We start from the raw sequence: 71,580 nt of genomic DNA on the forward strand, positions 1-71,580 counted from the left end.
TCTTCCTTCGAGTACAGTGAGACCTGAAAATGCAGCCTCCAGAGAGCCTGAAGCACAAGGCTGCCAGGACCCTGTCTCTCTCTGCAAGTACCTTCTTGCCCTTGGGTGTTCCTGCAGACCTTTGCTCTGGGTAGAAAGGGAGGTCAGTGCCCAGTGGATCTTGTGGCTGGCTCCTTAGAGCAGTCAAAGCCCCTGAGCAAAGGTATGCAGCCTGTTCGCTCTACCTCCTGTGAGTGATCTCACTGGAGATTTTCTGAGGCTCAGCCTCAGATGTGATGCACATTCCTCGGCTCCACTGCTCATCTGAAACAGAAAAGAGGTTGATCTAGCATGACCAGTTCTTCATGAATGCCCGACACCTTAAATGTTTTGGGTAGTGCAGCCTTTCAACCATAAAATTCTCGGTAACACTAGGTGATTGCTCGGATTCTCTCCCACCAAGACTTTGGGGGTCCACAGCTGGAAGCTCCGGTTGCTCAATGCTGTTCACCAGCCGGTCAGTGGCTCACTGATACTACAGATGGTCACTCGCTGGCCTGGCTTTATTGAAGAGCCGAGGAAACATTTGCAGAGAGGCTTTCTAAGAGCTGGCAGGGGAGTCTGTGGGCCAAGTCCATCTGGGAGCCAGCAAGAACAACACCCTCGATTCCCGGGATGCTCTTTGCCCTCCTCTGCCCTGGCTACCCTCACAAGAACCGAACTGTATCTGGATCCTAGAATGCGAGGAATGTGCCACAGCCTGATAGGCATGAAGCAATCTGTAGAAAGGCAGGGAGGAGCTGCTCCCCAGGCCAAGGCCTGACAGAGCGAGGACTATCTGGCCTGCCGGCTGAGTGGCCCCTCCCACCTTCCCTGGCCTCCCCACGGCAGGCCGGATATCAAAGGCTGCATTGTGCATTGAGCAGCCTCGGTCCCTCGCGTGCCAGGGAGGAGGCGGGAGGAGGGACGCCGGCCGATGGGAGGCTCCCAAGGTTCTCCTGACTGGCGTTCCCAGGGGCCTTGGCCCAGGGAGGATGGTGCACACATGGGTGGCTGCTTCTGTATCCCTGGGGAGCGGAGTCTGCCCTGGGGCCCAGGTGAGTTTCCTGGGGGTGATCTGGCCTGGGGCTTTAAGCAGGAGTGCTGGTCCAGGGAAGTTGGTGTTTTGGAGTACCTGTCCTTCCAAGGATGGGGAGATGACTGTACTTCCTGGCTCCTTCTAGATTGGTGTTTCCATTCTGGGTGCAAAATGGTGGTAAAGTCCGAGGTAAACAGCTCCTTTTCCTGAGAAGCGGGCTCTGTGCGGGGCCTGTACTTTGTGGCGGGGGAGTGAGGGCCGCTCCTGGCAGGCACTCCTAAGCCCTTCCTTCCTTTCTTCCCAAGATTCCCTAGGACAGGAAGAAGGCGCCGCAGTGAGTTCCTCTGTGGCCCATGGACGGTCATAAATTTGGCCTGGGTCACTCAGGCTATTGGCTATTTTCATCAGGGCTTCTGCCGCAGAGGAAGCACAGGCCGTTTCCTCCCTCCGGCCTCTGAGGAGGGTGACTTTTCGGCCCGTTGAATTGAGGTCATGGAAAGTTAGGCTAAGAAGCTGTCCAGCAATCTGGACACAAGGTGGCCAGTCTTCCTTGTTTGCCGGACACCGAGGGCTCTCCTGGGATGTGGTCAGCTCTAAAACCCAGACGGTCACAGGGAACCAGGACAGCTGGTCACGGTGTTGGAGAGGGCCTGCAGCTTTTCACAGCGCAGCCAAATGAGACCCTGTGGCCTCGCTGTAGGACGTTCATCCATCCGGATGAGTGGTGGCTTTAGGGGAAAAGGGATGGGCTAGGGGAGGACTCCCTTGGGAGACAGAGGAACATCACTCTAAGGCATCATTCTGCACCTTTATTAGGGTCACATGTCTTCCTGGAGAGCTACCATGGTTTTGGTGAGCACTAACCATGGTTCTGGTGAGTACTACCATGGTTTTTAGTGAGCACTAACCATGGTTTTTGGTGAGCACTACCATGGTTTTGGTGAGCACTACCATGGTTCTGGTGAGCACTAACCATGGTTCTGGTGAACACTAACCATGGTTCTGGTGAGCACTGCCATGGTTCTGGTGAGCATTAACCATGGTTCTGGTGAGCACTAACCATGGTTCTGGTGAGCACTACCATGGTTCTGGTGAGCACTAACCATGGTTCTGGTGAGCACTAACCATGGTTCTGGTGAGCACTACCATGGTTCTGGTGAGCAAGCACTACCATGGTTCTGGTGAGCAAGAACTATCATGGTTTTGGTGAGCACTACCATGGTTTTGGTGAGTACTACCATGGTTTTTAGTGAGCAGCACTACCATGGTTCTGGTGAGCACTACCATGGTTTTTAGTGAGCACTACCATGGTTCTGGTGAGCACTAACCATGGTTCTGGTGAGTACTACCATGGTTCTGGTGAGCACTACCATGGTTCTGGTGAGCACAGCTGGGAGGTTCCCCTAGCTAAGGGCTTTCCTTCTGACTGACTGCTTCCTTCTGTGGTCTTGTGACTTGGACTCCTCAAAAGGACTTGAGATTTTTAAAGGGAACCCCAGACAAGTCAGAAGTCCTGGCCTACACATTTTGACACTGACAGCAAGAACTTCTTCCCGGACAAGGGACACCAAGAACCCTACACAAAACTATAAGCAGGCAAACTCCTCACATCACAAAAGGCTCTGACATTTTTTTTTTGTTTCTCCAAATTTCTGTGTTTGTATAGCCTTTTCAAACCTTTCCTCCAAGTCCTGTTGTCTTTGTACCCCATGGGGACAGACATAGTGAGGGCTATTTGGAATCACAGGTCTGGAAGCCAAGGGACCTGGGGTCCAGGTCTGACTCTGTTTACCTCCAGGTGGGAACATGTCGTGTGGTCAACATGGGCTTTCTGGCCTAAAGATCTGATTTGAGCTTGGTTCTTTCGTTCACAAAGAGTAACTTATTTAACTCTCCTGTTTTAGTTTCCTCATATGTAGGATTTATGACCCATCATGCTTTCCTTACAGGGTTGGGGGGGGCGGGGCTCAAGTCTACACATTCAACATTGAAAACAGTCCAGCTCACGGTTAATCATGCAGACTAGATATCAGGCCTTGTTAATGATATTTCTGTGACTCTGGCATATCACATTCTCTGGGTCCTCTTTATAAAGTCTGAGGTTGTAATCTGCTGTGGAGATGCTCAGGGGCTCTGCCCCTGACATGAACCCCAGCTTCAATGGGAGGAGCCCAGTCTCTGACGGAGTCCCATTTGGGACGAGTTCTGTGGTGAGAGACTAGGAAGCTGACACTGAAGCTGGCCTCGAAGTTTCGTGACACTGTCATCCCATAATTGCATCCTTTCACTTTTATTTTTTTCACCACTGGCGTTGGGTAGCCCCTGGGTAGCTCACTATTAAATGGGAGCCAACTTACTATTTATTCTGTCACAGTTTCCCAGTCCTTCATCCTGTGTTGTTCTCCACCCACCCGGCTTTTCCTGAGGGAAGTCGCTAAGGATGCATCTGAGGCCAGATGGTGTAAACATTTCCATCCTAGCCTCCCGGTATATCCTAGGGAAACGTCACAGTCTGAGACACTTCTCTGAACAGCTTAACATTTGCATGACCTCAGGCAAGTCCCTGGGACCTTTGAGTAGCGGTTATCTGACAGTGTGCTGCGTTGAGTGAGCCGATCACAAGAACTTTGGGGAGGATTAGACTGGACAGTGTGCCTCATAGATACGACTTTCAGTGATGGCCAGCTGTTCCACTGTTAGCTAATCCGGGCCACACCTGATCTCTAATTTGCTATTCTACTGGAGAGAGGTCTGTGTTCTAGTTTCTTTGGCTGCTCCTGCTGTTGGGTCTGTTTAGGTGGAAGTTAACAGTGAGGCCCAAACCATGTGTCCTTGTGTATAGGGGAAGACAAGGGAGAAGGTTCGAGATACCGTGGGACCCTGGGTGGCTGCCCAGGTTTGCCTTGGGGTAACAGTAATGGAAGCTGGCTTGGGCTGCCTCAGCAAACTGTTCTCTTGTGCAGACCCTTCCTGGAGCTCCTCCTGTTCTTGTTTCTCACTTTCTGCAGACATCTCCTACTAGCATATGGTGAGAGGGCAGGTCCCGGGCAGTTGCCAGGACCTCTGACTCCTCCCCTTCAGGTTTCTTGCCGTCGTTAGTCACCAACAAGTGCCCACTTCAGATCCCAGAGGAAGCCACGTCAGAAGTGCCTAGCACTTCTCTCTTATCTCCAACACCCCTTCGACGTGATTTGGCAGGAGTTCTCATATAGAAGAAGTAGGGGAGACTTTTTTGTGGACACTGTCACTCTCTTTTCAGCCTTTCTAGTAAGACCGACTCATTTATATAATCCCAGGGGGAGGGGAATGCACACAGCAATAAACAGGGCACCACTCTGGATTTAAAAGGATGGAGAGACATTCTGAACACAGTGATGGTACATAGCGTTGGAATAATGAGCCCCATCCACCTTATCATTTTGTGGCATCAGAACGTCTTCATTTCTCTTTTTGAATAAAGAAAATGTTGCATCTATAATCAGGGTCCCCTGGCTGGCTCTTTCCAGTCTGACTCCCACCTCTCACTCAGCAAAATCCATCACTTTTGTGAATTCTGTGGTTTTTTTTTTTCCTCTCTTACATATCGATGCACACTCAGTCATTGCAAAGAATACTTTGCCATTTCAGACATAAACAAAATGCTATTGTTACGCAACTTGCTTGCCGACCCCTCTTTGCAGTCTGAGATACATCCTTATAGATGGATGTAACTATAGTGAGAGACTGTTTTTTTTTTTCTTCTAGCAATCAGATGTGGCTTAGCTCACAAAAACTGATGATGGTGTGTTTTCTGGGTCAAAGGGAAAAAAAATGTGGGCGAAGTAATAAAGAGCATGTGGGGAAGCCTTCAGTGTTGGTTTTCTTTAAGTTTTGGGGTGATGGTGGGAGCAGAGAAGCCAGAAGAAGAGAAGGGGGAGGGGGCAAGTTCCTGGGTTGGGATGCTTTCCTCATCGGAGACCTTTGACCTTAGAGTTCCAAGGTCAGCTACTAGAGTAGAAATAACCAAGACGGCCCCCAGTGATTTGGATGACCTCTGACTCGTCTGTTAAGTTGCTGTGCAATCTTGGTAAAATTACCACTCATTTTCTGGGCCTACATTTCCCAACATCCATTTTTTGGTGATGTTTATTTCTCCCTCATATTTGTCTTCAGTATTTGGCAGGCCAGGATGCCTTCTCTTTTTCTTACATTAAAACACAGTATCATTGACTCTGTTCTGTCGCTTTATACTGTTGAAAACTACAGTCCGGTCTCCCACTCCCTTCCTGATTGTTTAACAGCTCTCCAGCAGGCCCCTCTGAGTCTTCAGCTTCCTTTTCTGCATTCCTTCCTATGCTTCTCCTAGCAGAGTGACCACTTTTATGATGCCACTCCACTGCCAAGAATGTCCCACAGCTCCCCGCTGCTTACACACCCATCCCATCCCATCTGCCTGCCAGAGTGGGCATCTCTCCTGGCCCTACTATGTTTACCAAGCAGGGCCCCTTACCTGCCCAGCATGTGCAGGTTGGCCATATATACATACAAAGCTCATCACTGCCCTGCATGCTTGTTTCTTACAGATTAAAAGACCTTTTAGTTAGACTTGTTCGTTACAGTTTATGCATTTTGCTTGCATGTGTGTATGTGTACCACATGGATGCTTGGCGCCTGAGGAGGTCAGAAGAAGGCATGGGATCCCCTGGAACTGGAGTTACAGATGGTTGTGAACCACTGTGTGGGTGCTGGGAATCAAACCCAGGTCCCCTATGAGAGCAACAAGTATGGTTAACCGAGAAGCCATCTCTCCAATGCGCCCTTGAAGGTTTCTCATGGTCTTTTCTGTATACTCCAGGTTCAAGTTCTTTGATGACTGTATGTAGTGTTAATGTTTTCTTTTACTATGTCCGCTGTGCATCACTCTTTTACACCTTTTGATCAGCACAAATTCTTGAATTTAATGCATTATAGCCTATGCATTATTTTGAGGAGGGGAAGAATAGGTCTTTTCCGATCCTGTTTAGAAAACCATTGGCCACCTAAATTATGCAGATAGTCATCTGCAGTTTCTGCAAGTTTATTTTTTAGAGACATCTTTTAAAATGTCCCATCCTCCCTACCCTTGGGGCTGGGGATCGAACACTCGGTCTCACGCTCCAAACCTCACATCTCCTTTACAGGCCATGTGACCTGTGCCCCACACCAGGGCCATTGCCTTGGACTTTCCTTCCTGAAGGTAGGCTCACTTCACAGGCTGCTGCTGTCAGATCTTCCTCATGCAAGGTCACAGCGAGTGACTGGGTAGGGTGGGCCGTGGTGGCTGAACAGCATGTACTTAGCAGTGGGGCAGCAGCCACTCACCTCTGCTGATTGTATGGGAACAAAAGCCCCGGGTTATAAAGGTTTCCTCCAGGTTTCAAAGTCAAGACAAGCATTTTGGGGTCAATAAAACATTTTGATTTCTAAACGGTATTAAGCAATTAAAACTAAAAATTCACTTTGTAAGGGAGGAAAGAGAGATGTTTGGGGGTTTAAGCTAAGGTTTGGGGGTTTGTCCTAAGGTAGGAAAGCAGTTGCCACTCCATATGTGCTCCTCAGGCCAGTGATGGAAACAGCATCTAGAAATGCTAGAAATGCAGACCCTCACTGCCCAGCTCTGAGCAGAATATCAGTCCCCAGGACGATCCATTAGGCACTCACTACATTTGAGAAGTACTGGTCTGCTCTTGTGGTTCTCAGCCCTGCCTTAGACTGATATTATCATGTGGCAATTTAAAACAAAGGTATCCCTAACCCGGTAGCTGCCCTGCAGATCACGAAAGTCAGAATCCATGCTGATGGAGCCTAAGCAGGCACATACAAAAACCTCACCTGGATGACGCAAGTGAGCAGCCAGGGTTCAGAAGTGCTGATCTGGGCAACTTTTTCTTTCATACCTGGAGAAATTAAAGGCCCCAGAAGAAGTGGACGGGTCACATGCTTTGTCCAAGTCGTTTGACCAGTCCATGGATAGGTCTCATGATTTCCAGCTAGTGGCCACCTCCCCACTACACACACAATTACTTCTGACTCCTGTGGACAGAACTACAGCATGATTCTGATGGCCTTGACTCATTGCTGCCAGATTGCCTACTCACGGCTTAGCTTTCACTACTGAGCAGCTCACCGGGTAAGAGCTGGCACCTCCTTCTGCCCACTCACGCTGAAACCCATTTCATTCCCACTGTCCGTCAACAGTGCTGACTGCTCTCACCGGGAAGAAAGGGAGAGAGACCTCTGGGTGTCGAGATGCCACCACGGAGGCCCACCGTGGAGAGGGACCAAGCCTCTTGATAACCGTCTGCGGACTGAGGTTCGGCACTAGCTAGGGTGATTGGGACTGCTTGAGTCTTGTCACATGCTTTGGCCGTGTCGTTGAACTACAGCTCTAGAGGGCAAGACCTGGGGGGCCTAGACACCTCCGACCCAAGTTTTATAGGCAGTTGTGAAGATTAAATAAGTGACTTGTGGTGGAGACAAGATTATTAACCTTCTTTCCTAGGAGGAGGTTATGCTTGCTTGCCTGGTTCTGCTCCAGTGGTTTAGTTCTTGAGAAATGTTGTGGCGGAAAGGACAAAGTCCAGCAGCCAAAATGAATGTGCTAAAGACTTGAGCTCCTTGTAGAGCTCAAGGAGAACACCCTGAAAGAGGCCAGTCCTGGAGGGCTGTCCAGCCGTTTGGGTTCTCTGGTCCACACAGAGTGAAGACCCGTCATGGGCTATGTATTATTGGTGGTGTCCAAGCTGTGAGCATGATTCAAGGGGTACTATAGCACAAAAAAACTACCCTGGGCTGGACCTGCTCCAGGGTTGGTAGCTGGACATGCCTTTGCATCAACGGCAGTGGGTACATTTCTCTGCTCTTTCTACTTCCTCATGCTTTTTCACTGTACTCTCTGCTCTCTTTTCAACCTTAAGCAATCAAAATACCACTCCTCCTCTAACCTCACCCTGGTCCCCACCCTGTGTTCCAATCTGTCTTCCCCCTTGTAACATTTATTTATATTTATATTGTGTGTGTGTGTGTGTGTGTGTGTGTGTGTGTGTGTGTGTGTGTGTGTGTGTGTAGAGGTCAGAGGACAAGTTGCAGCTATCAGATCTTTCCTAGGGATTGAAGTCAGGTTGTCAGACTTGATGGCCTTTGCCTCCTGAACCATCTCATGCATCTATCAGCCCACAGTCCTCCTTCTTTGAACTATGTTATGTCAGAGGTGGTCGTAATGCTGCTTATGATGGAGCCCAGAACCTTGTTCGTGTTAGGCAAACACTCTTCTAATAGCTTCAGCCTACACCCTTTACTCCACTTCAGCAGCAACAAAAACAGGATCTATTTTAAGAGCTGGGAGGATAGAGTTTTTAGATAGGACCCTGCTTTGTGGGCAGATAGATGGACAGCAAGGGGACATTACAACCATTCCCCAGCCATCCTTCTAATGATACCAGTCTTTCTTCTTCCACTCCAGCCTTCCCATACCCGCTCATTGGTCCAGACCTTGTTGCAGATAGCCATAATAATGATCTGTGTAGGCTCCACATGCCGGGGGTGCCTTCAGTGCACTGTACCCTGGAACTGGGTTTGACCGGTGGGTGTGACTGGTTAGTGAAATGGGTACACCCAGGATGCTGCGGGATTGAGATAACATGTATGACAGTTCTTCCACAACAGCTGGCTACTAAGTAATTACAAGGCAACCGCGACAATAATTCTTTCAAGCCCCTCCTCGTGGGAAAACCATTGGCATTTCGTAGGAACTTGCAGTCCATAATTATGACTTGCATATACTGTTACAAATGATCTTTTGCTTCATTTTCTTCAGGTAAAGAAAGTCCTTCCAAAGATCTACCTGGATCAAGTGAGGAGGACATAGCCTCACTTGAAAACAAGGGAAAATGTTTCCTGCCACAGAATATTACTCAAGGTATCTAAATCACACAGATAAGTTCAATTGAAAAAAACAAAACAAAACAAAACAAAACAAAACACCTTCTGGGTAGAGAGCTTCCTTGTCTCCATCTGCAGATATTCCTCCCACCCCCGTTGCCCTTATTTCTTGTTACATCCAAGTGCATCTTTGTGTGTCTTTATGATATTGTTACGCTCACAAATCTTCCAGACTGTTAGTCAAAACTCTTTAGAATCTGGAATGTATCAGGAACTCCATATATAATTTCTGGCCTAGAGAAACATTATTGATCAGATTTTTAAGGTGATATGGGGGCAGGGTTAAATTAAACAAAAACTGTGCATTCATCATGATACCTTAAAGAGTTGTTTGTATGTAGTTGATGTCCAAAAAATGTATGACAAAGACACAGATTGAGAAATGAATATTTGGAGGACCTGTCTATATTCTGTATAACACTTAACACACTCTCTTCGTATTCTAGGCTCTGAGTAAATATTTCTTAAACAAATGAATACTAAAGTGAAGACCTGAGTGTAGAATGAGATTGGCTGGGCAGAAGCTTCTGAATGAATGTTTTAGAAGCAGAAAATGATTTGGAAATCAATGTGATGGAAGATATCCATTTTCATTAATATTTCAGTGAAACTCACAAAGAGAGAATCCTCATTAGAAAATGATATCATTGAGACAAGCCTTACAGCAGAAACCAGATGATAGACAGGAGGTATTCCTGTAGCATAGCATCTGACCGGCAGTAGTGAGGACCATTTTGAGAGCAGATCTTGTGTCAGGAGGTCTGTTACATGGCCCTTACACAATCTCCTCTTCATGGCATCACCCAAATGCCTACCTATCAGATGGGAAGGTGGAAAGCAAAATCTCAGAAAGGAAGGTGATTTGACTGTCATATACTTAATATGTGATGAGGAGGAGGAGGCTTGAGCCCTTGTTGTATTACTCAGGGTTCTCTGAAGGGACAGAACTGATAGAAGAACATATAAAGAGGATTCATTGGAGTATCTTATAGGCTGTGGTCCAGCTATCCTAACAATGGCTGTCTGCCAACAAAACTTCCAAGAATCAAGTAGTTGTTCTGTCCATGAGGCTGCATGTCTCAGCTGGTCTGCAGTATGTGCTGGAGTCTTGGAGAAGTAGACTCTAATGCCAGTGAAGGAATAGACTTGTCAGTGAAAGCGAGGGCAAGCAGGCAGAGAGCGCCAGCTTCCTTCTTCCATGTCCTTTATATAGGATGCCACCAGAAGGTGTGGCCCAGATGTAAGGTGGATTTTCCTGCCTCAAAAGATCCAAATAAAAGGTGGGTCTTTCCACATCAGGTGATTTAATTGAGAAAAAAAATCATCACAGGTATATCCTCCAGCCGCTTGGATTCCCTGGCTGTCATGAGAAATGTTAATCCTGGAGCATGAGAAACAGGTTGGGAAAATGTGTACAAACAACTCCTAAGATAATGTTTATTACCTATTATAAATTTGTGTGTAGGGGCTAGAAAGATGGCTCTGCAGTTAAGAGCACTGACTGCTCTTCCAGAGGACCCGGGTTCAATTCCCTGCACCCACATGGCAGCTCACAACTGTTTGTAGCTCCAAGATCTGATACTCCTATACAGGCACATGCAGGCAAAATACCGACACACACAAAATAAAAGTAAATAAATTTAAAAAAGAAATATGTTTAATAAAAAGAAATTTGTGTATAAATGCATTCCCTTCACTTTGAATAACGTAGTTTTCATTTGGAATTTTCACACATCATCTTCTGGAAGCAATGTCTACTTTGGCTGGGTCTGTGTCAGTGCCTGAGCCAAAGTGACCACTGTCCACCTCTCCAGAGCCCTGCGGGCCTTAGTGTTTTTCCCTGTCCCTAGGGAGGACACTTGAAGGGAACCCGGGAGATCCTTCAGCCTACTCTGATCTATTGTCTGGAGGACACCGATTTAGGGTTTGTGGGGGCAACTTTCCCCCTGGTTCTTTCTTTCACTGTGCACCCAGCCTTGCGTCTCTCTTCTCTTTCAGACCTGGTGCTCTCATTCTGTGTGAAGAGTCGCTCCCAGAGGTGTGTCAACGCAAGCTTACAGGAAGCTGCACGGAGGAGGCTCTGGGCCCTGGAGAATGAAGACCATGAAGTCTGTGCGCTGTTTAAGGTGAGCTGGGGTGGATGACTCTCAGATCCCAGGTCCCCAATAGTAAGGACTGTGCCTAGAACAAGGTAAGTCCCCAAGCAAACAACTGGCTGCCTAAGGAATGAGTGACCTAAGCCAGAGGAACCCCCCCCCCCCAATTTTGGGCAAGTTACTTGCATTAATGCAGAATAGGATGTCTATAGCAACTGTCTCAGAAGATTACTCCCAGCCCCCAAGGTGCTACATTTGAATTTTGTTTTGTTACTAGGGTGCAACATTCACGTATTTTCCCATTGTGATTTAAAATGCACAATTCACTTTTTTTTTTTTTTTTTGGTTTTTCGAGACAGGGTTTCTCTGTGTAGCTTTGTGCCTTTCCTGGAACTCACTCTGAAGCCCAGGTTGGCCTCGAACTCACAGAGATCCGCCTGGCTCTGCTGCCGGAATGCTGGGATTAAAGGCGTGTGTCACCATTGCCCAGCGCTCGATTCACTTATGATGTTTGTTTCCAGAACGTTCTATCTCCATCACTCTAAATTCAGTCTCTGTGTCACAAACAACTGTCCATTTTCTCTTTTTCCTCTTGGGTCCTGGTAAACATTGAGCACCTTTTTTTTCCTTCTGAGACAGAGTTTCCCTGTGCAGCCCTGGCTGTCCTAGATCTCACTCTGTACACCAGGCTGGCCTCGAATCACAGAGATCCGACTGAGGTGTGCACCACCACTGCCTGGCCAGCACATATGTTTAAAGTAATAATATTGCCAATGGAAAAAAAATAACTATAAATATTGGGATGAAAGGAACAATGTAATAAATCAGATAGATTTTCATAGTAGATAGATGCTTAACAGTTAAGCTATATTTGGTATTACTAAAGGTCTGATCAAAGAATGAGAGTCAGAAATAGAGAGAATCTGTTGCTGTCAGTGGTAGGGAAAGAAAGCATTGCCTTACGTGGCAAATCAATACGTCTTATTATTTTCATTTCCTCCTTAATCTGGTACAAGTGGAAAGGAGAAAAGTGCGGTGGCTGGCATGTAACAGAGTAACAGCAACTGGTTTTTAGTAGAAAGCAAGGCTATGCCTGTAGAGAGCTTGGTTTTGTACATGGTGCATGCATAGTGGTATCTATTCCATAATTAACAGCTAAAGTTAAAAAAAATGTGTGTGCCTGAGTGTAACTGTGGTGTATGCACATGTGTGTGGATGCACATGCCCCTGGGCAAGCCCCTGGGCAGGCCACTGTGCTTGGGCATTTGAAGAGGCTAGAGGGGGACATTAGGTGGCCTGCTCTGTCACTTTTCACTAGGTTGATGGCCAACAAGGCCCAGCATGCCTCCAGTCTCTGCTCCACCCCTCAGCACCGGGGTTACAGGTGCAGTGGCTGCACCCGGCTTTTCCTACATGGGTGCTGCGGATCTAAACTCGGGACCTTGTGCTTGAGCAACAAGTGGTTTTACCTACTGAGCCATTTCTCCAACCCTGGGCTTCTAAATTTGCTTTTATTCTATTTTAATCCTTGGAACTCGGGGAGGGAAGACGCCAGCTGCCGATGGCTTTGATGACTTTCCCTAAGATCCAAGTCACCTTTGCTTTTGGCGGGAGCAGGGTTTGATGGCAAAGAGCTAGCCATTAGTTAGGTCATGTCTTGAACTAAGCATGTTTAGGGGCGGAAGCTGAGGTCCGAAGTTGGCTATATCCAAGAGCCAATCAGGGTTTACTCACTGTAGATGACCCCGGGAAAGTTACCTCACCTCTCTGTGTCCTCATCTGTTTACAAAACTGGGGTGATGCTATGAGCTTCACGATACTATTAATCATAACAGCCATCCTTATTTAGTATACATCTTAGGGAAAGTACACCCTGTCCATTAGGCAGGGTGCTGTACTTCCTCGTCTTTCATTTAAGAAGTGGTTAGATAGCCGGGCGGTGGTGGCGCACGCCTTTAATCCCAGCATGGGAGGCAGAGCAGGCGATCTCTGTGAGTTCGAGGCCAGCTGGCTACCAATGAGTTCAGGAAAAGGCGCAAAGCTACAAGAAAACCTGTCTCGAAAAAAAAAAAAAAAAAAAAAAAAAAAAAAAAAAGAAGTGGTTAGATGTTACAAAAGCCATAGAGTGGATTAAATACCACGATTGCCCTCTTTTCAGGTATTTATTGTGGGAGCTGAATGAAGTGTTGCTCACAAAGATTTGCCTTGCAAAGTTCTGACATCTAGCAAATTCACTATACACACATACACACACACACACACACACACACACACACACACACACACACACACATATAGTGACTGTATATAATATGCATATATTTATATTACCCAGCAGTCCTGCTTGCTCACAAGATCTATACCTGCTCAGGATCTGGGGCCTCTGAGTCGCTGGTGTGGAGGGGATGCAGATTCTGACTTTTCTGGCTTTCTGGGCTTGGGGCTCTTCTTTCGGATGCTCTTTCCCTTAGGCTCCCTAAGGACTGGGTCTAGCAGATGCTCTCCATGGCAGTTCCTGGCCCTGGGGTAGGACGTTCAGACCATCACTCTGAGCAACCAACAGAGAAAGACTGGGGTGAAGCAAGTGACACTGGGTTCAGCCTACTTTGGTCCGATACTGGACAGCAAGAAGCTCCTGGGCCTCTTCTTGTTCTACTGATGAAACGATACTGGCAGATATTTCTGGAGGCTGTTGTGTGGCTGCATTTTAGAATAGAAGATGCATATATTCTCCACTGGCAACTGTGCTTCTTAGAATCACGTGTACCCGAACAAGCAAGGATGTGCATAAAGATTTATCTATTGAGGTAGATTGTAAACTAACCCAAATGTGAAAGGATGGCATCTGTAACCAGTAAACATAATGTAGACCACTCACTGATGGGAGAATGTTTTACAACATACTGCTTAGCAACAACTAAGTTGTTGATTAATGCTTGGTCCTCATGTGATCTCCTTAAGTGACTCTGTTACCACAGGCTGACTTGTTGCTCTTGTTCAGGACCTCTCTGCAAGGCTGGTGGGCATCCAGTCCCAGAAGGACCAGTTCCTCATCACCTTCAAGACTGTGGAAGAAATCTGGAAGTTTTCCACCTACCTGAGTTTAGGTATGCCCTGGGTAGGTAGAGGAGAACACACTTCTCAATCTAGCTAGCTCATTGAGCCTGATATCAGAGAATTGGTTTGCCTCTGATAGATAAAGGAGATGCAGCTCTGAATGGATGGATGGTTAGCTTTTTGAAATATCATAAACTCTCTAAAGCTAATACCAAAATAAGTATTAACTATTACTCTAAAATGTCTGTGAAGAAACTCATTTCCCTACCATCCAGGGAGAGCTTTTTAAAAATGACATAACTGGGCAAAGAGTTTGGTGGACTGCTGAGTCGGATGCCGTGAGATAGATGTGAAGTTCATTAGGAAGAAAGACAACTACTCCTGAGGAAGAGTGAGAAGCTGCTCAAAATAGCAAAGCTCGGAGATGCTTTGTCCCACGTGTTTGTAAAAGAGTCAAAGAAAGAGATGGGAGACCTAGCTGGGAAGTGGCCCCCGTCTTCAGGGTTTTCTAGAAAGTTGCAGATGTCAGAGCACAGTGACATTACCATTGTAGTGGACACTGTTTCATCCTCTGTTCCAGGACAAAAAATCTTGGCAGGAACTGATGGTTTCACAGCCAAGTCACCTACATTTGATGAACATTTGCTACATTACAAATGTTCCCTGAAGTCATACCCAGAGAGCAATGCTGAGCTGGGCGGAGGGTCAAAGTGACCCTTGGCTGGAGCGGGAAACTTCTCTTATACTCATGGTGATTTTCCTGCTCTCTGTGCCGTATTTCCTATGACCATGATAGATGGTCACTATTACACTTTTGCTTTGTGGATCGGTTCGTTCACTCCCTGGAGTGTGCTGCTGTTACAGACTCAGAAACCCAGGCTCTAACTCAGACCTGCTAATTAGCCTCTGTGTTTTCATAAGACTCCTAGGTGTGAACTTTCAAATTTGACTCTTGTGGTAGACAGTGGGGGTAGAGGATGGGAGGTTATTGCATTATAGGAATAGTGAAGAAGATTCAAAAGGAGCAGAATTTCAATATGAATAATTCATGTTTCGAAGAATATTGGCATATGATAGTGTCTAGTGAGCACTCTGCTCCATTTAACTGGTGGGTCTGGGTATGTGTTTTCTCTCTTGTGGCCGCTCAGGGCAGAACTCACCTTGTTTGGCTGTGTTGGTTTGACCTCTAGGCTATGTGTCCACATGTCTGGAACAGCTCTTCTTTGACCATAAGTATTGGCTCAACTACAGACTGGTGGATGACACAGAGATCCAAGTGTCTGTGGATGACAATCACTTGGAAAACATGTACCTGGGCCTCCTGCTGCAGGAAGGTGAGTCTGGCATGGGATTTGGAATGGGGGCCTCATTGAAATATTTTGTTATTGGAGTCCCTCAGTAATTAAGATGCCAAGAGAGGCAAAAACAAAACAAAAAAAGTCTTAGAAGGATGAAAACATGCCTGAGTGAACCTATCTGTTGTAATGTAACCTCAAGCATCCTTCTCAGACCAGTCCTGACATCACACAAACAGCTGTGTTAGTTGGTTGGTCTCACTGATTCATGTTCAGGCTGCTTGGGAGTTTAAGGGAGTTTAAGTTAAGTTAATGGGGGTGGGACTGCCAGGCTTTATCCAGGCTGGTAGAGTTTCTGGAGGTGGGGACCCTGCCATTGGCATTTTAAAAATAGGCTTTCCCATGTAATTCTAACGGTCTCCAGGATTGAGAGATGGTTCTATGAACACATGATGTAATTTGATTGCAAAATAAATTTATGAATCTCAGAAAACCTGATCTCACGAAATTCAATAACGGACTATGAGGGGTCAGTTGAAGCTTCTCTGTCTGACCTTTTCACAAGTGAAAATGTCATCTGACTGGCAGTTGGTCAGGGCTGATCACTTAATACACATTGAAAGCCAGACTGGCCCACGGTAGTTTTCCGAAAGTCATTCTCTTTCCAATTCTAGTGCACAGCTCTGTAGGACAGAGTCCATGCTGTACCATTACAAGCTCATTCGGCCTCATTGCGTTCATCTAAATGACTTCCTTTTGTTTTTGTGGCTCTGAATGAAGTACAGGGCTGCAAAGGCAGGGCTGCAAAGACAGTTGGAGTTGTGTAAATGCACATGTATTTCTGTGGGGCTTTGCTTCATCTCTCTCTCTCTCTCTCTCTCTCTCTCTCCCTCTCTCTCTCTCTTGAGGTAAAGTCCAATTGAGTCTTATTCTCCCAAATTACTCAGATCTATTAGTATCTATTTTAAGAGAACTCCCTGTCAGTGACTTTTCTTACTCCCTGGGATCACAGCACAAGGCCCTTGTGCCTCCTCCTGGACAGTGGACTTTTACTCGGAGGAAGAAAATTGTCTGGGCTCTGTATCTAAGTGGTACCTGAAAGGAGATGCTCTCCCATTTCCGGCTGCTCCTTGGAAGGTTTTTCTCATTCCCTGCAGGCCACTTCTTCTGCAGAGCCATGTGCTCCGTGGCTCAGCCAGATGAGAAGGAAGGGGAGTATTTGACACTGTGCAAGAATGAGCTAATCTGCGTGCTCTCTGAAGGCGAATCTGAGTGGGAAGGCGTGTCTTTAGTGACGGGTCAGAGGGGCCTGGTGCCTGTGTCAGCCCTGGAGCCCCTGTCTGTTCCTTTCCATCAGTGAGTAGCTGCCTACCCCCTGGGGGAGGGTCCCAGAGCAGACTGAAGTTTGGACAGAATAGAATAGATATCCTGTTAGATATGGTATTCCTGGTGCCTGGAAGAGGACAGAATTGGGGTGGCTTTTAAATCTCCTTTATTTTTTAAAATTGTATTATTTGATGAAAGTGGGAAAAACTCTAAATTTCAGATGGACATAGTATATAGGAAGAAGTATATGATCTCCATTGAAGTGCTTTTCAATGCATGAACTGGGGCCACTCCGGTCAATGTCACCTGAGGGTGTTACTATGAATTCAGCCCCCTCCACCTTCCTCCGATTCTCTTGATGTTGGGCCCAGAAACTCCCATTTTAAATGATGTCCCCAGGCCTGTTCTTCACACTAAAGTTTGAGAATCTCTGCTGGAGGATACTGTACACTTGAGCTGATAGAGCGACAATCTTGTCTCATGTCTTATTCCCTCTGCCTGACGCTGGCAGAATCGACAGTAAGAATATTAAAGGTTGTGTGCAAGTTATTTAACTGGCAGAAGAATTACAGAGCGAGGGAAGATCCCAGACTTTCATTTTCACAGTGTAAAGTAAGTTCTCGGTTTGCTGTCATTAAAATAAGGTGAACGATAACATCACTGTCATTTTTCTACGGGACTATTCTGCTCATTGTTTTAATGTTTGAAAACTCCATGTTTCCACTGGCAGATGGTTCCTAAAGAGCTACCCAGGAATCTGTGGCCTCCCCAGGAAGAGAGACTGGACAAGCTCTTGTCACATTGGTATGAGCTGAAAACAGCATCGTTAGGAAGATGATGTGTACCTGCCTCCTAATCTCACTGACTGGATGTGGGAAGTCAGTTACTGTCTGCACACTTGGGGTCTTTGCCTGTAAAATGAAGGTTCAGGCCAGGGTTGAGGAAACAGATGCCTGCCTGCACGAATGGGCAGAACATGCATTTGTGGAGAGGGCTGGGAGAGGGGTGTTAGGGAATGGCAGGGGTGAGAGAGATTTAAAGATAGACCGGTAGAAAAAAAGTCTTGCATGGGCCAAATGAAACATTTTGGAGCCAAATGTGACCTGCGGGCCACCAGTTTCCAACTCCTTACTCAAATATTTTCTGGCTTTCCATAGAGTAATGTGATTTAGGGGACTATGAATGCCTAGTACGTAGCGAGTGCCCAGGAAACACTGGATGAATAGATAATCAACTATGCACACACATATCTGTGTTCACACACACACACGACACACACACATACACATGTCAGTTAATCTCTGTGCACACACACACATTGCTAAGTAATGCATTTAGTAGATAACAAAATATCTAAAATGAACCGTTGAAAGTTTATCCTTGCAGCTCCCCGTTCTAACACATTTCCTTTCACACATCTCTAGTTAAAAGAAAAGCACCCCACAGTTTTACTAATTCCAAACCCAAATAACACTTAAACTAACTATAAGGATTCACAGAATCAAAATATCAGAACTATGCAATAATTGGCCATAAACAAGGCTTTTAGCTTTTGCAGAAACAGCCTGTGGACACAGAACTATGGGGCTCTGGAGTCTGTTATGGTTTACACAACCTCACACCAGCACTCCCTGCCTTCCCTAGGCTTCTACCTTCTCAATAAAGAAGTGGTGTCATCAAGCCAAATGCTGTCGCAGAGCTGAGCAGGAGAGGTGGGCAGTAACAGGGAAGCCTGGCATTCTAGCAAGTCCTAGCTCTACCTGTGCCCCTTAGACACGTCACTCAGGACTGCATCCCACTTTCTCATCCACAAAGGGGGAATTCTGCTGGGTACCCTGCCTGGCATTCATCCCTCAGCTTCACCTGGGTATAGAGATGTGCTTTGTAAACAAGAGAGTACAGTACTCACAAAAACATTGTTATTAGATCCCAGGTGAGCCATTTGTCAAATGGGGTCATTACTGTGGCTTTAAGGATAGTCCCAGATCGCTCTGGCTTCCCTGCAGCACTCTGTCCTACCAGTGATTGTGAAGTGGCATCTTCTGGGAGTTGATTAGGTACCAGGCATGATGTATCTTGCTTCAGACTCTAGTGTTTAGAAGCATCAGGTGTCACAGTGGCTGAAGCGGCTGCAAGGAGGTGTAGGCATCTTCTGCTGTAAAGATTCTCACACACTGCTCTGAGGTCCTGTGCCAAGCGTGGTGGTGATATGTACAATGGTGGTAGAATCAGTTGAGGATAATATAAGGAACATTCCAGCTTCCTATCAGCTTGTCTAGTTTAAAGGCATGCATATTCTGTATTCTGAGAAGACCTTTCTTATATTTGTGTCTTTTCTTTTTAAAACATAATGACAAAAGCACCCAGATTGTAGTTTCTTTTTGGATTGTCCTGGTTTGGCAACATGAAAAGCCTGCTATCCCTGGCCATTCCTACCAGTTTGATTTTGGTGTGTGTGTGTGTGTGTGTGTGTGTGTGTGTGTGTGTGTGTATGAGTGATCGGACTGAATTATGGAAATTCCTAAGGCTGGGATACCTTAGTCTGTGTCACACTGATAGACAGGGCAAGGCTCATTTCCTATATCTTTCCAGTTGACCAGTGTGTTGTTTTCCACAGGCAGAGGAAGATGCAAGGCCATGATGGATTACCAACAGGAGCAAAAGGATGAACTGAGCTTCCTCCGGGGAGAAAGCATTGAAATCCTCGGCTTTGTCATTCCTGGGCTGCAGTGGTTCATTGGGAAGTCAATGAGCTCAGGAGAAGTGGGCTTTGTCCCCACCAGGAGCATCGATCCTGATTCCTGCTCTCCAGTGTGAGTATGTTTGGGGGCCCAGCGGCCTTGCCCAATGCTTCCTTCCCCTCTGGGCAGCTTTTCAGAGAGTACAGGGGGTACCCTGGATGTAGAGCTAGGGGGACCCATTCCACACCAATGTGGACACAGAAAGCTCTAGGAAGGAGGAGTGATCAGAAAAAGAATCGTCTCAGTTCATTTCTGTAGATGCTCTTTGAAGCCTCGCTGTTTTCAAACGGATAATCAGAGTCTCAAGAAAGGGGTGCAGTGTAAGGGATCACTCACAGTGACCAATTACAAGACCCCATCAAAGGATGAACATAGATGGAGAGTAGCAGATTACTGGCTTATTCAATGACATTCTCCCCTTGTAGGTCAGGGAGGCAGGTCCCTTGGAGATGTCCACACACTTAGTGTTCAGGTTAAAACTTGAATGTGTGATGTCAGCCCTGGCAAGGAGAACCAGAGGCACCTTCTCCGTCTATCTTGATTCTGAAAGGGCTGCTTCTGAGGAACAGATCGACCTATCTGATCAATTAGCAGCAGGTGACCAGCTGTTCTAACCCCCTTCCCTCCTGGGTATGGGAAGGGCAGAGATGGGTAGTATTGCCCAGTCTATTTGGTGGGCTTCCACCCAAATAGGAAAGCAGAAAGTTGGGCTTGGGCAAGTGCAAAGGAAAAGATAAACTGCCTCCACACATGGAGACACTGTGACCACAGTTTTCCACAGTGGGGAATATCTAAACTTCTGCAAAGAATATCTAAGGCTTTCAAAGGAATATCTATGGCTACATATGGCATTTCTATGACTACATAAGGAATATCAATGGCTACATAAGGAATTCTATGGCTGTGTAAGGGATATCTGTGGCTACATAAGGAATAGATAGGAACAGCTACATAAGGGATATCTATGGCTACATAAGAACTATCTAGGGCTAAAAAAGAATATCTGTGGCTACATAAGAACTATCTAAGGACACATAAGGAATGTCTAGGGCTACACAAGGAATGTCTAATGCTTTCAGTATTTATACCAGGCTTCCTTCTCTCATAAAAAAGAGCCAACAAAGAGAGCAGACCGTGGACAGAAACTCCCTCTGTGTTCTGCCCTTTCCAGGGAGAGGACACAGGTTATTTTTCTATGCAGAAGTGTGAAATCTGAATCCTTGAACAAGGAAGGCACTCCTTGATGCCTTGAGAGGGGTGGAGGACAGCAGGGATTTATAAAGTGGACACGGAAGTCAACAGAGCTCTCAGGAGAGGGAGTTAGTTAGGCAGGGGATATGGGAGGGGCAGGAGGCAGGGATATGGGAGGGGTTGGAGGGAGAAAAGGGAAGGGGGAAATGATGTTATTATATTTATTTAAAATAAAAAATAGGAAACATACATACAAAGAAGGCACAGCAGAGAGAGAGAGAGAGAGAGAGAGAGAGAGAGAGAGAGAGAGAGAGAGAAGGAAACTACTATGAGAAAGGCAACCTTTGAGTTAAGCTTTGTATCATGGGAAAGCAAGTCATCCTCTTGGGGACAGATTAACGGAAGAACACTGGTGTAGCCAAGACCTGGCATGGCCTTCCCTGAGGCAGAAGGTGGGGAGACTCTGTAGGGTGTGCCATTTACCTTAAGAGGATGGCGAGTGTCTGAATGTCTGCAGAGGCTGAGAGATGATGGGTGCTGCCTGGCTTTGGGTGAGGTATGTACCACTAGGGCACTGAGCAGGAGGCAGGAGTCCGGGGACAAGGCTAAGGCTGGAATCCCAGAGGAGGAGTGGGGAAGGGGAAGAGCCGCTGGTGATGAGCAGCAACCAACAGGAAGTTAAAGAACCCGAGAGACTTGCACATAGGGATATCTGTGTCCTGCCCCCAGAGGCTCCGTCTAAATGTTCTGAGAAGGGCTTGGGACGTGACAGTCACAGAAGGTGGCAGCCAGGTAAGTGAAAGATGCCAGTCTGAGTGTCCCCTTTATTTTGTTGCAGGGGGTGGGGAGTCGGGGGGCACACACACCGGTAAGGGGCTTGAATCCAAAGCCCTGTATCTAGAACCCTAGAATCAAGTGTACGGATCCTGTAACGGAGGTCCTGGCGAGAGGGAAAAAGAAGGACAAGAGCAGAGACTTAGTGGGGGAAGAACCATTTCTACAGCTGAGGCAGGATGAAGAAAGATGACAAAATGGCCAGGCCTGAAGGAGCTGGCCGGGAGACGCTGGGGTGGTTAACAGGATTGGCAGCATCGGTGGGTGAGGCAGGCTGCCTGGGAAGGCCTTTGTGGTTGACAACGGGGAACGACTTGGAGGTATAATAAGTAGCTTACTGGTTGTCAGATTTCTGAGTCAGACTGGCCAAAAGAGATCTGTAGCCAGTGGATCCCGTGTCTCCATGAGCTAACCGTTCTGCGACTTTGCATGGAGTGAGTTATTTTTCTGGCCCTCGGTTTTCTTATCTGAACATGTATGTGATGCTAGCCTAGCACTGCCTGATAGGATCATCAAGCGCTTAAACAAGAGCATGCACACAGAGCATGCAAGGCCTGCTGCAGTGTGCTGGTGTTTGATACTTTGGCTTTCATTACTGCATTTTTGTCCCCATTAGGCATGGTAATCTTGGAGGTTCAGTTTTAATAGGATGCTGTTATAGGATGTTATTATATTAGGATATTATGTTAGAGGTAGGTATTAGAGTTTACAAATCGTATTTGGATTTCTGTGACTCAGACCCTGCCCAAATGACAACTCGGGCTCACTAAGTTGATTTGGTGCTTTGCTATAAGGGCCCCCCTCTCACAGCGAGGAACAGCATCTTTCACATCAGAGGATGTGGCAATGCCCTGGTCACCTGTGGGATCTAATGCATCAGAAGCTGCATGTTGGGTAGGTAAGGGAAAGAGATTCAGGAACCAGGGAGCAGGGGCAGAGGTAGGGGGACCCTGGATCCTTATATCCCTAGAAGCACTCTTGGGATTGCAGATGTTCCTGAAACACTGTAAGGGTGGACTTTGAGTTTAGAGGTCATAGTTCAGAGATTTGACAGCCAAGCAATCAGGCCTCACCATCAGCACACTGCTGAAGTTCCTGTGCCATCCCTGTGCCGTGTGCTTGCCGATGCCACAGGGTGTCGCTCTTAGACTGTGTTCACTTCTTCGTAAAGGTAAGGACAGCAGTGTTTGCTTAAACCAGACTCTTCCTAGTGTTGCATAAAGGGTATAAACATGAATGTGTATGAGGGTTTTTGTGTGTGTGTATATGAGATTTTATGGTGTTGGTATATTTATAGGCATGTGTCTGTGCATAGGTATGTATTCATACCCCATTGTTTATGTACTGAGAGTGACATTTCCCCAGGGTTATTTTCTAAATAATTTTTGACTGGTGCTTTAGACACATGGCCAAAACCTCATGCTTGTTCAAGGAAACAAATCGACGAGTTTCTTTTTTTACAGTATTTTAATGCTAGCTACTTGGTTTCACAGCAATGGCAATTAGAAAACCAGCCTGTAATACTTGAGGCAAGCATTGATTTTATTTTATATTTATTGAAGCTCAAGAGCAATTTTATTTGAATGTGAAAGAAAAGGAACCCAAGTTATAAATCTCAACAGCTGCCCAAAGGAGGAGAATAGAATGGGGGGTGGGGAGGACCCGTATCATTTAAGCTGGCATGGAAGTCAGACCCATTGTGGCCAAATAGCCCCATGGAGGAAGGAAGGGAGGGGGACTTTGGAGAAAGAGGAAGGAAACCCAAATCATAAGAGAAAGCATGCTTAGAAAAGAGACAGACAGAAGAAAAGAAGTGAAACTTGTCTGGATAGTTTAAAAGATGGGCAGACTGAAGAAGCCACATGGCCGAACCCTGGTACACTTCTGTATAAGGGGCAGGGATTCTGAGAAGGAAAAAGGACAGTATCTCATTAAAGGATGCATTCTTCTGCCTATCTCTTTAGCATGATTTAAGCAGAACCTGCCTTCTTTGGGGTACTCCCTTGGCCAGGGGATTGACCTAGCCCAACTGGAATGCTAGGCCAGAAGCTGTATTCTTTTGACCAGAAATTTTTCTTTTCTTTTTAATCTTTTATTTTTATACTTTTATTTTATGTGGACCAGTGTTTTGCTTGCATGTATGTCTATAAACATGTGCATGCCTGGTGTCTGTGGAGGCCAGAAGATGGCATTGGATCTCCTGGAACTGGAGTTTCAGGTGGTTGTGAGCCACCTTATGGGTGGTTAGAATCAAACCTGGCCACCTGGAGAAGCATTGAGCCATCTCTGCAGCATCCAGAAGACTTTTCTTTCTTTCTTTTTTCTCTGAGACAGAGTTTCTCTGTGTGTAGTTTTGGTGCCTATCCTGGATCTTGCTCTGTAGACCAGGCTGGCTTTGAACTCACAGAGATCCTCCTGGCTCTGACTCCGAGTACTGGGATTCAAGGCGTGCACCACCACCACCCGGCTCAGAAGATTTTTCTTAATGGGTCTTTATTGCTACTCTAACATTCCCTACTCTGAATTGATAACCCTAAAATCACTTAGAAACTAGGTAAGGATGAGTGTCCCCAAACAAATCTGGCACCTCTACCCTCTAGCAAGAATGACATTGTCAAGAGGCCCATGGACACTGCTGGATTTTAGCCAGGAAAGACACTGGTTACTTTTCTTTGGAATCTTTTTATCCATTTAGGCAAGTTGGCCAATTTCTAGCTCCTGTTCTTACCATTCCCCTCTGAAGAGGGAGCCCCAGTTGCCATTATGGAATTCTGTTGATGACTGACCTGACTTTTTCCAGCTGAATGTGGGTGTCAGGTGTAGCGGTTGGGGTACCCCATCCAGTTGCCTATCTAAAAGATACAAAAAAATGCATCAGTTGCTTTATTTGGTCAGCTGTCAGATGTGGGGAGCAAAGGAAGTCTTTGATTGGTGCCCGAAAACAGATGAGAGAGAAGTTAAGAGTTATGAGCATTACAAGTCCTAGACATGGATCCAGGAGAAGCCAGAGCACAGGTTACTTTTTTTTTTTTTTTTTTTAAGATTTATTTATTTATTATGTATACAGTGTTATGTCTGCATGTATGCCTGCAGGTCAGAAGAGGGCACCAGATCTCATTACAGATGGTTGTGAGCCACCATGTGGTTGCTGGGAATTGAACTCAGGACCTCTGAAGAGCAGTCAGTGTTCTTAACCTCTGAGCCATCTCTCCAGCTCCCCACAGGTTACTTTTAAACTTTTCCAAATATAAGAACATTTGAATGTCTTGATGGGCTTATAAGAGCATCCATCGATTGCCCCCCCCACCCCTTTTGCTTCTAAGATTGGACTTGAGAGTGATGGATGAACTCAGGATGATTTCAGGCACTTTGATAGCTGTTGGAGTTGCTAGAATCACAGTGTGAGGTCCCTCCCAGATGGCTGGGGAGGGGGAGGGAGAAAGAGGAGGAGGAGGAAAAGGAGAAGAAGGAGGAGGAGGAGGAGCAGAAGGAGGAGGAGGAGGAGGAGGAAGAGGAGAAATAATTTAGCTATCATTTAATTTGTAGGCTAAAATAATGGGCTTGTCTTTCTTGATTGAATTGAGCCAAAGTCATGAGGCAGAGGCAGGTGGATCTCTGTGAGTTCGAGGTCAGCATGGTCTACAAAGTAGGTTCCAGGATGATCAGAGCTACATAGCAAGACCCTGTCTAAAAAAAAAAATCATCAGTGATAAAAATTGCCTAAATGACATCTCATATGGAGTTAAGCCTAATGTCTGGTGAGTATGGTCCCTTGGATTGTTCCTCAGGAAGGAAACAGAACAGTCATTTTAATCTTTGGTTATACTTTCCTGTTGAGTATTTAAGACCATGCAGGTGGCCAAAATTAACCACTTTACTTTTTACTGTCAAATCCAGCTGAGGATCTGGTCCTCAAGGGTCACCTGGGCTTGGGCAGAGCAGCCTCTGGCTCCTCTCAACCTTTCTCACCAATTCTTCCTCTATTTGAGGATAAGTCAAAGCCTTGCTTGACCATGGCTTTGCTTGGAAACATGAAGGGACATTTTCTTCCATGAAGACCTTTCTCTTTGCAGACTGGACACTATTGAGAGTTCACTGGTTGGGGGTGGGGTCAACACAGCTTCCCTGAACAAGGGGACAGGTGTCTCACATAGCAAGCACAGGGACTTTTTTTTTTTTAGTTAACATTATGTCCCCATTGTGGTATAGTTCATTTTAACAAAGTGTAACCTACAGGAAATGCACCCAGATATCAAAACTAAAGAAAGTAAGCAAGATTAATAAGCCAGTTGCTCAGAACCAGCAAAAAGAGAGTAGGAGAAAACTCAGAATTCATAGTGTCAAAAATTATATCTTTTATTGCTTTGTCTCTTTTACTCTTTATGGTTTTTCTGTTTATGATTCTGTTTCTCATGACATCCACTTTTGCTGATTAACATGATGCTGTTGGCCATTTCTTCGTAGGTAGGAAGTCTTTTTTTACTCTTAGAAGTTGATCCTTTACAGTTTCCCCGAGACGTGAATAGTGCCTGTTAGGTGTCGATAGCAGGTTAACCCCTGCTGTCTGCCAAGGCTCACTCTGGCAGTTCCTTCCAGTGTCATTCCACAGCTTGCAAACCCCGACAGTCCTCAGCCCTTGTTTGGATTAAATACTCTCGGATGATAATTTATCTAGGCATAGAATAACATCTTCAAAGTATGTGTGAGTGGGGAACTAACAAGAAAAAAATACAAGCACATCATGCTGGGGCTTTGTCTGTTTTATTAGTGATTTCAGAGAACCATGTTTTCCTTTGCTGGCTGTCTCTGCTTTCTTACTATTGATTATAACATTTGCCTTCATTATTTTGTTCTTTATTTAGTTTTATATCAGATGTATGTGTTTTTGTCATTTATATTTCTTTTCTTTTCTTTTTGTTTTGAGGCAATTTCTCCACATAGCCCTGGCTCTCCTTGAACTCACTCTGTAGACCAGGCTGGCTTCGAACTCAGAGATCCGCCTGCCTCTGCCTCTGGGGTGCTGGGATTAAAGGCATGTACCACCCCTACCCGGCCATCATTTATATTTCTTTTGTGTCATTAAATTGAATGCTTAAATTATGGAGAGTTGAACCCAAAAGTAAGAATAAGCAAAAAAAAAAAAAAGGATAACTTGGAAAGACCTATGAGAAATGGATTTCTTCTTGTTAAAAATCTCATTTTCATTTGTTTTGCTCAGGACTTGGTGTGCTTCTTCAGTTTGAAGACTCATCATGTCTTTCTCCAATTCTGGAAACTTCTCAGTCACTCTCCCTTTGAATATTGCCCCCTCCCAATCTTTTAGCCTCTCTCCTGGAATCCTGGTCTCCACCATGTTGGACTTACTCTGTCATCAATCTTGCTGAGTCAGGTTTTTTTTTTTTTTTGAGGACTCTTCAGTTTTTCTAACTTTCTCCTCTGCTACCACTGAACTTGCCATGCAACTCATCTTTATCATTCTTGATGTCTATGACTCTGCTTTCCATTTGTAGAGCTGCATTTTCCTCAGAGGATTGTTGGCTCTGAAAACCATCCAGCCTTTCACGGTAGCCCCTCTTCATTTCTTGTCTCTTTGTTTTAACCAGGCTTGTGGTCAGTCTGTCTTCAGATGACTGCTGCTTCCAATTTTGCAGGATTCATGGACTTCTTCGGGATTCTGTTTGGTTTTCTTTCATAATTTACATTTCTTTTTACATTTTCATAATCTGCATTTGTGTGTGTGTGTGTGTGTGTGTGTGTGTGTGTGTGTGAACTGTTTTCAGCGTTTTAAAAGATGGACCTTGCATGGATCCTGCAGCAAAGAAAACCTCCTTGCCAAGAGGCATCTTTGCGTTTACTTCTCCTGAAGTCCGAGGAGCTCCCGGTCCAGGTCCTGTAATGTTGCATTTTCTGTGATACCTGTGTGGCACCGTGTATGCTGGGCTCCTGCTCACTCCAACGGTGGAGGCACTGGGGCCTGATGTTTCCCAGGACTCACAGAGGTGAGAGGTGTGGCCAGATTGGCAGGCGGCAGTATGACATGTTGCAGCCCTCTGTACAGAAGCTGCTGCCTTTCTAGAGTGTGGGCTTTATGAAGGAGCTTATGTTCAACTCCCTCTTACACACAGGCTCCAGATCAAGTTTCCTGTCCCGGGTGGGTGATTATAACCCAGCTACACTACTAGAATCTCTGTGGCATCTGCTCTCACCTCTCATCCCTTTGTGCTGCATCCCTGAGGTTCCCCTTCCTCTTTTAAACTTTACGGGGTTGTTAAGGCATTTTTCTTTTTTCATGTGTCTTCCAGGTTTGAGTGTGTATAGGGTAGAGTAGCCTTGGAGCACATGCCATGTTATGGGGTGCTTTGCTGTGTTCACTAGCTCTGTTTTTGTGTTTAGAAATCCACAATATGTAGCTCGCCCTGTTTCTTGGATTCTCTTTAGACTCCTGGAAGTCAGGATGCTGGCAGATCAGCTCGGAGGCAACTGACATGGGTGCTGATGGACAAGACATGACTTTCAGTTTTGACTTTACCATCCTCCAACTGTACAGTTCTGAATATGCTCCTGAATCATATTCATCAACAAACATGGATTAAAAACAATTAGCAAAGAGAGTTGTTATGAATAGCAAATGATCAGGCAAATTCAGAACATGTTGTAATGTTTAAGGCTTCTAAAAAAATTTGGTTTATATATGTATGTGTGCATATAATACACACACATGGGTATATATATACATACATATACAAACATATAAACATATACAATATATAAACATATATTTTAAATTTTATTTATTTTTATTTTTTAATGATTTATTTATTATTTTACATACATTGGTGTTTTGCCTGCATGTATATCTGTGTGAAGGTGTCAGATCCCCTGGAACTGGAGTTACAGACAGTTGTGAGCTGCCATGTATGTGCTCATAATTGATCCTGGGTCCTCAGGAAGAACAGCCAGTGCTCTTAACGAGTTGGCTATCTCTCCAGCCCCCCAAACATTTTCTTTTCCTTTTTTGATGGTTTTTTTGAGACAGGGTTTCTCTGGGTAACAGCCAGGGGACTAGAGAGGCTGTTTTTTATTTTTTAATCTGTAAGTGGGGATAAGAATAGTCCCTGACTAAAGCGCACCTGTGGAGATTAAATAACAATGTAGTAGCACCCTTCAAACATATTAACTGCTATGATATTTTGGGGTTTTGAAGGATTTGTTTTTAAATTGTTTGGTACTGAACCTGATGTATATATTTGCTGTGTTTTGTGTTCTGTTTGGACACAATGATATCTGTGGACATTGGGGTCATCAACTTCCCTTTCTTCTCTTGCACAGACTGCAACAGTGAGGAATTGAAGTCAACCATGGACAAGCCCGCTTCTCTAAGCTTTACTACGTCCTCGTCCTCGTATGGAGAGAGGAAGATGGGGAATCTGAAGCCCAGCGCTAACCTGTGTCTGTCTTCTGCCCCATCCAGGAGCAAGAACGCTGCCTTTTTCAGTGACGAGGAAAGATGTTCTCTCTGGGCCCCGGGAAGTGACAGGAAGGCTGAGTGTTCCGGCTTTTTACATGCGCTTGCTCACACTGACATCGCTTCCGTCTACCGGCTTAGTGAGTGTCGCTCCTCGGACCCCGGAGAAAGCCCAGAAAAGAGCCCGTAGCCAGAAAGAAACTCTCTCTACCTTCTAACACTGTCTAGGAATTTGGGGCTGCAATCATTATTCGCTTGATGGCCTGGTTCATGCTTGATCAGCAGTCCCTGCAGATTTCAGATCTTTCTGGATTGCACACATAGTGTTATCCAGCAACTGTGACACTTGATGAAACCAACTTGCCTTTTCCATGGGTGGTCAGCTGTGTGGGCCTTTCAGCCCAAGGAAAGCAAGAACTTCCCGAGTCGTGGCTAAAGGTCACAGGGCTGACAAGGTACCAATTCACAAATCATACAAATAACTGGAAAGAGATCTCAGAGACAATTTCTCCCCTTATTTTACAGATTAGGAAACTGAGGCCCAAGAATATTAGTACATGAGCCAGGATAACTACAAGCCAGGGCAGCCCATTTCATCACACTGCCCAAGATATAAGATGACCCTGAGTTGCTGGATAAATGAATCAGTCTCAGGAGTTGATCTACCTTGCCTAGCATAGTTTTTGGCAATGTTGAATGAATGAGTGAATGAACGCTAACAGTTTCCTTATGATGGGAAAGACCCACTGCTTTGTGTGAAGGAGTAGAGTTACTCTCACTAATAAGGCTGAGGGAGGGTTCTTTTTTCTCCCACCTCTCAGTGATAGTGGTATGCCTGCGTCTACGCGGCTGAATTAGATGGTTGTCATTTCATGAGACTAGCCGGAGATTCTTCATTCATAAGGGACTCTCAGGCCAGTTTCCAGGAAGAGAGGGACTTGGAGACTTTCCCCGTGTATAGGGAGCCTTTGTGAGGAATGCAAAGCCCATATATTGGCTCTCAGTCCTAGCAAAGCTTTCTCTCTGTAGCAGATCTGCCGGGCTCAGCCTGGGAGCTGAAGCCCTGAGCATTTCCTGGTGGGGGGGAGCAGAGCTCTGAACATCAAGGACCAGTGTGCTCTGGGAGCAGGGAGGGGAGCAGTGGTTGGTAATAGACTTGGATCAAAGGTATGTTTCCTGTTGGCCCATTGACTGGGAGATCCCCAGGTCCCAGGAAGTATGCCATTTCTTGTTTTTAAAGACCAGGAGTCAATTTTGCTGGCTGTGGGCTATGCCTTATGGCTGTGTTGACCCCGGACTCAAGGCAACCAGAAGGGGAACTGCATTACTAGTAAATGCCAGCTGTTTTAGGGCTGACAGCTTGGGGAAGGAGTGATTCTCTGAGTCTGCTCCCGTCTTGTGATGAATACAACACAGGCTTTCAGTGATCTGGTCCCCGAGAGAAACAGCCACATGAAATGGGCATGTGTCCTTCAGTCCTGGAGAGGCCAGAGTACGCAAACAGCTTTGTGAGGCAAACTCCTCAGCTCTTCCAGCTTCTGCTGCAGGCCTTTCACCCTTTCTAAGTTGGAGCGCCTGCCATGGCAACCCTGGAAGCTCTCCCCACAGGAGAGCAGGCAGAGGCGGGGCTTGACGAGGGGCTAACGGTCCAGAGTTCACTGATTTCACTGATTCAAAGTGTGAGGACACCACTGCTGCTGCTTTCCCAGGGAAAGTGGACTCTTTCCTCTAGCAGTGGCTGTGCTGAGGGTTGTGTGGCTCTGACCTCCACAGGTCCGTTAGTGGGGGGCTCCCGAGTCAAGAACATGCTTTCCTTGCCTGGGCTCCACACATCTTCTTGGTTCTTGCCTAGTTTTTTTTTTCCCCACTTTTGTGACATTGTGCAGCTGCAGTATAAGTCACCTGGCCTTTATGATTCTCTCAGCTCTCTGCTTTTGTTTTGTTTCTTTCTGGAAATATTGACATGCATATTAACACCCCTCCCCCCCATCTTCTTCTCTTTTCCCTTTGACTACTTCACTTGCGTGATCACATCAGTCCTGGGACTTGGGCCGACCGACTCCTTGTGTTTCGGTGTGAGCCTTGAATCTGTACTTACCGTTTCCACTGTCCTCCGTGGCTTGAGATGTATTTGATACTCTACCTACACCTGGGACTAGCTCCAAGTCGAAATATCTAGAACCATGAAGCATATTCCATCAAGTTACTTGAGGGAACAAAACTGGGTGCCTCCGATGCATTTTTGTTCCTTTAAACAGTGAGCATTTATGGCTGCCAGTCTTGGTACTTTTTACTGCACACAGAACTCCTGTCTGTCAAGTGGGTGGATGATGAGTGGACGGAGTAAAGGAGCAGGAAGGGAGGGAGAACAGGAAGGGAGGGAGAGCAGGAAGGAAGCAGGAAGGGGCGGGAGAGTGGGAAGGGAGGGAGAGCAGGAAGGAAGCAGGAAGGGAGGGAGAGCAGGAAGGGAGGAGGGAGAGCAGGAAGGGAGGGAGAGCAGGAAGGAAGCAGGAAGGGAGGGAGAGAGCAGGAAGGGAGGGAGAGGAGGAAGGAAGCAGGAAGGGAGGGAGAGCAGGAAGGAAGCAGGAAGGGAGGGAGAGCGGGAAGGAGGCAGGAGTGATACCCTGCAGCACAGCATGTTAGAAGTGCCCTGTGGTTATAGTTCTCTTCAGCTCTGCTATGAAGCAGCTGAGAGATTTGGGCCTTGCACCTCTCGAGATGGTTCTCACACACCTCCATGCTCACACCTCTTGTTTCCACGTTGTCTTCTCTGACCTGCCCCTGCTGTAAAGTGTGTGAGTTAAACAGGATGATAGAAACCCTGAAGCTGATGTTGAGGGGGGTCAAGACTGCCCGTTCCTATCCTTACTTCAACTCACAAGCTCCTCAGGGGTCGTTGGAATGGTGACGTGTTCTGACCTAATACCAGGCCTGTCCTTCATCTCTACCTAGGTGAGTTCGAATCCATCCGGAGTCTTCAGAGTGATCTGAGCGGTGAGTAGTGATCGTGCTGAGCCCGACCTCTTGTCCTCAGGTCAGCTCGTCTATTCTCTTGCCAGGAGCTGAACTGCCCTAGTTGCAGACACTCAGGGATGCTCAACTCTGCCTGTCCTTACAGCATCTCTGCCCGAGGGCTTCAAGGAAGCCAGGTCTGGTGGGACCTGGGAGGAGCGGCAGACCCTGGGCTCCAGGCGTTCCAGCAGTTCTATGGACTCCAACCTGGAGGAGGAGCTCCTGTCAGCCTCCTCAGACAGCTATCACCTGCCAGAGCCCGATGACCTCGGTGACCCGGAACTGTTCATGGACCTGAGCACTAGTCTAGAAGAGGACGAGAGGGAGCATTTTGCCCCCATCTTGGCTTTTCTGGATCATGAAGGCTACACCGACCACTTTAAGAGCCTCTACGATTTCTCCTTCTCTTTCCTGACTTCCTCCTTTTACAGCTTCTCTGAGGAGGATGAGCTAGTGGCCTACCTAGAGACCTCAAGAAAGTGGGCCAAGATGAGCCGCATGACGTGGGCGCATGCCCGGCTCTGCTTCCTCCTGGGCCGCCTAAGCATCAGGAAGACCAAACTTTCCCAGGCCAGGGTCTACTTTGAGGAGGCCATTCAAGTCCTTGATGGGGCGTTTGAGGACCTTTGCCTAGTGTCTGCTCTGTATATCAATTTGGCAGCGATCTATTTGAGGCAGAGGCTGAGACATAAAGGCTCCACCTTGCTTGAGAAGGCAGGGACTCTGCTAGCCTGCCTGCCTGACCGAGAGTTCACCGCCAAGAATGAGCTGGATGTGGTGGCCTATGTGTTACGCCAAGGGATTGTGGTGGGGAGTGCTCCTCTGGAGGCCAGGTCCTGTTTTCTGGCCGTCCGGTTGCTCCTGAGCCTTGGCCGACATGAGGAAGTTCTGCCATTTGCTGAGCGCCTGCAGCTCCTTTCTGGATACCCTCCTGCCTCGGAGGCTACAGCCACCATGTTGAGTTTTCTGTATGACAAGAAATATCTTCCACATCTTGCGGTGGCCTCTGTTCAGAAACGTGCTCCCCAGAGTGCCCGGGGGATGTCTATTTCCATTTGGCAGGCCTATTTGGTCCTCCAGAATGCCTCTAAGATCCTTGGTGTTCCTTCCTCAAGCTGGGGTGAAGTTTCTGCACTGGCCTGCCCAACCCTCAGGCAGGCCTTGGCTGTCTGTGAAGAGCAGATGGACCTGAGCACTCAGAGGACCTTGTGTCTCATCCTGTCTAAAATGTACCTCCAGCACAGGTCTCCCGATGGTTCTGTCTACTACCTGAGCCAGGCCCAGGCCTTAGGGAAGCTACTGGGGGAGCAAGAAGCCTTTGAATCCTCTCTCTGTCTGGCCTGGGCTTATCTCTTAGCCAGGCAGGCCAAGAAAGCTCTGGAGATCCTTGAACCGCTACTGTGTTCCTTGAGGGAGACAGAGTGCACGACCCAGAGGGGAGTGGTCCATAACCTCCTGGGACTTGCCTTTCAAGACGAAGGCCGGACAAGACGGGCAGCCAAGAGCTATCTGCGAGCTTTGATCAGAGCTCGCGAGATGGGGAATGTGCGGAACCAGGCCGTATCTATGGCCAATCTTGGCCACTTGAGCCTCAAGTCCGGCATGCAGCAGTCAGCCAGAGGTTATCTTCGTCAGGCTGTCCGGTTGTATTCTGAACTCCAAGCCAACAAGGAGACAGACATGGAATTGATACAGGTGTTGCTCTGGTTGGGCCAAGCTCTGGTGTCTGGGCACCAGCTGGTCCATAGCCGCCTTTGTTATGAAATGGCATTGCTGTTTGGCTTAAGGCATCAACACTTGAACAGTGAGTATGTCCCATATTGCTGGGAGCATTGGAAAAAAAGTGTTGGTACATGCTTTGCCCGTGTCTCATTCATGTCCCTGCTTTATGTTCAGGTCAGCTTCAGGTCACCAAATCCCTCTGCCATTTCTACAGCTCGGTGTCCCCAAACCCTGATGCATGCATTACGTATCATGAACACTGGCTGGCCCTGGCTCAGCAACTCAGGGACCGGGAGATGGAGGGTCTGTTACTGGAGTCCCTCGGGCAGCTTTATCGGAACCTAAATACATCCAGGTGAGTCCCTGCCTTAGGGAGAAATGGTGCTCTTTCTCTCAAGACGCCAAGCCCAAATGCTTGTGGTACGTGGATTTTGTGATGGAGAACCGTGGGTCCTTGCAGCAGCCGTGCATCACTATCAGCTGGGAGTTCTGTGGCCTTGGACACATTGTACCTCGGTTTCCTCGTCAGTCAGAGGAGGACGATAATGGCATTTATCTTACAGTACCACCGTGAGCAATGAATGAGTCAAAGTCCCTGAAATACAGACAGGGTTTGTAATGATTACTGTGTCAGTCTTACTTGTGTGTTTCCAAAACAAGGTGTCCCGTGACTGGCTGAGAGTGCATGATTCAAGGGGGGGGGCAGTTAGACTGAGGATCACAGCCCCTTCAGGGGTCTTCGCTACTTGAAGACAACTGCGATTCCAGAGAGGACACACAGTAAGTAAGTGTCATGAAGCAGGGTGTAAAATGTTATGGTAAAAAAAATGCAGGATTGGGACCTCATCTTTAAAATGGAACTGGGACTCAGGCAGTCACATCTCCTTTCACCGAGCCTCAGAATGACCACGTGGTTGCAGAAGGGTGGACTAGGCACCTCGTGGTGTGGGAAAACTGTATATTAGCACTGTATTTTGTGGTTGACTTCTTAGCGCTTTCTGAACAACTTTCAGTTTTGCAAAAGTGTGTCCATTATGTATCCAAGAAGCCTTTAGGCCACTGACACTCAGTCTCCCCACACACACGCCATGCCATCTGCTTGCTCCAGTTCTTTTCTTTCACCGGTCCAGGGCCGCCAGGATTCTCCTTTACTGGTGGGCAACCTGCAGCCCTGTCTCTAACAGGCCTTGATGTGTTTCATTTACCCCCTTCCCCCCTCCCCAGAGGTCTTAAAAGCTTCCATTTCACTTTGTAACAGATTTGTGTTGTGATGCTACATTTGTAATTCTGGATGGCTTCTAAATACAGTGGAGATGTTTCCTAGGGATGAGCAGAGAGGCATTCCAGGGGAAACTAGTTCAAGCTAGCTTCTGCCGTAGTTAGGGTCTCTACTTCTGAGATGAAACACCAGGACCAAGAGCAAGTTAGGGAGGGGAGGGCTTACTTGACTTATACTTCCACATTATAATAGTCCATCATTGAAGGAAGTCAGGACGGGAACTCAGAGCAACCTGGAGGCAGGAGCTGATGCAGAGGCCATGGAGGAGTACTGCTTACTGGCTTGCTTCCCCTGGCTTGCTCAGCCCGCTTTCCTATAGAACACAGGACCACCAGCCCAGAAGTGGCATCACCCATAACAGGCTGGGCCCTCCTTGATCAATCACTAAATCAGAAATGCCCTACAGGCTTGCCTACAGACTGGGTTTGTAGAGGCATTTTGTTAACTGTGTCAAGGGACACAGAACCAGCCAGCAAGGGCACCATGGTAACTGTGGGTATGTAGGCAATCAGACAGTGGTCAAGCACACGGAACTCTTTCTCTATGTATTTCTCCCTGCTCACCATATTTCTTTTCTGTTCCCCTTTCTCTTACAAAATTCAGATGTCTTCTAGTGCCTTTTGCCTTTGGTGCCAGGGAGAGGAGAATTTTGACCTAGGCAGCATGGATGGGGTCGTGTCCAAGGAAGGCCTGTCCAGCCTGTCCTGCATCCATTCCCAAAGAGTCTGGATGCCTCTGGACAGACACAAAAGGCTTTTTGTGAAATTTTGAGATGGAATAGTCGTAGACATCTGGGAACTGGGCTTTAGGAAAGTCAGGTGTTTTAAATGACTAAAGGAAGGTTGCCAAATGTGACTGCGTATTTTCAGTTTCAGACTACTCCTGTTCCCAGCTCCCACTGACCATCCTGTGCTCTCAGTTCTGGGTCAGTTGTCAAGAATACTGAAATCCTAAAGCTGTTTAGGGAGAGAGAGAGAGAGAGAGAGAGAGAGAGAGAGAGAGAGAGAGAGAGAGAGAGAGAGAGAGGAGAATTACTGTTCTTAGATGATGCAGGAGATACAGAAGAGATATGGTGTAGGGACCACAAGAAGATAGCAGCTACTGGAAAAAATGGCTGGAATTAGGAGTCTAGAAACCAAGTCCTGCTGTGACCTAATAACTTGTCCTTACAAGCTACTGTCTTGGTTGCTATGGTCATAGAACCAGTTTGAATCAGGAACCTTCTAGTTGAGTCTGAGACCAGCTCACTATACCAAGGGCTATCAGATCCCTAGTTCCTCCAAAGAGGCTTCATTTTTTGAGGCAGCTTCTAAAAATTGTGGGCCTTTTAGATATGGGGGAGTGGAGTCAGAGACCTAAGGTTTTTTTGGGGGTCTGGAACACTCAAAGTATGGTCAGAGTTCTTGTAGGCAGACATTGTATCGAGCATAGAACTAGGCAATTGCTCTGTGCTTCTGTGGGCAGCTGAGTGATAACTGAGTTGTTATCAATTCAGTTGATATGTTGTATGCTTCCCTGCATTCCGAGGGTTGAAAGAGAGCCGGGGATTCATTGCCAAAGGGAGGCACTGGCTGGATTGCTCAGAGTGTGGGCAAGAAAAAAAAAAAAAGGGCTTGTAGTACGGAGGCAAGCTTTCTAGTGTTTACTGACTAGATTAGTAGTCAGTGCCATCAATGGATATTCAGGTTCCCATTCCACATGCTCTTTTTGATCCTGTCCTATGCAGTATTAGGTGTAGAGCAGCATGGACCCCTCCTTAAGGAGTACTCACAAACAAGGAACCAAGTATTGAATACAAGCTAGGATACAATGGTAGATTTTTATCCCTAAAATTAAATAATTACTTACAGTTAAAAAAAAAGATAATCAAACCAGCATTGAAGATTATGCACTGAAAAACAAGGATTTCTTGGCAAGTTCCTATGCCCCAAGTTTCCAGAAGTAGCTATTTGCAGTTTTTAAAAATCTCAATAAATAGTTCATGCATATGAAAGATTATACATCCCATTCTCTATACTAAGTTCTAGGTATATTAAATATAATACACATATACTTTAAATATATGTAAGATTATGGCAAAAGGTCTATTATACAATGCAGTATACTTTTTGCTTGCATTTTTTAAAAAGTATCACTATGAAATGCCGAGCCAGCATTTTTGAGGCTAAGATCTGTTTTATTGAAAAAGATTTTCATACTATATGTTTTGATCATGTTTTTCCTCCCAAATTCTGTCCACCTCCCTACTACCCAATTTTATGTCCTTTTTCTCTGTCTAAAAATAAAAAATATAAAAATCCAAACAAACAAAAACTAATGAAAAAAAATCCCCAGTGAAAATGAAAAATCAAAACAAACAAGTGAAAGACCAATGACTCAAAAAATGCCAAAACAAAGCAAAATGAAACAGAGTCCAAAAAACCAGTAATAATAATAATAAAACCCCACCACCAACAAAAACAAAACAAAACAAAACAAACAATGAGTTTGCTTTGTGCTGACCAACTACTGCTGGGCATAGGGCCTGCCCTGAAGTTAATATACCCAGTGTGACTCCGTTGGAGAAAAGTGTTTGTCTTCTTACCAGTGGGTATCATTTGCAGATAGCTTCTTGGTTAGTGGTGGGACCCCGGGTCCACTTCCCCGTCTCATGATGGGAATCTGTCTCAGAGTTGGCATATTCGACCATGGGAGCCTTTCTGATGGGCCAGATACTATGGTAAGTGCTGGGGAGTCCCATAGATTAGGAAAAAAAAAATCCAAACAAACTATCCAACACAGCCTCCACTGAGTGAGAGTGTGTGTTGCTCTTACAGGTATTCAAGCAGATATTATCATGCAGGAACTCTTGATAACAGCATCATTGACATTTAATCACATGCAATACAACAGAGCCTTTACAACTTAATTTACAGCTCAACACACACTCTAGTGTTTGCTTTTTCATGTAGCTGTGCTAAGTTTCATTGCTACCAGACTGCCAATCATCTTCAGGACCTCCTCCTCCAAACCCTGAAACCATCAGCAGCAGGACTTCCTACTCCCCAGTTCTCATCCTGCACTGGAAATCACAGACCTGCTGTGTATCCCCGTTGACACTAACTACCAATTCGATCAGTTTTGTGACTGGTTCTTTCTATTAATGTAATGTTTCCAAGGCTCGTTGATGTCAGGCTTGGTCACAAGAGCCTTTATCTGCTGAGCCATCTTGCTGGCCCACTATTCATAATTTTTATTGCTGAACAATATCCTGTGGCTATGCCATATTTGTTTATATCATCCTGAGTTGATGGATATGTAGGATGTTTCCATTTTGTAGCTATGGTGCGTAATGGACGTTCATGAACAAGTGAACTTAGGGTTGTAGTTCTCTTGAGTATGTACCTAGGAGTGGGGTTAGAGAATTGTAAGGGGTTCATAACTACAGAGTCTTTTCCCAAAGAGACTGTATCATTTGACATCCCTGTGACTAATGTGTGATGACCTCACCACTCCCATACCCTCACTATATTTACTATTGTATGTGTTTCATTTTCGCCCTCCTAGTGGGGTGGGATGGAATCTCATTTTTTCCATTGTGGTTTGAATCTGCATTTCCATAGTGACTAAAGATGTTGAACATTGTTTCATGGGTGTTATATGTTCTTTTTGGAGAAATATTTGCCCAAGTCACTTGTCTGTTTTAAAATCAGGCCTTTTGCCTTTTTATTGTTGACCGTAAGACTTCATGTGTTCTGGACCCGAGTCTCTCATCAGACGTGTGTGTTGCAGACATTTTCTCCCAATCTTGCTGTCTTGATTGCCTCATGCAATGAACTTGGCTGCTCTTTATGATGATCAAGCTCCATTAGCACTTTATAGGTGATTAGGAAAGCACACCTCTTGGTGGACTGGAGAAGGGATTCCAGAGAGATGTAACTAAGCAATAAATACCCATCACAAATGCAGATGGCGCCATCCCATAGGCTGGTGGCCCAGGTGAAATACAGGGGGGAAAAGAGCCGACCAGTGCAGGCTCCCTGTCTTCTGCTTCCTGTATCCTGTGATGTGAACCACTTTCTCCCCATCACACTGCGCCATGACTTTTGAAAGGGGGAGCCAGACTAGATCTCTCCTCCCTTACATATTTTTGCTCAGTTACTTGGCAAGGTGTGTTTCAATTTTCTTTTTATTTTGACCAACTTTTTTTGGTATTTCTAGGAATTTGTCCATTTCATCAGAGTCAGCCGATTGACTGGTGAGCCATTGCTCATGGCGTTCTCTAGAGAATAACCTTATCCCATGTCTAGTTGTCTTATCTATTATTGAATGTGGGGTTATTAATATATACAGTCATGTTTTTGCTGAGTTGTCTAATTCCTCTTCAGTTCTGTTAGGTTGGTCTACATGTCATTTTGGGCTCTGTCACACACACACACACACACACACACACACACACACACACACTTGTGATAAGTGTGTTTCCCGTTCTGTTGGCTGTCTTATCACAACAAAATGACTGACATTGTTTCTAGTGATAATTTTGTTGCTTTTATCAATGCCTCTCTCTGTAACTGTTGCGGGGTGTGTATTTTTACATACTTTTGGTTTCTAATGTGTCTTTGAGTCTACACTTGAGTCATTTAGATATCTGTTCTGCCAGTGTCTATCTTTGAAGTGTTGAACCCAGTCATAGTTAAGTAATCAATCACTCAAAGGTAGGCTTTAGACGCCATTTTATCATTTTGCTGCTTGTTTTTTGTTTGTCTCATAGCCCTTTCAACTTTCATCCCTCCGTTACTGCTATCTTTCACGGTAAGTAAGTATTTTATAGAGCACCGCTTTATTTCCTCCCTTGCATTTACTTTCTCAGTGGATTCCCGAGGACCGTGGTTATTGTATTAACCAGGACCACGCTCAGGAGTTTCTGAGCATGCGCAGCCCTGCACATGCGCATGGCCTTCCTTCCTAGAGAGGCTGGGGCTTTGCAAAGCCCATGGGGACATGACATTCCTCCGCTTTTGCTTTGATGTGTGCTTGCCAGTTCCTCCTATGAAGTTCCGTTTTGTGATGCCAAGGATTGAACCCAGGGCCTCACAAATGCCAAGCGAATCTTCTACCACTGAGCTACAGGCTCAGCCCTAGATTCCGATTTGTCCCAAATGTTTTCTTTATATCAAGCAGGGGCAGTCCTTAATTATCCTTCTGTTTTTTTTTTTGTTGTTGTTGTTTGTTTTGTTTTGTTTTGTTTTTTAAATGAGTAAACTCTGAGTAATGTCCAGTAAAAATAAACTCTGTAGGATAGGCTTTCAGAGGCCATCCCTGGGTCAAATTGACAGTTCTCTGGGATGAAATTTTGGGGAATCCAAATTCCTCCTAATCCGTCCTGATCTGTACAGTTCTCCAGTAACTGACTTTGAGGCTTCGGTTTGATGGTTGCCACAGGTCTGGGGTGAGCAGGAAGGATCGAGGCTAGGTGAGAAAGCATTCCCTCTCAATAAAATTGAGCTGAGAGTTGAACAAACTTTCTAAGGAAAGGTTTATTTTGAAAATTCTTGACCCTTGTTTTCATTGCCTTTCTTGAGGCCTGGTTTTTCCCACATCCTTGCTCCACTGTTTTAGAAGCTGACCCAGATCAGAGTTCTTTCAGTCTCTAGAATTTTATTTGTTTTTATTCTATGTGTATGGGTATTTTGCCTGTATGCATCTCTGCACATGATTTATGTGCCTCGTGCCTGTGGAAGGTCTGGGATCCTCTGGAACTGGAGTTACAGACGGGGTGTGAGCTGCCTTGTGGGTGCTGGGAACTGAATACCGGTCCTCTGGAAGAGCAGCCAGTGATCTTAGCCACTGAGCCATCTCTCCAGCTCCAAGGTCTTTTAATTTTAATATTCAGTAGTTCCAGTTTTAAAGTTTTTTTTTTATTTGAACTCTTTGGAGGAAATGTTCACTAGCCAGCAACTTCGCTTCCCCAGAAACAATCAGGGAGATTCAGAAATACTTCAGGTGTCACAGGAAGCTCCTCCAGATGGAACGTTATTGTCCCTTTGTAAAATCGCCGTTTCATCGGAGACCATGCAGGAACGCGGTGCTTGTTTAGCATGTATAGATCACCCAATCCCACAGAGAGCTTTTAAAAGTGGAACAAAACCAAACAAAACACACGCACAACAAAGAACAAAGACAGACTAACAGGTGTCTCTACACCCCTGGGTGTGGTCACTTTAATTTCTCATGACACTTCCTGGTAGCTGAAGTACAAAGGGGAAAAACCTTCTCTGGTTCTGACTGTCAAACAAAAGAACACGAAGAACAAATGTGTCTGTCGGAGCAAAGTTTTCCTGGCATTGATTCCCAGGAAGAATTTATCTAAGTGGGTCTGGATGTCATGGACCAGTGGTTCTCAACCTCCCTGAAGCTGTGACCCTGTAATACAGTTCCTCATGCTGTGGTGACCCCCCACCACAAAATTATTTTCCTTGCTACTTCATAACTGTGATTTTTGCTACTGTTATGAATTGTAAATATCTGATATGCAGGGTAGTCTTTGGCAACCCCTGTGAAAAGGGTCATTTAACCCCCCAAAAAGGTTACAGTTCATAAGTTGAGAACTACTGTCATGGACTGACTTCTTCATCTCCTCTCAGAGGATTTCCATTTTCACCAAGTTCAAGGTAACACAAGCAAAGGCAGGTTTAGAGGAGAGAACACTTCTAGGGAGGGATGGAGGCGGGAGTGGATCTACGTCACAGCAGTCATCTAGGGATAGGGATCGGAGCGTCCGTGTGACAGAAGTCATCTGGGTAAAACATTTGAGGAGAGTCCTGAGGGCTACCTATGATGTTTGAAAGGAGGAGAATGGTAACGAGTGGCATTTCAGGTAGATGAGTTAGTGGCCAGAAATCAGCAAGGCCAAGTAAATAACAGGAAGACAGACATGGGTGAGCACTGGGACTCAGGCAGAGAAGGCGCAAGTCCCTGGCTAACAAAGGATGCAGAGTCAGGTGGGGTTAGCAGGCTTCTGGGCTTGCGGTAAGCATCCATAAAGAAAACACTGGGCTAGCAGAAAGCTTTTGTTGGACATGTGCTGTTTGCTGTGCAGTGCGTCTGTTCCAAGGCAACCACATGTGGCAGGAACGTTCTGCGGAAGTCGAGAGCTAAAGCCGCCCAGTGTCTTGCCTGAGGCCCCCGGCAGGGATGGGTGCCAATGGAGGCTACAGCAGTATTGGCCAACTTGTTTGTCTTTTATTTATTTTTTTTTTTTTTTGAGTCAGAATCTCCTAGAGCAGGGTGACCTTGAACCTTTAGTCTCCCGCTTCCACCGCATAAGTGCTAGGATTATGGGCATGAGCTACCACATTCCCCCGTTAGCAAGCTTAAAAAAAAAAAAAGTCAGATAGTAAATTTTTCAGGCTTTGTGGCCATATGTTCCCTGTCATCGCCCCTCCACTCTGCAGCTGTGGTGCAAAAACAGCTCTGGGCAGTACATAAACAAATGAGTGTGGCTGCATGCCAAGGAAGCGACTCACAAAAGCAGATGGGAGGGTGTGCTGGGCACACGGGTCAGAGTTTGCCACCCCTGGTCCACAGTGCATGGACTCCCATACTTTGTATGTGTTCTGTTTACTCTGCTAACAGTCCTCACCCTCAATAAGGAGGCCTTGCAGATGGTCCTGCAGTGAAATCTCGCGGGATTCCGGGGATGAGCGTGGCTTAGAGTTTCTGGGCTCTGTCCCTGCCTGCCCAGCCCAGACTCAGCATGCCGCTTGATTTCACTGGGCTTATCTCAACTCCCCGATTTCCCTATTTAAGGTGGTCCCCCTCTTCTTCTGTCCCTTTTGGTGGTTATAATTGCTTAGTTTAATGATTTTCTCTGGTGTTTAAAGTGGGAGGGGTTAGCAGGTGACAAGAAGTTTGGCTCACTCTTCGGTACCTACAGAGCAGTGGCCTTCTGCCTCCCAGGCGACAACAACCAGACTGGAGTTGGACGAAGTGTTTCAGTCTCTGGGTGGGAGAAATCTTTGCGGATCTTGATCTCTGTCTGTCTTGATCTGATGCACACAGACTGTGTTAGTTACTTCTCTGTCGCCATGATAAAAGGCCATGGACAAGGCAACTTGTAGAAGGAAGCATTTAATAGGTCCTCAGTGTCAGGGGTTACAGCCCATGACAGCAGAGTGAAGTCTTGGTGGCAGGAACAGTGGAGAGCTCACATCTCAGAACTGCAATGGCTGGTGTGTGTTTGTGTGTGTGTGTGTGTGTGTGTGTGTGTGTGTGTGTGTGTGTGGTGTGGGCAGAATGCACTGAGGATGATGGGAAGCTTTTGAAGCCTCAAAGCCACCCCCGAGGTATACTTCCTCTAACAAGACCTCATCTCCCCTAACAAGGCCATGTCTCCTCCAGCAAGGCCACACCTCTTAACCTTGCCAAACCATTTTACCAACCCAGGACCAAGTGTTCAAACATATGAGCCTATACGTGTGATGGTGGAGGAGGACATTCTCATTCAATCCACCATATGAACCAATCCCCTTTTCTAGAATTGAGCCAGATAGGGTTCAGGAGGACCTTGTAACTTTACTGGATCCACTGAAAAAGTATTTGTTCATCAATTTCTGTGGCTCAGACAATGAGCAAGATAAAGGAATTACAGTCCCCAAGCTTATTATGCTCACAGAATAGTAAAGGGAAAAGAAAATGAACAGTCACCAACGCAGTGGGAGACACTGGTAAGTGCATCCACATACTACTAACTAGAAAGAGAGAAGGAATGCTTTGTATGCAGCAGGCCCGTGTGGAGACCCATTAGTCTCTGCATGTGAATGTAATGCCAGCTTAGGATCTGTTCCTCCAAGCTTTTATTCTTATTCTATTCTGCTTGCTTATAATAAGATAAAACTAAACTAAAATAAAAACAACAAAACAAGCAACAGAACTCAACAAAAAGCCTCCAACATTTGGTTTCCAGTATAACCAATATGACTAATCCTTAACTGTTCTGCAATCCTAAGTGAAGAAACACTTGCATTTACCATGCCCACACTTGATCCCAAGGCTGTGGTACATTACCACCCACTTCTGCAGATGAGGAAATCTTGTTCAAGGTTTGCAATCATTTATGTCCTTAACAGTTTCAGTGTTTTTAAAAGTGGCAAAAAAAAAAAAAGTAATCAAAGCTCTCCAGCAACTGATAGCTGAGCCAGAAGTTCCGTGAGGGTTGCTTGAATGTGTGATTAGACACTTAGTATTAGATTCTGGTTCAACATGGTTTACTACCTGACCCCAGTTACACTTTCTGAGCCTTATTTCTCCATTTTTAATTATATTTATTTATTTGTGTGTGTGTGTGTGTGTGTGAGAGAGAGAGAGAGAGAGAGAGAGAGAGAGAGAGAAAGTGAGAGAGAGGAGAAAGAGAGAGAGAGAGAGAGAGAGAGAGAGAGAGAGAGAGAGAGAGAGAAGCACAGCATGTGTGTGATGGTGTCCATATGGAAGTCAGAGGACACTTGCAGAGTCAGGTTTCTCGACTACCTTGTGGGTCCCAGTGACAGAACTCAGATGCTCAGGTTTGGTGGCGAGTGCCTTAGCCCATGGAGCCAGCCAGCTCTTTCACTAAACCTTTATTTTCCCTTTTGTGGAATGGGTATAGCAGTAGCAGTACTGCTCTCTTGGAGCTATTGTGATGATTAATTGAGATTATGTGTGCAAAGTGCCCAGGGCACGCTTCAACGCCCAGTAAACTCCAGCTAGCTATATATTGCCACTACCACCACCAATAAGTAACAGAGAGTTCGAAATAAAGCTTTAGAAATGAACAGGGGGATTGGGAATGCTTTTTTTTTTTTTCAAAGCCATTGTTTATTTGCAATATCAGCTAAGCGCCTTGCTAATTTGAAGTTCTACTCGAGAGAATGGGCATTGGAAATGCACATCCTCCACCTGGCAGACGGCCAGCCCTCTGAAAGTAGAGCTCTTTCTGTAGGAAAAGGACAGATGAGACCCCTGGAGGCTGGACTCTGCTGAAGGTCAGGCAGGTTCACCCAGGCAGGGTTGGCAGGACGATGCTGGCTGGAAATACAGATGTGCTGGGGTCACTTTGCCACAGTTCCCCTCTTTGGATGGGGAGGAAGAAACAAGTCCTGAGACCCAGGGTGTGAACTTGGAGACAGGAAAAATGGTTAAAACGACGATCAAGACTGAATAGAGTCACATGAGTGAATTGATGGTAACCCACGAGGTTTTTTTTTTTTTTTTTTTTTTTTTTTTTTTTTTTTTTTTTCTTTCTTTTGATTCAGAGGCCAAGCCAGCTCTACATCTTCGGGTGGTGGTAAAAGGAACTGGGGTGCTGGGTCATTCCAGGTCAAGCCCGTGTGTGACACAGCACAGCTGTTGGATTTATCATACGGGGGCTGGGTGGGTGGCAAGGAGTGATAAAAGCCCCAAGGCAGCTGGACACGCCTCTCAATTTAAACTGTTGAGTGCTTTTCAAAAGTCCAATGTGTGTCCTGGTGAAAATCCACTACTCACATGGGGTCTGGATGTCCCTGCACTCCTGAGTCTCCATGTTTGACCTCCCACCCCCACCCCGGGGAGTTTCTTGGAGAGAAATGCTTATCTCTGTTTTCCCCAGCAAGGAGTCAAGTGCCTACTCCATGTGTTAGCCTCTAAGAATCTAAATCGTGTTCCCTGGGGAGCTGGAGACAGAAACTTCAGTGCAAGGACATTCGAGGACAGTAAGTGGGTAATAAAACACAAGCGGAAATAGGATCAAGACAAGATTTATGAGTTCTGTCTTCACCATTCGCTCCAGTCAGAGTGAGGAGAGTCTTGGAGACTGGCCTGGGGTGCTTTAACCCGGTTCAGATGTGGGGAGAGAAGGTTGGGGCTTCCCCGGCTTTTCAAAGACTGTGGTTGTCCTAACTGGGGAGGTCAGTGGCCAACGCAGTATTGGATGCAGCTTCTCAGCTTTCAGCATTGTCCAAGCTTCGGATCTCTAATACTTGAGAGAGTCTACTCTTCACCCCGGATGCCAATCATCTTACGTCAAGGGCAGGGCAGTAGGGACAACCAGAGTTCTTTCCTAGCTCTTTCACGGGCCAAAGGTCTGGATACTCTTCTCAGGAGGCCCAAAGCTGCCTCGCTGCCAGTACAGAACAGAGCTCATCATCAGTCAAGGCAGTCTTTGCATCCCTCATTGGAGAAAGGGCCTGACAGCTGAGTTGTCCACGATGAGCCAGCATATTAATCCATTTTCCATTGCTATTACAAAATACCTCGGGCTAGGCAATAGGGCCGGAGCCATCATCACTCCAGGTCTGGCAAAGGCCTCCTTGGCTAATGGCATCACAATGGCAAGAATGTTTGGTGAGATAAGAAACCAGAGCTGTGCTGAAGTTTCTCCAGAACAACTCACTCTCATGAGAACTAACCAAGGTCCCAGGAGAGCCTTGTCACCCTCTCTGTGAGCAATGGCCCCGGTAACCCATGACCCAGTTACTTTGGATTAAGCCCTGTGTCTTACAGGCTTTACTACCTTTCAGTTTTGCTACAGGGGTGATCAAGCCTCCAATACACTAGCCTTCGTGAGACAAGCCGAACCAAAAGTACCACAGGTTTTAACTGTGTTTGAGGTGTGCTTCCTGTGTATGTGCTCACAGATGTGGTTGGATTTCTAGAAGATGTATGTGCTGGACTTGGATGCCTGTGATCACAAACAGAGTGTGTTTCAGGAGCTCAGATTTATGGATTGTGATGGTCATGCCTCCATTTAGTTAGTCCCAGGGGGCTCTGGGCAGCTGAGGTTTTCTAAAGCTTTCAGGTGATACTGATGCAGTGGAGGCCATGGTGGTGGGAGAGGGGGCTGTGGGCGGGGTTCTGGTCTGCTGCACAGCCATGTGTGGTCATTTCCCATCTCTGGAACTGTTTCCTCTAGAGCAGTGGTTCTCAGCCTTCCCAATGCTGCGACCCTTCAATACAGTTCCTCATGCTGTGGTGACCCCCATCCATGTTATTACCTTTGTTGACTACTTCAGAACTGTAGTTTTGCTACTGTTATGATTCAGAATGTAAATGTTTTGGGGGATAGAGGTTTGCCAAAGGGCTTGTGACCCAGAAGTTGAGAACTGCTGCTCTAGAGTGTAGAAAGACTGGACTAGAGCAGCATATCTAACCCAAGCTGTGCAGTTGAATCATGTGAGCCGTGACAAAATGCTAGCGCCTGGGTCATAATCCCAGATTGTCTGAGATTGTCCAGGGCTCCGGCTAGTGTGACATTTTAAGCTACCCTGGTGAACTGCACAGCTTGGCTGCATGCATTTGCTTTGAAAAGCTCCCAAGGGACTCCTTGCTGCTGGGGGGGGGCATCTGTGGCATAGAGGGTGGCCAGTGTCCCCTGTCGCTCCCTAACAGGAGCCACCTGTTAGGGGTCCACGCCACCCTGTCACCCACATCCTTTTTCTGCATTAATTGCTGTCATGGAGAAATTGCATATTCTATGTGACACATTTCCCCCCAAATAACTAAGGAGTACCAACTATTTAAAGAATCTCCAAATAATTCAAGCAGGATTAAGTACCAAACTTCAAAAAATTCAGTCCGTTTTGATTTCTCTTCTTAATGAACCATCAAAATCTTCATGATTGCAAGTTACCCACTACATATTAGCACTATGGATACTCAAGCATTAATTTCATAAAAGTACATTTGGTGTCTTCTAAGACACTTATGAAAAACATACATCAGTGTAATCTGAAAGTTGTGGGTTAGTAACGGTGGGCGTGATATTTAAACACTCATCAACTGCTTACTAACTCCTAGGTGTTAGTTTGAACATTCTAGATGTATTGTGTTTCTCAGTCCTCACAATAATCTTCTAAGGCAGGACAATTACGTTCCCCTTTTACAGACGGGGAAACTGAGGCACAGGTAGGTACTACCTTGTCTCAAGGTCACACAGCAGAGATGAGCTTCCAATCAGGCCCTGCTCTCTCTGTGGTCTGCGGCAAACTTGTTCTCTTCTAGAATCCCAGGTCCTTCTGGGCTGAGTGACCTCAGAGCCCTTGGATCCTCCACAGCTCACAGGTCCACATCTGTCCTCAGGTCCCTCAGAAGATCCCTCACTTGCATCAAGGAGAGTCTGCGTATATTTGTTGACCTAGGAGAGAGAGACAAGGCGGCTGAGGCCTGGCTGGGGGCTGGGCGTCTGCACTACCTCATGCAGGAGGACGAGCTGGTGGAGCTGTACTTGCAGGTGGGTCCTGGTGTGCCCTCCTCTAAGTTGACTGAAAGACAGACATGAGAGCTTGTGGGAGCTGGGGGAGGGGCAGTAAATACAGAACATTTGCTGCTAATAACTAGTGACCTAAGCTTGGAAGAGTTGGGAGTTTGTTCCAAGTCTTGCTGTCTTGACTTGCTGGAGTGGAGCCCACATTTCCAATTTCAGTCATTTATACATTAAGTGGGTGCCGTTGCTAAATCCATGTACCCTCTGAAGCATTATTAATTTGTTTTTCTTGGACTCAACTTCAAATCAACCTTTTAAAAACACTTAACTTTACATAATGTCTCAAATCACTGGCTTGACTCACTTTTAATGGTTTTCCTGAAGCATAATAAAATAAATATTTAAATATGGAAACACAGACTGTTTATCTATGCACTACTAAGATCTCCCCAAGTCCCACTAGAAGAATGTTATCCTCTTACATGGGTAGACTTCTAGACAGAGCATCAGAGTCTTCTTTCCAGCCTCATGGGTGAAGGCCAAATCCACATGATGACTAGGGTTTCTAGAATTCTGACTAGGTACCCTGGATCCTCCCCCTGCTTGTCTCGCAGAGCTCTGGATGCCCTTTTCTCTGCTTTTGACACCCATTTCTGTCCCACTAGGCGGCCATCCAAACAGCCTTGAGGTCAGAGGAGCCCTCCCTTGCTCTCAAGCTTTATGAAGAAGCAGGTGATGTGTTCTTCAATGGTACCCGCCACAGACATCGTGCTATGGAGTATTACCGGGTAAGCCATGGACTTCCTGTGCTGAACCAGACCCTGGCACAAATGTGGGCAGCTCCATTGGACCATCTTCCTTGTTCAGCATTCACAGCTTTATCCTATCTTTAGCCTAGCAAAGGATCTCATCCACTCTGTGACACTTTGGCTTGAGGTATGAGACTTAGCTGCCACAAAATACCATAGTAATTAGGTCTCTTGTGTACAGCACCTTACAGTGATAGCATATATAGATTATCAGTGTTCTCTTATTAATGTAGCATTATGGAAGATGACCTAAGGATGCAATGGTGGACATTGTATTGGCTACCTTTTTTGTTGCTGTAATAAAACAATGACCAAGGCAACTTATAGAAGGGAGGCTTTATTTCGGGCTTGTGGTTCCAAAGGGATGAGTAACATCACAATAGAGAAGTGTGATCACAGGCAGGCACAGGAGCAGTAACATCTGAGAACTCACATCTCAACCTACTAGAGACAGCAAACTCGAGATAGTGAGTTTTTTTGGAAAAAAAGTCCACCCCCAGGGATATACTTCCTCTAGTAAAGCCATACCTTCTAATCCTCCCCAAACATCTATCAACTAGGACAGCCATCAACTGGGAACCAAGTATTCAAATGCCTGGGATTTATGGGGGACATCTCATTCATACCACCACAGACACCAAAAAACATGCTACTGTGCTTTTAATAAGCATGTATTAAAGTGTATTTAAAAATTAAGATGCATAACACCAGCTCATCAAATCATGACTTCACAGTTATTATTGCAAATGATGGGGCTAGAAAATAAGAGAGTAAATAATACTAATAAAGTCAATGTCCAGGTGTAGCAGATATATGAATTGTTGCTCGTCACCTGACTGAAGTTTGGGAAATATTTGGTCCTAAAACTTTGCTTGTTTGGGTGTACACTCTTTACTCAGTTGCTGCTTTTCATCATCCATGATTAGATACAAAAATATGTGCTGGGCAGAGCAAGAAACACATACATCACTGACCACCAAGATGCTTATTTTCATGTGCACTTTATGGACAATAAAATGAAGGCTTGGGGCTGGGGAAGTGGCTCAGTATTAGGAGCTCTTGCTACTCTTGAACAGACCTGTGTTGGGTTCCCAGCACCCACATGGGGGCTCATAACTACCCATAGCTCCAATTCCAGGGGATCCAGTGCCATCTTCTGGCCTCCTCAGGCACAGCATGCGCTGTGCACACACATACCTGCAGGTACACACTCATATACATACAATAAAATACATTAATTGAAGAAGAAAACTAAGGCTTAAAAACACAAAGTGGCATGCCTAAACTTCTAGAATTATGAAAACAGTGGGAAGCATTATTTATTGAACACTGTCGGACACCTGCTCATATCCGTATTCCACAAATTAGCTGAGATGAAGGACTCCCCGGGTGACCTCAGAGTTATTGGGAACTTTGGAGAGCCCCACACTGGGCGCCATATGTTGCTGGGGAAACTGGAGTTCCCGCTTTTGTGTTATTAGCTGTGCTAACAAAAGAATTTAGAAATCGACCTAGAAAGAAGCCCAATGACAATTTTTATTAAAGTTTAACAGAAAAACAAGGCAGCCAAGCTGTAAATCATGGCAGCACCCGGAGGAGAGAGAAGAGAGGAGGGCAAGCCATGCTGGTTGTTAAGCAGCCACGTGGTGGAGGAGGGTGCATGGTATAGAGAAAGATCAGAGCACCAGGAAAAGCACCAGAAAAGCTTTCCCAACATCTGAAAGAAAAAGAAAAAGGAAGGCAAAGAAAATGTTATGTTTTTCCGAGTTAGGACTCAGAAAAGAGCCCAGGCTACATGGCAGAAATTCAGCAGTCTGATAGAAGACCCCCAGGCAGCTGGCCTGGGGGAAAGGTTTCTGGGAAGGAAAAGGACATTATCTCACTCAGGGGACACTTTTCCCTTATCTTCTTAGTGTAGCTTTAGGTGACTGGCAGGCCCAGATGGATTAACTCTTAAGGAGGAAGACAATTGTCTGTAATATCCCAATTTTTGGAGCAGATTAGAATGTCACATCTTTTACCCAGGGCTGGAGGTTGGTTCCATTCTTTAATGGGGCCTCAACAGAGCCTTGATATCCTCAATGGCCTCAAGGCCATTCCCTCCTAAGAGCTGAGACCTTAAAATCATTTAGGATTGGGCTATGGTTGGGGAATGATTATAGCCTATTTTCACTATGAAAATCTAGAGACCCCCCATTCCAAAGTTGTTCACTGGAAGGGATTAGTGTCTATAGTGTAGCTGCATCCCTAAGATGCCTCCCAGGTAGATATCATTCAGGAAGTAATAAGCCAGAGTTGCCTTCTGGCATTCCTGGTTGGGGAGACAAGGATGACATGTCCTGCTTCTGGTTAAGGACGAGAATGGAACTGTTCACTTTTGGGATCCCTGCCTCTAAACTGCCTAGCCACTTTTTCATTTCCTATCCTCATCGTTAGGACGTTGACTTCCTTTCTGCCTTTAGTTGATCCCATTTTAGAATGTCCAATGACCTCCAGTTCTTAAACTGGTCACATCTAGGCAAAGCACCAAGAGCTGAGCCAATTGAGAAAAGGTAACAGGGGAACACAGTGGTCACCACAATCCCTCCAGGAGAAGCCAGGCCTGTAGAGTGCAGGGGTGTCTGTAGATTAAGATCGCTGTGTCTCGGATCTCAGGCTGGGGCCGTTCCTTTAGCGAGGAGAATGAAGGCGGTGAGAACTGAGCTTCGGATCTTCAACAAACTGACGGAGCTGCAGATCAGCCTCGAGGGCTATGAGAAGGCTTTGGAATTTGCCACCCTGGCTGCCAGGCTGAGTGTCCTCACAGGTAGGTGGTCCTACCTCATAGGTGCATGGGAGCCAGAGGAATTAAACGCCATGCAGGCATGTGTGTGGCTAGTAGGGAAGTGGGCACCAGCTTTGGACTCTGTCTGTATAGGCTCTAATCCTTGGTTCAGCAGTCAGGGGAAATGTAACTGAGTAAGGATTAATTTCCACAAGTTTTGTTCCTCATCAACAGAGCAGGTTTCAAATGAGTGTCTACTCAACTCTGTTATGAAGAGCAATAATTGTCTATATAAATATCGCATGGAATGAGGGATGTAAATCCTCATTCTGAGGTCACTGTTGCCGATGGTAATTATTATATCACAGTTGGTAACGGTCCCCCATGAGGTAAATGGTACTTTGTCCTATGCACATGTAATACCTTTATTACATAAAGACTTTTTATGCTGATTTTTTTTTTTTTTTTGGTTTTTCGAGACAGGGTTTCTCTGTGTAGCTTTGCGCCTTTTCCTGGAACTCACTTGGTAGCCCAGGATGCTGAATTTTTAATTGATTGGTAGTTAGGCCAAAGCACATTTTTCCCCATGGAGTGGAAATGCAAATGAAGGTCAAGTTCCCATTAACCTAACTCAGGACATATTTAAAAGCGCCTTTGCTTACAGGGAAAGCTAGTGGGAAATAATGTAAGCCATCGGCAGGGAGGAAAGGTCGAATTAAAAAGATTGAAAACAAACTCAGTCTTGAGTGTGTGTACTTTAGGAAAAGCAGTCTCGATTTTCAGAGAGAAGCCCTGACTCGCTGCAGGAGCGAATGGAGAGCTCAGTGGTGGGACTTCTAGGTATTCTCAAGGCCAACTGATACAGAGGGTAGTGAGCTTTATTTGTAGCTAGTTGAACCAGAGGACTCTTGCCTTTTTTCTCCACTTTAACGGCAGGAAACTTCATCAAAGCTTTGTGGCTGACCTCAGGAAAGGCCTGAGGGACCTTGGGCAGCTCAGTCTGAGCACTTTGTATCTATTGCTTCCTGGACAAGGCGCTTAAGGAGGCGGGGCTCACCTTACACAGGTGTCTCTGTGACTGAATTTTCCCAGATCAGAAACTTTTCTCTCCTTTGGACTGTTTTTTATAATTTTGGCTTTTGGTTCTTTGAAGTTTAAAAGAGATTGATTGCAAACATTCAAAAGACAGGACTGGCTGAGGAGCTTTTGTTCTCTATATTAATAAAAGTACTTTGTATTAAAATGGTTAGTTATTAAAACCACGAATTCACACACACTTCAAACACCTTGAGCCCTAAGTACACACAAAGCCACTGCCACGAAAGCTTAGGCTAAGAGAGAATGGGTCTCCGTAGAGTCCATGGAACTGAGAGTTGGTAAGGAGCTGGGACGGCACTTGGCTTTCTGAAGAGACCTCACGTGGCAAGGATGTTTGCTACCTAATGTCCTTCATTGGAAGCAATTCCTAATTGCTAAATTAAGCTGGTCTTGTCATCATATCCCATCACAGGTTTTGAGAACTAGCTCCCCTCTCACTACTGAATTACAGTATCATCTGCAACACAGAGAACATTTTCTTCCAGAAGTCAGACAGCTCAGTTTTTTGTGGCTCTCTTTGTAACACGTTCCGTAGGAGCAATGTTCTATTTGTGGGATCATTTAAGGAGTTCCTTGCTCTGAAACACTAAGCCCATGCGGGCAGGGTCCTCCTCTGTGCTCTCTCCTCTGCCCTTAACCTGTGACATCTGGTAGACTCGAAGTTTTCGGGGCTGAGTATGAGTGGACAATGGCCAGGGCTGGCTACAGGACGTCCCTCGCTCTTGTAATTCCCAGGAGATCAGAAACAGGAGCTGGTCGCTTTCCACCGCCTGGCTTCTGTGTACTTCTCTCTAAACATGTATGAGATGGCTGAGGACTGCTACCTGAAGACTCTGTCCCTCTGTCCCCCGTGGCTGCAGAGTCCCAAGGAGGCGCTGTACTATGCCAAGGTCTATTATCGCCTGGGCCGACTCACTTTCTACCAATTGAAGGTAAGGGCTAGCCTTCTGTGACGGACTTTTGACAGCTGCTGTTCAGCCACTCTTTGCTGAGAAAGGTAGTGAGGGGACTTTGGAGTGGAGGTGAGAGGATCAGTGGGCCGTGATGATCAGTCTTCATTCATAAGGTATGAATGAAAGCATGCTTTCACTGGGGACATGAGGCCTTCTTCTGTTAAGCCCCTCTGGAGAAGTCTATCAAATGCTCTAAGTGAGTGCATCACACTTTGTAGGAAATTTCAGGAAATGACATTGTATAAAGAAATGCACATGCATACGAGTATGTTTGAGATAATCATGTATGGCACCTTGGATATAAGGATCTCCAAGCCCTAAGGAAGCTCTTGTTTTGATTCTCTTCCTTGCTGGCCTGGAGTTCAATCTACAGCTCCCGGTTGCTTCTGGAATTGAGTTGGTAGCCTGCAATCCTGTCACAGCTCTGGCCCCCAAATTGTGTCCTCAAGTTTGGCTTCCCCTTCCGAAGTTCTTTGTCACTAATACAGGGACTTGTGAGTCTTGTCGAACTTTGACCTCAAAGGGAGACTCAGGGCAGCTCTGCTGACCTGCTGTTACTGGTGAAACTCTGTTTCTGGCCTGAAATAAGTATCCAGGATAGTGAGAACCAGGGGTCTCTTTTTGCATCCTGCCTGAAGACGCATCTGTTTCTCATCCTACTGTGTAGAGAGGGACAGGCGAGTGAAGGCCCAATTAGCCATCACACTGTATTACAAATTGCTCAGGGACAAGAATGTGCAGCCTGGTTGCATCAGCCAAGGACTCCAGGCATTGCAAGGGGGAGAAACCTTGAATGACTATAAACAGTTATAGCTGGAAGCTGAAGTATGGATTTAGTTTTGAGTACTTCTGGATCCTGTTCCTCCATCAGCTTCACGAATTCCTCCCGTCTCCTGGACACTGTATGTTCCTACTTCTCTGTGTCTCTTGGGTTCATTCCTTGCCAACACTTGGGAGGCTCATCCCATATCTAAAAGGACATGGACAGTTTTCCTTGCTGGGTCACACCGAAACGTTCCAGAGAGGGATGGACAGGTCAGGTTTGGGTCATGTATATGTCCTTGAAACGCTGTGTTGAGTGCAATGTTATGTCATGATTGGATGAGATCGGGCAGATGCCTGAGGATGAGGGGTACCATGATTGACAGTGCCACTGGAAGCAGAGTACTGGGGGAAGAATCGCTGTGAGGCACTGGGACGTGGGGGTAGAGTAATTGAAAAGTGTTAATGTTCTCAGCACAGACTTTAAGCCTGTCCTGGAAATGCTGCTGATGTCTCTTCTTTGCCCCGTGGCGTTAGGATGCCCATGATGCTACTGAATACTTCCTGCTGGCACTAGCAGCTGCGGTCCTGCTGGGTGACGAGGAGCTGCAGGACACCATTAAGAACAGGCTGGACAACATCTGCCAGAGTCCCCTGTGGCACAGCAATCCCTTGGGGTGCTCCTCAGAGAGGGCACGGTGGCTCAGTGGTGGGAGCCTGGCTCTCTGAAGAGACTAACCCTTTCTGACCACTTTGCCACGGGTAGATGCTACCTTCCTGCCTCATGTTCTTAGATCTGGACTGGGGGAGTTCAAGTTTTCACCTCATTTGATGGAGAAGAGAGGTGCCCAGAAGGAGCAGGGCTCTGTGAGGAGCATCTTGGCTCCACACTTCGATTCTGGAGCTCTGCCCAGGTCACTGTGACTCCTCTACACAAACAGCTCCGAAAATGCCTTCTCTCAAGCCAGCTCTGGAGAAAGTGAGGAAGGCAGGCACTGTGCTGGGAAGGGGCGAGCGGACTGTCCTGGCGCCCCCCCCGTCAGTGTTCTCAGGGAAAGACCCTCCAGTTCCAGGGGAGGAACCCATCCTTTCTTGCTTGCTGTCTTCAGAACCAAAGGAGTCAGCACTCCATGCTCATGGGGACTGCCGGCCCAGACATTCAGCATGGCCATAGCTCGAGAGACACAGCCCCAGAAGGGCCAGGTGGAATGCACAGAGGTCTAACTGGGATCCACATTCTCCATTCTACCTGGTAGCAGGGCTCCTGTACAACCTCCCAGAAACTCTAGTGAAACTTACCAGGGCTAAGGCTTGAGAATTATGCCGTACACTACTTGTAAATACTGTATATCATTAAATATTGGCTATTTACATTTATATACACCTTTTGTCTCCTTTATCATGGGGCGGCGGGGAGATGAGCTGAGCCACTTGAAGTATGGATCAAATACCCAGATGCCTTATTACTTCAGAGTGGCTCCTCTCTAAAACACCTCTGTGAGTTATCTGTAACCACATACCACATGGAACGACTTGTAACAACACTGATTATTCATCTGGTTGTGTTTGGAGGGCAGTAATCCAAGTGTGACCTCGCTGGATCTTTTGGCTCAGGGTGGCTTACAAGACCGCAACCGAGGTGTTGGCTCGGGGAGGAGTCACCTTGGGTTCAACCGGAGAAGAAACTGCTTCCAACTGGTTCACAAGGTTGTTGGCAGGAGTTGGCTTGGTGGTTGCTGGCAGCTGGCTAGAAGCTAGCCACAGTTGGGGTCTGTAGGCCAGACTACCACTTGATAGCTCCTATCATCAGAGTGAGCAAGGCCGAGAGGCAAGAGAGACGTCAAGCAAGAGAGACTATAATCAAATTGAGAAGTGGTACCCATTTGCTTTGGGTATTGTGTCCTTTGTAAGACAACCTCTGCCAGGGCCCCTTATGGTGTAGCAATCACTTGGGATGCTCCTCGGAGAGGATCAGCTTACACAGAAGAGGGGTGGGTGGCCAGCAAGGGCGCAGAAGTCAGGAGGGGAGGGATCACAGATTATTTCTGGAATTGCTTACCATCGTGACCGAGCTTTTGGTAATGGAACTAGGCAGTGAGTTCACACTATGTTCCACTGACCACAGTGTCAGCGTCAGCTGATTGACATCTGAAGTGTAAATTCTGGGTCGGTCCCTGAGACATCTGAGTGGAAACTCCTGGGGCTCAGCTCTCTACCTCTCACAAACTCTCCCAGCCATTCAAGTGCGTACTGAAGCGTGCCAAGTGTTCCAGGCAAGTGTGCATAGGAATTGCCTGGCGAACAAGCTGACCGTGAACTTTTGGTTCCTGCCTCTCATAACTCTGGTTCAGTGAGTTGCGTGGTCCAGGAGCATGCATTTTGGGAGAGCAACTCCAGGGATCGTGAGGCAGGATGTTCACCCCTGCTCTCAGCAGAGTAACACACGTGAGGTCTGGCCACCACTCTCTCCACCTGCACATAGCAGTCTAGATTTGACTAACTGGACCACATGCTCCTTGTCTTTAGACTTTGGGGGATGACTAGATGTTGTCTGTGTGGTGGGAGTGAGAAGAATTTGTACACTGAGTTATCATTACATCTAGTCACCAAGGTTATAGATACATCAACGTATTTTTTTTCCTGAGGGACTCAATCCCAATCAGCTGTTCTCTGCTCTAGAGTGCTCTTCCCCAGAAAGGAAATGGAACAATTCAATCCACTCCTGTGTGAAACAGATGCAGTTTTGCTCCCACTACAAGCTGTGAATTCCCTGGGCCGGGAGGAATGCTGTGGTTGAGGCTAGCTGCTCTAATCTCCCCATGCAGAGTCCTTGCAAAAACATTCCGGAGGGATGGTCCAGGCACACGCGTTCCAGAGCAGTTACACATCTTAGATCTGAAGAAGGCTCTCTTGGCCTGGAAGCCAGGCCACAGCCATGCCCCATCTGACTCAAGTTACAATCTCTCCCCTTTCCCACTGACAGGCCAGTATCCTCTGGTCAGAGCTGATGCTGTTTCAGGGCTGCTCAAGTCTTTGGTGCTGGTTGAGACAGGAAGACTATAAAGGGGTGTTGCTGTGATGAATGTGATTTGCTGTTACATTTTAAGCCTTACTAAGATTTGTCTCCTCAGCAGCCACATCTTATTCTCCACATGAGGTTTTCTGTCCCATCAGATATTTCTCAGTTGATTCAAGTGTGCATGTTCTATGTATGCATACAGATATGCATTTGTACATGAGCACACAGGCACGTGTACAGGTAAGGCATCATGCTGACTTCTCAATACAGATATCTGTATATGCATATATATGTATGTAATATGTATGTATTATGTATAGGTACTTGTGCTAAGTGAATATAATGCAATTCATTAGTCAGAAGTTTATTTGGGGAGGAAATATGCAAGGGTGAATGGAGAAAAATAGAACAGATCATGGGAGAATGAGAAACCTCGACTTGATGTTAATTGCAGGGAGACTCTAGCTCTGACCTCTGACCTCTGACCTCTGAGATCAGTCCCCCTGACAGCTCCTTTCCCATGGGCTGCTGTCATTGTCCTGCGTGAGCAGGTTTGGAGATGTCATCTGTGGGAAGAAATCAGATCTTTGTGTCCCCTGATTTTATTCTTCTTTCTATGGATGAATAAACTGAGAAGCAGAAAGTAGTTTTTCTCTTGGCCACACAGGTAGGGGCACACACGGCAGTGCTCCGAGGTTTCTGATGTAAGGACTTAGGTAGGGAATGATAGGGATTTCTGCCATTCTGAGCCCCCTTCACAGTACATAACTGTTTCTGCACAGAGGCTTAAGCCTGTGTTTCTCACCCTGGGCAACATTGGAAGAGCCGTTTGTCAAACTATTTTATACCTACTTAGTTTGGGGGCTTTAGTTGGCTCTTCTTTCCTCCCCTTCATTTCCTTTGCTCATATAAAGAGCGAATGTTGTACACAAACACACACACACACACACACACACACACACACACACACACACACAGAATTGTATTGCTTTTCAACAGAATTCCATAAATAATAAATAAAATGAGCAAAAAAAAATGCACTGAATTCAAACTCAGTCCAGTTGCTTAGCAAGAGTTCCTTGCCTAAACCCAATCTTTCATTGTTGAAAAGATAGAGAAAATAACAAACGAGAAGGCATAGAAGACAGTCTAGCATCAGTCAGGTTCTTTTTAAACTGTCTGAGAATTTTAAAAAAGCAGCAAAAAGGACTCCCCTCTTCATGCATAGAGTCTGTGCCATCCAAGCACATGCTCCTCAGGGCAGGGAAGCAGGGACCAGGCTGGGTGAGAGAGGAAAGGGGCACGTGATGCACTGTGGAAGAGAGTCAGGATCTTCAGCATCGTTAGAGGAGTCGAGGTTCCAGGAAACGGTGAGTCCTCAGGACAGGGACTTTATCTGGGACAGGAGCAAGGGACATCAGGAAGGGCTTCCTGGAAGGAAGTAATGTCTGTGTTCTGCATGGAGAGAGCTACTGAATTTTGGCTGTGGGCAAGCCTGCAGGTTGGTATTGACAGACTGGATGCATGCCACGAGAAGCTCCCAAGTGGGAATCGATTACGAGGCTGGAGTAGAGTCTGGGAAGTAGGGAGGAAGGACAAAAGAAGTCCCCCCCCCAGGGGGTGTGGGGACAGGCTTCACCCTGAGGATAAGAGCAAGCTGTGGAAGGGGTAGAGGTCGTTGAGAGTGACATGGAGGTTCTGTGCTTCGGAAAGCAGATTTGGAAGCAGCGTGAGAATGGTTTACAGGGAAGCGAGGGGCGGAGGAGAGGTGGGGTTTAGAGTGGTATTACTGCCCCCATCCCAGTCTGCTTCTTCCAGGCTGTGTGACCTTCAGTAAACAACTTTTCTAAGCCAAGCACCATCAAACTGTGTTAGACAGCGCATGTAAAAGTACCCAGTACATGTAGTGCCTGGCCCAGAGGTAACCTTCAGATGAGCTGATAAAGATCTGTTTGCCTTCTTCATTTCATAGACAAGGAAATGGTTGAAGCAAATCTATCTTTAGGGACAACCCATTACCCAGGGAACAGAGAAACCCCATCTAGAACACAAACAAATGTGACTCTTTTTAAAGGGGATCTATTGACTCCACCCGTCAGTTCATTTATTTTACAGCTGAGCTTCGAACTCTTTCTCTGTCTGGGCTTTATCAGCTGCTTTGCAGGTGTGCTATGCATCTCTTTCTTTCTAGGATAAACTTTGCTGTTAAAAAAGTGCAGTGACCCTCCAGCTGTGGCTGGGGACACTGGTCCTTCATGTGTGGACACTTGAGACTGAAGACAGCTTCACAGAAGGACCAGAGTAAGTTGTGTTGTGCCTCCCGACACAGTTCATCTTCTGCCTGGAGTCTGGGGTACAACACCATGTGTGGGGGACTTAGTACGAGCCCTCAATTCTAGGGACGGCCACAGTGAAGCAGAGTTATACAGGTTCCTGGCATATCTGGTTCTTTCCTATCCCCAAAGTACAGGCACATTAGGGGGAGTCTTTGATTCTGGACTTGTACCATGACAGTTTGACTTGTGAGTTATCATCATTCACACCTCATCAATCTTTAGAACTCAGTGGGTGAGCAGAAGGAGGCTGCTGGGCATCCTGGCTCTGAGAACTTGGCATTGGTTCGTGTTCCTCAGAGGCATGTCTTCTCCCCAGAGAGGCAGAGGGTGGTGGGGATTTTGGATAGAGATCCTGTCTAACTGAGATCACCAGAGATAGGGCCAAGCATGACACTGGCCGCTGAGACTCTGTAATGCCTGCAGCCACTCTGTTTGGTTTCTCAGGCTGACTGAAGGTGCCAGAGGAGGGCACTGTGATTTCAAAGTGGTTCCCCGCCCCCTCCCCGTGGCTGTTCCTTTTTTTTATTTTTATTTTACAATACTATTCAGTTCTACATAATAGCCACAGATTCCCTTGTTCTCTCCCTTCCTGCCCCCTCCCTTTCTCCCCAGCCCACTCCCCATTCCCACCTCCTCCAGATCAAGGTCTCCCCCGAGGACTGAGATCAACCTGATAGACTCAGTCCAGGCAGGTCCAGTCCCCTCCTCCCAGACTGAGCCAAGCGTCCCTGCATAAGTCCCAGGTTTCAAACAGCTAACTTATGCAATGAGCCCAGGACCTGGTACCACTGCCTAGATGCCTCCCAAACAGATCAAGCCAATCAACTGTCTCATCTATTCAGAGGGCCTGATCCAGTTGGGGGCCCCTCAGCCTTTGGTTCATAGTTCATGTGTTTCCATTCATTTGGTTATTTGTCCCTGTGCTTTATCCAAAGTGGTTTTAAAGGTGGGAACTGTACATCCTGGCCCTAAGGTTGCCTCTGACTCAAGGCCAGAGCACCAACGTAGATCCCCTTCCAGGGCGCTTCCACAGACAACAGGTGCTGGCAGTTCTCTGTGGAAATCAAGATGTCCAGGAGGGGGCGGCAGTGTCTTTTCCAACTCTTCATGTGCAGTGTCTATATCGCATATTTAGAAGCTCTGAATCAGACAAGAAGAGCAGTTTCAAAATTTTATCTATTGATGTCTATATATTACTACGATTCATATTTTTGGTATTCCAGTACATGCATGCATAACCACACCTATACATATTTGACAAACACCACTTATTTCTCACATTGAATACACTCTGATTTACTCATTTTAAAGAAACATTTTATTCTAGTTAAAAAACATACAGTATGGGTGTGGATAGAGGGATCCATGGTTAAGGGCTCTTGTTGCTCTTGCAAAGGATCTAAGCTCAGTTCCCAGCACACACATTCAACAGCTCACAACCACCTATAACTCCAGCTCCAGGGGAAATGACAACCATAGTCTGATCTCCAAGGGCATCCTAAAGCACTTCTCCCCCACCTCTCCTCTCTCTCTCTCTCTCTCTCTCTCTCTCTCTCTCTCTCTCTCTCTCTCTCTCTTCTCTCTCCCTGTTTCTCTCTGCCTCTCTGTATGTCTCTGCCCTCTGACTGTGTGTCTCTGTCTCTCTGTCTCTCTCTCTCTCACACACACACAACACAAATAAAAAATACATAGTATGCTAACTATATTAACATTTAGCCTGACAGATACTGATCTGCCATTTGGTCGGTCACAAGGGCTCTTGTGAGGAAGAGCTGGCTTTTGTTCTTGTATGTCTTTTGATGGGCAGCATTTTGAGACTAAAATATATGTACAATGACAGTTGACATTGAGTGGATGATACATGTCATACAGAACCCTTGTTAGGATTCCTTCCTGGAATCTCACATTTTGATGAAGATACTATTGTTTTTAGTTCCACTGAGACTTAGAAAATGGAACTGGCTCTTCTAAGTCCATAGTAGTTGAGGTGGGATTTGAGTGCATGCCTTTCTGATGCTGGAACCATAGAACTAAGAATCACAGAACTAAGCTGTTTCATGCTTGTATGCTTTGGACAGGGGACACATCTCTGGGAGAGACAGTTTGATGGATATTGCCACATATAGAAAACAGATCACACCATTTCAGCAGCTTGCACCATTGGGCAGAAAGCAATTCATTGATTCTGGTGGGTCAGAAATTTGATGAACCAAGAACTCAACTAGGGGGAACAAATTTTTTTAGGAGGTCCTAGAATAAAACATGATTCTAGTTGACCATATTCAGGCTGTTTAGCAAGTCAGCCAGCCAGCCAACCAACCAACTAATCAACCAGCCAGGCAACAAGCCAGCTAGTCAGCCAGCCCACAAACCAACTAGCTAGTCAGTGAGTCAACCAATCAACCAGCCAGCCAACCAACCAAACAACCAACCAGCCAGCCAACTAACCAACTAACCAGCTAGTCAACCAGCTAACTATCCAGTCAGTCAGCCAACCAAACAACCAGTAACTAACAAACAAATATTCAACATATCCTGTGTGTTAGGCTCATACTATAGTGAGCAAGATAATGATAGATGCTGACCTCCTAGAGTCTGCTGGCTCCTGGGCAGGCCAAGAGCCTCTGATGAACTTCTCCCTCATTATCACCAGGATAACTCAGGTTTGAACCTGTATGTCCTGCACACTGTACTAACTGTTGGACTTACTGTGACACTGACTCCTTTTAACATCTTCGCAGGAATTAATTACAGAGCACAGTTGGTTGGCCATCTGGTACATATAAAGAAACAAGGTCAGAGATGTGAAACAAGAGACAAGCTCTTGTCCAAAGTCCCATAGGTAGAAAAATGATAGAGGGAGAACACTAACTAAAGCCTGGCCCATGTTGTAGGCTAGACTTTCATTTAATTGCATGGAACGCAAGCTTAGAAGGTCTTACTCATCCGAACACCCTGTCTAGTGAATGAATGGTGGTGTCACTGAGCAACTCCATTGCTTATCAGCTATGAAGGTTATCATTGGTAAGTGGGAGTGTTAACAGAATTGATAAGATTGTTGTGAAAATCAAATGTGTTAATATGTTTTTAAAGTGTGTAGTGTATTACCGTTGCATTAACAATCATTTCATAATAGCATTTTTGAGTCAAAAAGGTAATGGATTCAATCAACTTGTAGTGTGCAGAGAAGATATTGATAGAGTTTTTATCTAACTGCACGTGAAAATATTCACTCATATTTTCTGTTTGGTTGTGTCCCATGATGTTGGACAGAGATTGTCAGTCCATGTCACCATGATACCCATAGTGCTAGGACACGGGCTGACCCTTGGGAGGTGAGGTTCAGTGTTTACTTATTACATAAAACAATGAATGAATGAATTATATACCACATGTTCTCTTTACACGTGGTTAAAATAATGAAGTAAATAAATATGTCCCTTATAGGATGGCAGCACAACCTTAAACCGAGAGGCACTTGTGTGACTGCAGGTATCCTGTAGACTGGAAGGATGTACAACTTCCAGGAGAAAAAAGCGTGTGTGTGAATCATTTTCTTTCCAGTTTCAACAGAACCATCCAGGGTTCTGGGATGTCCTGGGCTAGGTCTTCACAGCATCCTGAATTCTCCAGCAATGATGTGGCCAGTTCCCATGAAAGAAAAAGACCTTTCATTAAAAAAAAAAAAAGAAAGAAAAATCAGTATATATATATGGAAAGAACACGAAGTTGGGTGGGTAGGGAGGTGAGGGTATCTTGGAGGAGTTGGGGGAGGGGCAAGAACATGATCAAAATATAGCGTCTGAAAAAAATTTTTAATACAAATTTAAAAAAAGAAAAAGACCTCTCTTCCTGTCCTTTAACTTCAAACTGGGGTCAAAGGCTTTAGGCTGATCTGAAAATAAATAAAGGCCTGAAGAGACAAAAGCTGTTCTGGAGCCAGCCCTCATTGTAAACACCAGCCTTCCTTTCCTCTGGCCCGAAGCTTCCAGGCACCTCCCCGGCCCGCTGTGACCTCACTTAGCCCAAAAGCCTGGTGACTGTGGCAGGTCCTGGCAATCTTCTTGAACCAGATGGAGAGACTTCTGAAAGGTGTCTGGGGATATGTGCCGTCTTAGTTTTATTGCCATATAAAATTTTTTTTTTATAAAGAATATATAGCATGCAATTCACAATATAACAAAATGATAGGCAATCTATTTGTGCCTCTCTCTGCTGTGGGGAGCTGTTGCATTATTTTTTTCTATAAAACCTTGTTTGTCCTTCAAAAAGAATGATGAAACTTTCAATCATAATTTTCAAATTGGCAATTAGTTCTAAAACAATGCACTTACTGATTTGTGTGTTTCTTGTATCTAGGCTCACGAGAGTTGCCGTGGGATTACAAATATAGTTTTGACATGAATGTTGATTGATGCCTTTGTGAACAATTGAGATGGAAGTCAAGCAATAGTTGGGAAAAAAACCAATCGTCAATGAGATGAGTAACTTTCTGTTGGATGAGAAGAAAACTGTCTGTCTCTATGTGTTGGTCCCAGAGAGCAGCTTTGGAGGTGCCACAGTCTCATGTATAATCTACACAATTGCCATCATGTTCTTTTTCTTTAAAAATGCTTTAGTGTGTGTGTGTGTGTGTGTGTGTGTGTGTGTGTGTGTGTGTGTTTCTCACAGGCACCATCATGCCAGAGGCAACTTGTAGGAGTTGGTTCTCTTTTTCTACCATGTGGGTTCCAGGGATCAAACCGAAGTCATCAGGTTTGGTGGCATGTGCCTCTCCCTACTGGGTCCTGCTGCCTGCCCTACCATACAGTCCTTAAGTCCAGAACACCAGCAGGACTGTGAGCTGAGCTGGATTTTTGGCACTTACCAAGTTTTGTGGTATAAATGCACCCACTGTGGTCAATATCAAGCATGATGAAATAGGACATTTGGAAAGATTCAATGGTGCTCAGACCTAGATGGTATCCTACCGCACAGATGCCAGGGCATAAACACCCCAAGAACATAGATGTACCCTCACATTAATGTGGTCCCGTGGGTGGAAGCTTATGCAGGAGACAACATCCTTTCCATGTGTTGAGTCATATGCCATATCCTGTCACATTGGGTCCTTTGGTGTTCTGATGGGCCATTCTAAAGGTTTTGGGATCAAGAAGGATTGGGGTCCCAAAAGACCTGTGGAAAGGGTCAGCAGATATTTAATACACAGGTCTAATTCTGGGTTTGGGATGAAAACTTTTTGAGAACGTGGCTGGGAGCTCAAGGTTTGTATCACATTGTGTCAAGACAGTAACAAGTATCAAGCCTTATTAGCTTGGGAACCTTAGGGACCCAATCTAACCCCTATGTGCCTCAGATTTCCCACCTGTTAAATGGGACATTCAGGAATATTTTTCATGTTTTTAAAGTGCTTAGTCTCAAACTGTGTTTGGAATTTATATTCAATAAATAATGGATATTTTAAACCATGTGAACTCCAGAATAAATAAAACCAGCTAATGTTTACCAAGGTCTTGCTGCACACCAGGCATTGGATACATACTTTGAACCCATGATCTCATTTTGTGTTCACAAAACCTCGGAGAAGAACTATTAGCAACCCCAGTTTGAGCTGAGGACACCAGGGCTGGAAGAAGTTGTGATTTGCTCAAGGACTAGCAGCTTGCGGCAGTGGAGGGAGGAGATGGACACACTTGGTCTGGCTCCAGAGGCAATACCCTTCACTGCCAAGTGGTTCTGAGTACCTTCTCTCCGAGAGTTCATCAGCAGGGCCGTCTCCAGGGTAACCTGATGTCTTAGTTAGCGTTTCTACTGCTGTGAAGAGACACCATGACCATGCAACTCTTATAAAGGAAAACGTTTAATTGGAGTGGCTCACTTACAGTTCAGACGTTCAGTCCATTATTGTCATGGTGGGAAGCATGGTGGCGTGCAGGCAGACATGGTGCCGGAGAAGGAGCTGGGAGTTCTTACATCTTGACCAGCAGGAAACAGGAAGTGGTCTGAGTCACTGGGTGTGACTTGAGCATATATGAGACCTCAAAGTCCTCCTCCACAGTGACACACTTCTTCTAACAAAGCCACACCTCCTAATAGTGCCACTTTCTATGAGCTTATGGGGCAATTACATTCAAACTGCCATGTCTGATTATCTGTTAAATTTCCTCATTTCAACTAATCAGCAGAGTGTGTGTGTGTGTGTGTGTGTGTGTGTGTGTGTGTGTGTGTGTGTGTCTGTCTGTCTGTCTGTGTATATGTATTGACAAGGCCATGTTACTTGTGAGGGGAAGAAACCAAGATGTGGACAGCCATATATTTGCATTTCCAAAGAAGAACCATTAATCATATATGGACATATTTGTATGGACACTAGATGTAGAAAGTATACAAGAATAAGAGAAAGAACAAGGCTCTGCTGCACCCCAGAACATATCACCATGAAATCTCCTCTACACTTGAATTTTCCCAGAATGCCAAACCCACAAGAGAAGGCAGAGAAGAGTAGTTATGGGGAAAACATTTTGCAGAAGAATTAAGGCTGCTTAGACATAGTTCCTAGAGGAGAAGTAGTCTTCACCCCACCCAGCATCCTCACCAACACATACAGAAAGGTCTGTACCTATGTGTACCTCTATACTCACTCTGGGAACCCATTGCTCTTTATGTGTATCTCCTCAGTCTTGATCACTCCATCTAGACCTTTGCCCACATTTCCTTGAATGGCTAGTTCCAGCATTCACATGAATGACAGCAGAGAATGTCATCATACACAGAAGCCATTAGGGCCAGTCAGATAATAGAGTTAAGCAGTTGGAAGACATTAGCATTGTGCAATCCCCAAACCTCAGATGTATGTATATCCTTCCTTTAGCATGACTTCCTAGGGCATATTATACTATTGGCTCATCTATGGCTTTCCCCCACTGTTTCAGCAGCTCTGACATCATTCTCTGTGTGTGTAAACTCAGATACTCAATTGCTCTGTGTATGCTGCCTGAGAGGTGTACATAGGTTCTAATACGGTCTTAACATCTGTGGACCCTTAAGAGACCTACATTTGGATGTCAGCATTTGGAGCTATGGCTATTTCCACCGTAAAAGAGGGATAATGAACACCTGCATCACAAAGTTGCCGTAAATGTAATGTGATAACGTGTGTAATGCCCTCAGAGTGGTGGCTGGAATATAATATGCACTTAATATTCTAGACTTTTCTCCAAGCTTGTGACTTAAGCCTATGATATGGGGAGAAAAAGTCAAGAGGGGACATCAATGACTCCTGAAGGAGCCAAGATGTGCAAAGAAAACTGCAGAACAATGAGGTCAGCAAATTTTTCTGCAACCCAAGACTTGTTATGTACGTGTTCTATGGGTTTCCACGAATGTATGGTTGGGTCTTTTCTTTTTGGCCTCAGTAGGGAACCACTGGGCTGGATAACCGGCATCTGACATCCAAAGAGGAAGCAAAAAGGCGTCCATTGAGGATTAGAGCTGTGGGTGGGAGAGAATGTCTTTCGCTTGCTGTAGTTACCAGTCATAAATAAACAACCTGACCTAGGATGTCTGTGATTTTCTTTGACTGAGAGGCAACTTGAGAGGCATAGTTTTGATTCAGAATTATAACTGTCAAATGTTTCTGTGGTTGACTCAGTAAAGTGTTTGCCATAGAAGCAGGAGAATCTGAGATGATTCCCAACACCCACATAAATAAGCCAAGTGTGGAGGTACATGCCAGTAACCCCAGCACTGAGGAGGATCCCCTGGGGCTTGCTGGCCAGCTGGTCCAGTGGAACTGATGAGCTCCAGGTTCAATGAGAGATTGTCTCAAAAATAAAATGGAGGCTAGGAAAATGTCAGAGGGTATAAGTGTTTGCTATATGAGCATGGGACCTGAGTTCAAATCCTTAACATCTGTGTGAAAGGCTGGGTATGGCTGCATGTATGCAGAGCATGTATCCCAGAGCAGTGGAGGGTAGAGACACCATGGCTTTCTGGCTGCCAGCCTCACTCCAGGTCCAGTGAGAGCCTGTCTCAGGAGAATAAGGCATAGAGTGATTGAGTGGGATACCCTGCTGACCTCTGATTTCTGAACATACATGTGCACATGTGTGAACACACATGCATGCATACATTACACAGGTTACATACATACACCCCTATTCCCAAATAATATGGAAAGCAATCGAGGAAGATACTCGACATCAACACACATGTACATCCACATGTGCTTGTATATGCACACACTTATACCCACACATTAAATATGTACACACAAAAAATTTGCTGTGATTTATAAGAAAGTTTATTTTAAAACAATATGGGGAAATATTTTAAAACACGATCACAAGAGCCATAGACACATTGCCGTGGGTATTTCAACTAACCTTACAATATAAAACCCCAATTTTATTATTTCACACGCGGTTGAAACCTTTCATTGGATTTGAGGCTTCCTAGGTGGGAACTCGCATTGGGTCCCGTAAATCTGGTCAGATTGTTAGGCTAGATGGACATGTTGCCAAGTTGCCTTCTAAATACTCATGTCTATACCCACCTTGCATGACGGAACATTAGTGGGTCTAATCTTGTGTAGGTCTAGTACATATTATCGAAGTGTCTGGGAGGTCAAGAGGGCAGCAGTCACGGCATCCCTGGAGGACAATGCTCCACAACAGGGTCTCCCATGTGTTTTCAGTCGGATGATGGCTGGGACTGTTATCATTTGATCATGCTTCTGGGTTGGATATTCATGCTGGCTCCTTTACGGAGCTGAGGGTTCTTGGTTGTTGGCTGAGAGGTGAGCTGGGTCTGTGATCAACTGGAGTGCCTGAATACCTAGACACAGCCTCTGATGTGGTTTGGGATTCTCGTAGTGTAGTGCGTGTGGGGGAGGGTGGGGTGGTGGTGGTGAGAACGTGAAAGAATATGAATGAATGAGAATTCACAAACTAGTGTTTTAAGAGACTAAGGAGTGGGCCTGCAAAGCTTCCCATCATCCAGTCTCGGAATGTACAGTGTCTCCTGCAGTCACACCGTTTGTTACACAGGTCTGGTCAGGACTGCTGCTGTGGGAGAGTGCTCGGTGACACTAACATTGGGTGTGGTTCACTAGGCTCCATCTTATATCTAGATGCCAAAGTGAGGTTTTGGGGAATAATTTCAAAAAATAATTTCATTTCCATGGAAAACGAATACAAGTGCTTTGTGACCCGCTTTTCATAAAAGGTAGCTTGTTTCCTTGGGGTTCCAGAAACTCCTTGCATGTGAATTTAGTTTTTTTGTGAGGTCAAAGGAACTCAGCTTGTATCTAGGAAATTCTGGAAAGATAACCCAGCAAGTAAGTTGTGCCTCCAGTGGTAGGCATAACATTACCTTGGCTAGAAGGGGATGCTGTGCTAATCTCTGCACTGCCTTGGAGGCATCTGTAAGAGATAAGCTCAACCTGCCAGCTCACTGTTGAGGAAACTCATGATATGAGCTTAGCCTGGGTTCACTGAGCAGAGATTCTTAGAAGAGAGAGCTCATGTTCTGAAGAACCACAGGTCGCGATAGGGAACATGACTGAGCGAGCTGGGTGTGGGAGTGACCTTAACTTTGTTCTAAGTCTTAACTGAGTGCTCCTCTTAGAACAGCGCTAATTCTCATAAGGCTTCCCCTTATTTCTGTAGTGATCACTGGCACTTATTTCAGTATCTGTGCATAGTGATGCTCTAGAAAAAAGGCACTATGTTGTTAGCTTGACCGGGAAACCCAGAGGTCCCGTGTACAGTGCCAGAGACCATAGATACAAGATTACATTTTTCTGCTCAGCAAAAACAGCACTGTTCGCTGGATGCTCACCCTTATCTCTCTTTGGCTAAGTCATGGGAGGTTTTGAGGCTGTATTTCTCTAGGTCTATTCACTCAGAAAATACTGGATGCCTTCTAAGTGCCTGGCATTGCTTCAGTCTCCTGAAATAGACCAGTGAGCAGAAGCCTAAAGTTGCTGCCCTGAAGTGAGACCCCCTTGAGGACACCCTGAACATCAGCAAGTGCAAAATGATCTTGATGTAGAACACAGATGGTGGACAAATATGACTGTCCTTCTCCCACACGGATGGGTTATTATAGTGGTTGAGAGTTAACTAAATTTATGGGCTGGAGAGATGGCTCAGTGGTAAGAGCCCTTGCTACTCATGCAGAGGACAAGGTTTGGTTCCCAGCACTTACAAGGCAGTAATTGTCTGTAACTCCAGTTCCAGAGGACCCAGCACCCTTTTCTGGCCTCCACATGCATCAGTCGGGTCACCATGCAATGCTATTACATATATATGTAGGCAAAACATTTGCACACATAATATAAAAATAAGAAGCCTTTAAAAATAATTAAATTTAGCCAGATGGTGGTGGTACATGCCTTGAATCCTAGCACTCGGGAGGCAGAGACAGGTCAGTCTCAGAATTTGACGTCAGCCTGGGCTGCAGAGGGAGTTCCAGGACAGCCGGGGCTATACAGGAAAACCCGATCTCAAAATAATAATAATAATAATTATTTCATATATTTCTTCTAAAAAGCAAGACTAATAAGATGCCTTTGGAATGGATCTAAAAAAACAGAATTTCAAATTAGAGAACTAGGCATCGCCAATTATCCTGAAGGAGATTAGTTTGAGTTAATTTTTAATTTTCCAAAATTATTTCTTAAACAATAGCTCCCTGGCATTGAACTGGAGTCTTTGAAAGCCTGCCTCTCCTTAGAACTCAGATATGACCTCATGTTATGGCATTGTTAAATAATCTCAACATTTTTGGGTGTAACGGATTCGGCAAGTTAGGACTTGATGCCATTTGTACATGTTTCCCAGAGAAGCGAGACAGAACAGGACTGGGAGCCCGCGGCATGGCAATGGGATTTCGGCGTCCTGCGTTTAGTCGCCTGAACAATTCTCATGCTCCAATTTGGCCGCAAGATCTGCACATTCCAAAACAAGGGGCTTAACAATCTTATCATTTAGTCCAACCCGCTGAGTGTGAATAATGCAATGAAACTCCATTTTTCTAACCATCGGTCAACCTGCCTTATTAAGGACCTGTTGTGTCCCAGGCGACATAGATAACACAGAGTGAATTCACTGCCTGGAGGGGATGCAGATGAGAACCCGTGCTAGAAAGGAAGTGCGACTTGGGGATGCCGTGGGGGTGACTGAGGTTGAGTGAGTGGTGTGATTGCTCCATTGAGGAAGGACTGGCGTGCTATATTGATTTAAAGTGGATTGCATTGGAGCAAAGTGCAGAAGAGCCTGCAGAAGACAGCTGTGTAGGACAGCTGGGCAGAAGGTCACGAGTCCTGAGCTCTCCAGCTAGCTTAGCCAATAGTAGGTTTGTGCCATCTTGGCCTTTCAGGGCCCACATTTCTTTACTAACGCTAACAGAGGTAGGGCTTGGTGGAAACGCTCCAGATTTCTTTGGATTTTAACAGTTAGTAATGGGATCTATGCTTCAGGCTTTAAGAACATCCAGCCATCCTGAGGTGAAAAGCTGAAATCACGGGCAATGTTTTTCTCAGTAACACTTCATGTTTGGTTGCTTTCTAATTCTAAAGTCCTTTTCATGCACACTTCTCTTGAT

The 71,580-nt window shown here is 45.8% G+C and overlaps 1 protein-coding gene across 2 annotated transcripts; it reads left to right on the top strand.

Moving 5' to 3' along the window:
* Nucleotides 1-831: 831 nt before the first annotated feature.
* Sh3tc2 (SH3 domain and tetratricopeptide repeats 2) lies at nucleotides 832-56,001 on the top strand. Of its 2 annotated transcripts, none has more exons than XM_028890091.2 (17): nucleotides 832-1,076; nucleotides 8,892-8,993; nucleotides 11,015-11,142; nucleotides 14,114-14,219; nucleotides 15,360-15,503; nucleotides 16,622-16,820; nucleotides 17,521-17,594; nucleotides 19,408-19,603; nucleotides 29,028-29,161; nucleotides 31,974-32,015; nucleotides 32,140-33,837; nucleotides 33,930-34,110; nucleotides 48,109-48,259; nucleotides 48,898-49,020; nucleotides 51,697-51,847; nucleotides 53,642-53,835; nucleotides 55,156-56,001. In XM_028890091.2, exons 1-17 carry the CDS (start codon nucleotides 956-958, stop codon nucleotides 55,345-55,347), a joined length of 3,936 nt encoding a protein of 1,311 aa, XP_028745924.1. In that variant the 5' UTR covers nucleotides 832-955; the 3' UTR covers nucleotides 55,348-56,001. The 2 variants fall into 2 exon arrangements, with proteins under 2 accessions (XP_028745924.1, XP_028745923.1); XM_028890090.2 differs by having other exon boundaries at nucleotides 833-1,076; nucleotides 53,639-53,835.
* Nucleotides 56,002-71,580: the final 15,579 nt, after the last annotated feature.

Source organism: Peromyscus leucopus, chromosome 19 (assembly GCF_004664715.2).
Source record: "Peromyscus leucopus breed LL Stock chromosome 19, UCI_PerLeu_2.1, whole genome shotgun sequence".
Taxonomy (NCBI): Eukaryota; Metazoa; Chordata; class Mammalia; order Rodentia; family Cricetidae; genus Peromyscus; species Peromyscus leucopus.

Coding starts and splice junctions, on each gene's coding strand:
- Sh3tc2 (XM_028890090.2), top strand. CDS start 956: ATGGGAGGCTCCCAAGGTTCTCCTGACTGGCGTTCCCAGGGGCCTTGG. Junction 17,595..19,407: donor GACAAGCTCTTGTCACATTG/GTATGAGCTGAA, acceptor TGTTTTCCACAG/GCAGAGGAAGATGCAAGGCC. Junction 49,021..51,696: donor GTGCTATGGAGTATTACCGG/GTAAGCCATGGA, acceptor CTCGGATCTCAG/GCTGGGGCCGTTCCTTTAGC.